Here is a 63,706-nt window from a genome sequence, read left to right on the forward strand (position 1 = left end):
CGTGGCCCCCAGCGTCCTCCCAAGTGAGAGATCCAGCAGAATACGGAAGGGAGACTACAGTGCCCTCCACCCAAGGCTGGACGGTCGCGTGCCGTCATCTGTACAGTGTGGCTAATGCAAGCCAGCCCTACCCGGCAAGGCAGGGGACTCTGCAGGGACATGGACACCAAGCTGGAGGGATCGCTGGGGGCTTTCTTGGAAGCTGTCTTAGGACCAGACGGGAAAGAATTGCAGCCAATTTTCAGGTCCTTGCTGTGAGTTTGGGAGCAAGAGATATATTGCACTTTGAGGGATGACGAAGCCTCTGTCATTTCTTCAGCCTTACAGGTAAAGCACCTCGGCCAGAGAAGCAGAGGGCGGATAAAACCACGTGCAGAATAACACGACTTCAGACTGTGATAGGTTGGAGGTGGCTGTCCGCATCACCGCTAGCTGCCCGCAGCAGTACTAGCTGTCCGCATCACCACTAGCTGCCCGCATCAGTACTAGCTGCCCGCAGCACCACTAGCTGCCCACATCAGTACTAGCTGTCCGCATCAGCGCTAGCTGTCCGCATCAGTGCTAGCTGTCGCATCAGCGCTAGCTGTCCGCATCAGTGCTAGCTGCCGCATCAGTGCTAGCTGTCCGCATCACCGCTAACTGTCCGCATCACTGCTAACTGTCCGCATCACCGCTAACTGTCCGCATCACCGCTAACTGTCCGCATCACCGCTAACCGCCCGCATCACCGCTCGCTGCCGCATCACCGCTAGCTGTCCGCATCACTGCTAACTGTCCGCATCACCACTAACTGTCTGCATCTCCGCTCGCTGTCCGCATCACTGCTAACTGTCCGCATCACCGCTAACTGTCCGCATCACTGCTAACTGTCCGCATCACCGCTAACTGTCCGCATCACCGCTAACTGTCCGCATCACCGCTAACTGTCCGCATCACCGCTACTGTCCGCATCACCGCTAACTGTCCGCATCACCGCTAACTGTCCGCATCACCGCTAACTGTCCGCATCACTGCTAACTGTCCGCATCACCGCTAACTGTCCGCATCACCGCTAACTGTCCGCATCACTGCTAACTGTCCGCATCACCGCTAACTGTCCGCATCAGTGCTAGCTGTCCGCATCAGTGCTAGCTGCCGCATCAGTGCTAGCTGTCCGCATCACCGCTAACTGTCCGCATCACCGCTAACTGTCCGCATCACCACTAACTGTCCGCATCACCACTAACTGTCCGCATCACCGCTAACTGTCCGCATCATCTGTCCGCTCACTGCTAACTGTCCGCATCACCTGCTAACTGTCCGCATCACCGCTAACTGTCCGCATCAGTGCTAGCTGTCCGCATCAGTGCTAGCTGTCCGCATCAGTGCTAACTGTCCGCATCACCGCTAACTGCCCGCATCACCGCTAACTGCCCGCATCACAACTAAACTGTCCGCATCACCACTAACTGTCCGCATCACCACTCACTGTCCGCGCACTGTCTGCATCACTGCTAACTGTCCGCATCACCGCTAACTGTCCGCATCATCACCACTAACTGTCCGCATCACCACCGCTAACTGTCCGCATCATCCTGCTAACTGTCCGCATCACCGCCAACTGTCCGCATCACTGCTAACTGTCCGCATCACCGCTAACTGTCCGCATCACTGCGCAACTGTCCGCCATCACCGCTAACTGTCCGCATCACTGCTAACCGCTAACTGTCCGCATCACCGCTAACTGTCCGCATCACCGCTAACTGTCCGCATCACCACTAACTGTCCGCATCTGTCCCACCGCTAACTGTGCATCACCGCTAACTGTCCGCATCACCGCTAACTGTCCGCATCACCGCTAACTGTCCGCATCACTGCTAACTGTCCGCATCACACTAACTGTCCGCATCACTAACTGCTAACTGTCCGCATCACCGCTAACTGTCCGCATCACCGCTAACTGTCCCGCATCACCTGCTAACTGTCCGCATCACCGCTAACTGTCCGCATCAGTGCTAACTGTCCGCATCACCTGCTAACTGTCCGCATCAGTGCTAACTGTCCGCATCACTAACGCTCACTGTCCGCATCAGCGCTAACTGTCCGCATCACACTGTCCGCATCACTGTCCGCATCACACGCACTAACTGTCCGCATCACCGCTAACTGTCCGCATCATCACCGCTAACTGTCCGCATCAGTGCTAGCTGTCCGCATCACCGCACCGTCACCGCTAACTGTCCGCATCTTGCTAACTGTCCGCATCACCGCTAACTGTCCGCATCACCGCTACTGTCCGCTGCCGCATCACCTGCTAACTGTCCGCATCACCGCTAACTGTCCGCATCACCGCTAACTGTCCGCATCACTGCTAACTGTCCGCATCCGCATCACCGCTAACTGTCCGCATCACCGCTAACTGTCCGCATCACCGCTCGCTGTCCGCATCTAATCACCACTAACTGTCCGCATCACCGCTAACTGTCGCCGCCGCTCACCGCTAACTGTCCGCATCACCGCTAACTGTCCGCATCACCGCACTAACTGTCCTGCATCATCACGCTAACTGTCCGCATCACCGCTAACTGTCCGCATCACCGCTAACTGTCCCATCATCACCGCTAACTGTCCGCATCACCGCTAACTGTGTCCGCATCACCGCTAACTGTCCGCATCACCGCTAACTGTCATCGCACTGTCCGCATCACCGCTAACTGTCCGCTGCTAACTGTCCGCATCACCGCTAACTGTCCGCATCACCGCTAACTGTCCGCATCACCGCTAACTGTCCGCATCACCGCTAACTGTCCGCATCACCGCTCACTGCGCATCAACCACTCTGTCCGCATCACCGCTAACTGTCCGCATCACCGCTAACTGTCCGCATCACTGCTAACTGTCCGCATCACCGCTAACTGTCCGCATCACCACTAACTGTCCGCATCACCGCTAACTGTCCGCATCACCGCTAACTGTCCGCATCATCACCGCTAACTGTCCGCATCACCGCTAACTGTCCGCATCGCATCACCACTAACTGTCCGCATCACCGCTAACTGTCCGCATCACTGTAACTGTCCGCATCACCACTAACTGTCCGCATCACTGCTAACTGTCCGCATCACCGCTAACTGTCCGCATCACCGCTAACTGTCCGCATCACCACTAACTGTCCGCATCACCACTAACTGTCCGCATCACCGCTAACTGTCCGCATCACCGCTAACTGTCCGCATCACTGCTAACTGTCCGCACCACTAACTGTCCGCATCACCGCTAACTGTCCGCATCACCGCTAACTGTCCGCATCACTGCTAACTGTCCGCATCACCACTAACTGTCCGCATCACCGCTCGCTGTCTGCATCACTGCTAACTGTCCGCATCACCGCTAACTGTCCGCATCACCACTAACTGTCCGCATCTCCGCTCGCTGTCTGCATCACTGCTAACTGTCCGCATCACCGCTAACTGTCCGCATCACCGCTAACTGTCCGCATCACCGCTAACTGTCCGCATCACCGCTAACTGTCCGCATCACCACTAACTGTCCGCATCACCACTAACTGTCCGCATCACCCCTCGCTGTCTGCATCACTGCTAACTGTCCGCATCACCGCTAACTGTCCGCATCATCACTGCTAACTGTGTCCGCATCACCTGTCCGCATCACCTAACTGTCCGCATCACATCACTAACTGTCCCGCATCACCGCTAACTGTCCGCATCACCGCTAACTGTCCGCATCACCGCTAACTGTCCGCATCACCGCTAACTGTCCGCATCACCGCTAACTGTCCGCATCACCGCTAACTGTCCGCATCACTGCTAACTGTCCGCATCACCGCTAACTGTCCGCATCACCGCTAACTGTCCGCATCACCGCTAACTGTCCGCATCACCGCTAACTGTCCGCATCACCACTAACTGTCCGCATCACCGCTAACTGTCCGCATCACCGCTAACTGTCCGCCGCATCATCCGCTAACTGTCCGCATCACCGCTAACTGTCCGCATCACCGCTAACTAACTGTCCGCATCACCACTAACTGTCCGCTAACTGTCCGCATCACTGCTAACTGTCCGCATCATCACCGCTAACTGTCCGCATCACCGCTAACTGTCCGCATCACCTAACTAACTGTCCGCGCATCACCGCTAACTGTCCGCATCACCGCTAACTGTCCGCATCACTGCTAACTGTCCGCATCACCACTAACTGTCACCCTCCGCATCACCACTAACTGTCCGCATCACATCAACGCTAACTGTCCGCATCACCGCTAACTGTCCGCATCACCGCTAACTGTCCGCATCACCCGCTAACTGTCCCGCATCACCGCTCAACTAACTGTCCGCATCACCACTACTAACTGTCCGCATCACCGCCTGTCCGCATCACCGCTAACTGTCCGCATCAAACTGTCCGCATCATCACCGCTAACTGTCCGCATCACTGCTAACTGTCCGCATCACCGCTAACTGTCACCGCTAACTGTCCGCATCACACGCTAACTGTCCGCATCACCGCTAACTGTCCGCATCACCGCTAACTGTCCGCCGTCACTGCATCACCGCTAACTGTCCCGCTCATCACGCTAACTGTCCGCATCACCGCTCATCACCGCTAACCTAACTAACTGTCCGCATCACTGCTAACTGTCCGCATCACCGCTAACTGTCCGCACTGTCCGCATCACCATCAACTAACTGTCCGCATCACTGTCCGCTAACTGTCCGCATCACTGCTAACTGTCCGCATCACCACTAACTGTCCGCATCACCGCTAACTGTCCGCATCACCGCTAACTGTCCGCATCACCGCTAACTGTCCGCATCACCGCTAACTGTCCGCATCACCCGCTAACTGTCCGCATCACACCGCTAACTGTCCGCATCACCGCTAACTAACTGTCCGCATCACCACTAACTGTCCGCATCACCGCTAACTGTCCGCATCACCACTAACTGTCCGCATCACCGCTAACTGTCCGCATCACCGCTAACTGTCCGCATCACCGCTAACTGTCCGCATCACCACTAACTGTCCGCATCACCGCTAACTGTCCGCATCACCGCTAACTGTCCGCATCACCGCTAACTGTCCGCATCACCGCTAACTGTCCGCTAACTGTCCGCATCACCGCTAACTGTCCGCATCTAACTGTCCTAACTGTCCTGCATCACCGCTAACTGTCCGCATCACCGCTAACTGTCCGCATCATCACCGCACCGCTAACTGTCCGCATCACGCCGCTAACTGTCTGCATCTCCGCTCGCTGTCCGCATCACCACTAACTGTCCGCATCACCACTAACTGTCCGCATCACCGCTAACTGTCCGCATCACCCTAACGCATCACACTGTCCGCATCACCACTAACTGTCCGCATCACCGCTAACTGTCCGCATCACCGCTAACTGTCCGCATCACCGCTAACTGTCCGCATCACCGCTAACTGTCCGCATCACCACTAACTGTCCGCATCACCACTAACTGTCCGCATCACCGCTAACTGTCCGCATCACCGCTAACTGTCCGCATCACCACTAACTGTCCGCATCACCACTAACTGTCCGCATCACCACTAACTGTCTGCATCTCCGCTCGCTGTCCGCATCACCACTAACTGTCCGCATCACCACTAACTGTCCGCATCACCACTAACTGTCTGCATTCCGCTCGCTGTCCGCATCACCGCTAACTGTCCGCATCACCGCTAACTGTCCGCATCACCACTAACTGTCCGCATCACCCCTCGCTGTCTGCATCACTGCTAACTGTCCGCATCACCGCTAACTGTCCGCATCACCACTAACTGTCCGCATCACCACTAACTGTCCGCATCACCGCTAACTGTCCGCATCACCGCTAACTGTCCGCATCACCACTAACTGTCCGCATCACCGCTAACTGTCCGCATCACCGCTAACTGTCCGCATCACCACTAACTGTCTGCATCTCCGCTCGCTGTCCGCATCACCACTAACTGTCCGCATCACCACTAACTGTCCGCATCACCACTAACTGTCCGCATCACTGCTAACTGTCCGCATCACCACTAACTGTCCGCATCACCACTAACTGTCTGCATTCCGCTCGCTGTCCGCATCACCGCTAACTGTCCGCATCACCGCTAACTGTCCGCATCACCACTAACTGTCCGCATCACCCCTCGCTGTCTGCATCACTGCTAACTGTTCGCATCACCGCTAACTGTCCGCATCACCACTAACTGTCCGCATCTCCGCTCGCTGTCTGCATCACTGCTAACTGTCCGCATCACCACTAACTGTCCGCATCACCACTAACTGTCCGCATCTCCGCTCGTTGTCTGCATCACTGCTAACTGTCCGCATCACCGCTAACTGTCCGCATCACCACTAACTGTCCGCATCTCCGCTCGCTGTCTGCATCACTGCTAACTGTCCGCATCACCGCTAACTGTCCGCATCACCACTAACTGTACGCATCTCCGCTCGTTGTCTGCATCACTGCTAACTGTCCGCATCACCACTAACTGCCCACATCACCAGTAACTGCCCGCATCACTGCTAACTGTCCGCATCTCCGCTCGCTGTCTGCATCACTGCTAACTGTCCGCATCACCACTAACTGCCCGCATCTCCGCTCGCTGTCTGCATCACTGCTAACTGTCCGCATCACCACTAACTGTCCGCATCTCCGCTCGCTGTCTGCATCACTGCTAACTGTCCGCATCACCACTAACTGTCCGCATCACCACTAACTGTCCGCATCTCCGCTCGTTGTCTGCATCACTGCTAACTGTCCGCATCACCGCTAACTGTCCGCATCACCACTAACTGTCCGCATCTCCGCTCGCTGTCTGCATCACTGCTAACTGTCGCATCACCGCTAACTGTCCGCATCACCACTAACTGTACGCATCTCCGCTCGTTGTCTGCATCACTGCTAACTGTCCGCATCACCACTAACTGCCCACATCACCAGTAACTGCCCGCATCACTGCTAACTGTCCGCATCTCCGCTCGCTGTCTGCATCACTGCTAACTGTCCGCATCACCACTAACTGCCCGCATCTCCGCTCGCTGTCTGCATCACTGCTAACTGTCCGCATCACCGCTAACTCCCAAGTGGTTTTCAAGGATGAAGGACGGGCTTGCTTAGCGCACCTGACTTTTCAGAGATAAGTTACGGTGCACGTAAAGAGGCCTCACGTTTCCTATCAGAGGGCGATTGCAAGAGGCTTAAACCAGTGCTGTCCAATATGCCGAGAGTCACGCAGACAGGCCGCTTACATCACTGTACGTTTTCTAGGAGAAACCGGCGAAAGTAAGTTGAACAGCACAGCTCCCTGCCCCAGTTCATCTAAGATTATGATTTCAACCCATAGTCAGTACGGAAGTATTTGTTTTACGGCGTCTGGAATCCAGTCTGTATTTCGCGCTCGGTGCACGGGACCGTCGGTGAGCCACACTGAACGCGTGGGAACTGAGGCTGACTGGGGGGGTAACCCCAGTGATTCTCTCACCACCGCAGACCTGACCAAGAAGCTCAGGTCAGCCCAGTCACTGGGGACATGTCTGTCTCGCTGCTCTGCCTCTTCCGGTGCTGCTGTAAACAGGAGGCACTAACACGTGGCTGCTGAGTTCACCGGGTCTATACCTGCGTCCCTGAGCAGCCCACACATCCACCATAACCATCCACCAGCCATGGGGAGAATGAGGGTCTCACGTAGCTCAGGGCCGCAGATGCTGTTGGACACCCGTTCTGCCTCTGTGTCCCGCATCGGGTAGCCGGCCCGTCCTGGGACTGGTCATGGCGGTTAGTATCACCGGGTCTGTGGGTGGTCGAAGGCCCTTCAGGGCTACTGCAGTCTCCCAGACCCCATTGTGTGTTAAGAAGTAGGAGTCAGTTGCCCCCCACCCCCCAAAAAAAATCAGAGCCCGGTTAGCAGGCCTTGCGGGAGACTGTACAGAAAAGCAGGGCCATGAACGAACACACGTCCACGATCCACGCGGACAGATGTCTGTCTGGGCTCCAGCCCTCGATGCGCTCAGCGGGAAAGACGAGGCAGACGCAGGACCACCAGCGCTCCGGGTCCGCGGCGAGGGCCACCTACCTGCCCAACTCGGGGCTGCGGTTCATCCAAGGACGGTAGTTTACAAGATCCGTGCCCCGCTGGTCATTCACTCGTATGCTGCTAGGGACCTCCATCAGTCTCTACAGACCAAAGTCGCCTCTTCAGTTTGCAGAGTGATAGAAGCTGCGGTGGAAGGGCCGCACCCTCCTGTGCAGTGAGGAAACGACTCTACGTGGAACGCATTTTCAGAAACTCGAGCATGACGCCAGACTTTTGTGTTAACATTGAAATGCCTCCTAGAACCTTAAAACTGTTTCCTCCTTAAAGACGCATTTCAAAGGTCTGTTCTTTTCCCGATGTTTAGGTACACGGATCTTCCTAGGGAGTATTAGGGGAATATGAGTGGATTCCTTGGATCTTACAAAACGACTTGAGCAAAAATTCCAGTTCCGCCAGAGGCCAAGTCAAGTAAAAGGAATTCCTTAAAACAAACAAAGGAATGAATCAGCTCCTACTTTGTGTTACACTATAATCGAACTGGGTTAAGAAGTATGTATTCACAGGGACCAAAAAAAGATGGTTTCTTTTCTTTTTTAAGGAAAAATGTGTTAGAGTAGGAAGACAGTAGATGGTATTTTTTTTCCTTCCGAAGTCATGTGTGGATGTTATAAAAGCATGTGTGCGAGTTTTAAAAGAAAATGTGTTTGTTACATCTGTGACTATGTTGGGAGCTTCCCCAAAGTTGGAGAACCAGGAGGGGACAGAGTCCCACAGAGAGAGAGGAGAGAGACACGGTTTTCTTTCACTCTGAGTCCGTCGCCATAGATCCTGTGTCGTCTTCCAGAACATTCTTAGGAAGGCAGAGGAAACGTATCCAAAGACGCATCAGGTAAGGAGCCGCAGAAAAGTCCGCGGTCTGGGAAACGGGGCGTCTTCTGATGCGGAGGGATAGTGTGCCGTGCGCGGACGTGGTGGTCGCTTGTGTGAGCTCCACGCGGAGAGCCGGTGCCATGTGTAGCATCCTACATCCATGTGTAGCATCTTCTACATTATCCCCAAAACCAGTTTTCTCACACTAGGAGGGAGGGGTGGAGACGAGAAGGGAGACCTTTCTGTTTCAGCGACGGGAGTGCGTTCTCGTCCTGCGTGCGGCTCCACCGAAACTTTCCCACGCAGAACCAAAATAGCTCCCACAGGATTTTAAACGATGAGAATCAAGTCCAGATGGCCCGGACAGAGTTGGGTGACTCGGATGCTATTACTGTGGTCCACGGAGATGACAGATTGGTATTCTTCTGGTTCTATTTATAAGTAGTCTTTGGAAGAGGTCCGTCTGCTCCCAAGTGTGTTTCTCTCTGCCCTGCTCGGGCATGAAGTTCTCCCCCCCACGAACCCGAGTCATTCCCTGGACAAAGGAACGGGAGGTTTGAAGGTCCTTGTTCCATAGTACGTCTGGCTGTAGAGCAGGGGAGACCGTAACCCAATGAGCCCTGGACTGCATGTACTGGCAGGTTTCTGGGGGGCCCAGTGGTCGGCCGTGTGTGTGCACGCACCTGGAAAGAAAGGAAGTGCAGGTCCTCTCCACGCCACTAAGTGCCCGCTTGCTGGTTCCGGAACGACAGCTCCCTGACGTGTCTTCTCCCCTCTCCGTCTACACGCGTAGTTCCCCTCATCTGTTGGGAGCCGGCCTCTGTCGTGACGAGGCCTGGTCAGGCCGTAGCGTCCTTGTCTTCTGCTCGAGTCAGAAGGCCTGTGTCTGGACTTTCTGAGTTTCCGGGCATATTCTCACATCATCTTCTTTGGATAAAAGCAGCCTTTTCTTCTTCCTTCTCTTTTTTTTTAATAAGTCTTTCTCAAATCTGTGCTGTTCTTCCTCTGTGCATAAGTCTTGGCCCTCCAGATGCGGACCCCGGGCTCACATCCCACGACCGATACTCGGGTGGCCCGCGGGAAGAACCTTCCTGTCCTGCCGCCGCTGATGAACGGAGAGCTGTAAGCGCCAGACGTCTTCACTGTCTTTTCTTCTGATAACTTCAGCGAACGAGATCTTCTGTAGGCTCTGTGCAGTGTGCGCTAGTGGCGGACACGGAGAAAGTCCCCAGGAATGAAGATGACTTCTTGTCAGCTAACATGTGGCGTCTAGAGATGGGTGTCCTGTAACTATGTCCCGGTTGAAAGGTGGTAACAGCACAAAGGGAGAGAGAAGGGGAAGCAGGATTATAGCCGGCTACGCCTACATCGCAAACATGCGGGGAAGGATCAAGTCATCAGGGTTTTCGAAACCATTCTAATTAGCCAGGACCGGCTCACACAGGATTCCAAACACTAATTAGAGAATGTTTCCATGTTGCCACCAACACTCCCTTGATCGGGTTAAGCACAACACGACATAGCTAACGCAGGTCTCCTCAGAACCTTTTTCCCAGGCGCACGGTGCTATTTCTGGAATGGCCCCTGAGATGTGTTTACGCACCGTAACAATCACTTTGAAGTGTACCATTTGGTATTTTGTATTATAGTCTAATTTCGGAATATGTTCATCACCCGTGAACCAACCGGTAGCTTTTAGCGGTCACCCCTGTCGTGCCTCCTCCCGGCCCATGGCCAACCCTCGTGCACTCTCTGTCTCTATGCGTTTGCCTGTCCTGGACACTTTATGCAAATCGGGTTACAGGATACGTGGTTTTTGGTGAGCGGCTTCTTTCATGCGGCGTGTTTTTGCATCTCATCCATATTTGAGGAAGTACCAGCTGCGTTGGTCTTTACTGCTGGATACAGCTTCTGTCCGTCCATTCTCGACGGCCCCTCCGCCCATGGTGTGCCCCTCCCTCCGTCCAGACTCCGCCGTGAGCCGCGGAATCCCGTTGAGCAGCTCTCCGTGGCACGTGATGCCGTGGTAAGTTATCTCAGTAGGGGCGCCGGAGGGACGTGGCCAGGAGAAGTAGGCTGCACACCAGCTGCGGCCTGATCAAAGCAGCACGCGTGTTCACACGCTGGTCAGCGAGCCGTGCTCCCTCCAAGAAGTTCTAAACCCTTTCCCCGTCCGCCTTTGCTGGGGCGCTCTCCCCGAGGCCGGGAGCACCGTGTAGCGTGTCCGGATGTCTGCTCGCCCCTCATCTGTCCTGGCTGAGAATTTGTTGCATTAAACTTGCCCTGCCCGACCTACTGCATGCTTCCCGTGTCCGGATGGGTCCAGACTGCTGGACGATCGTGTTGGACGGGCGCAGCCGGCACTGTTTATGCGCTCTTCAGTGGGTGGGCTCCTTGTGCTGTTTCCTTCGGCTGGGCTTTTGGGAAAATGCGGCGGTGAACGTTGGTGTGCAAGTCTCTGTGTGGACACGTGCCTTCGTTTCTCGTGGGGGGACCCTTAGGAGCTGAATTGCTGGGCACATGGGATGGGGAATCTTTAAGAAGCTGGCAAAGTCCTGTGTGCAGCGGCCGCTGGTATTTACCTCCCAGCAGCAGATGCGGGCTCTGGCTTCTCCGTACCCCGACCTGCGCGTGTTCCAGTCTTTTCCGATGGTCCCGTTCTAGTGTATCTTACTGAACGTTCCGAGTACCGAAGGCAAAAAATGAAGACGGAGGGAAAGCCTCAGAGCTGTGTCCACTGTTCAGAAGCGAGGGCTAAGCCTCGTCTGTTATTTTGTTCACGTCCTTACCTGGAGTTGAAGGGGGCAGTTTCCTCTGGGCTGCGCTGATGACCGTGCTCCCGGGGGTGGCTTGGCGGCGGGGTTCAGGAGCGCAAACTCGTGCTTTCCCGGGGACCCCAGGCGGCAGCAGACTTTGTTTCCAGAAAGACTTCACATAACCTCCAATAACCGAACGTGAAGATAAGTTTGAGCCAAATGACAGTTTGAGTTTGTGTCTTTTCATACCACAGTCCATTCTTTCTTTTTGTGGGGTAGGAGCGTTAGACCTAACTCGTCTGTCGGTCCAGAAACAACATTGAATCGCTATTTCTAGGCGGCGCATGTGGGCCCCGCACCGCTTCAAGGAACGGAGGAATCCTCTGAGTCCGTTTGGAATTCCGGGAATCTCTCCCTGGCTGTGGTACAGGTTTCCTGTTTTCCCTCCAGGGTGGTTGAAACTCAGGCAGTTCGGTGACGTTCAAATTCTGCCGGAAGACCTCTGGCTCTCCACGCGCAACCTAACGCTTTGAACCCCCACCCAGTCTCTTGGCGCGCACGGCCAACCCGCCTCGTCGGTCTGGAGAGACTTAACTGGCTTCGACAAGACTCAGATGAGAGGGAAGAACTAAAGAAAAAATTTTTGATCACGTTGGATGTTGCCAAGAGGGTCCAATCACAAGCCCCCTCCGTGCCGCCCCGCAATAGTACTGGGGAGGTGACCATGATGGGCTCATCAGGGTTGTAGGTTTTTTAAAAAAGGCACATACATTGGAAACGGTTCGCTTTTTTTTTCTTTTTTGAATTGTTAAAAAAATTTTTGACGAGAACATGCATCAGGGTAGGGGAGGAGCAGACAGCGCAGGAGAGAGAATGTGAAGCCGACTCCGGGCTGACCGCAGACCCAGACATGTTGTGAGGCCAGACCTCACAGCCCCAAATTCATGGCCCGAGCCAAAGTCAGGAGTCAGAGCCATCACTGACGGAGCCGCCCAGGCGCCCTGACTCTTCCTTGCAATCCTGCCCTGATTTGTAGCCTGTCCCAGGGTCCGACGCCAAGTCCGCACGGGGAGACAGAAAGCTTCGTGGTGGTGGACGCGGCTCCCGTGAGATTGCTGCTGGTGGTGGACTGTGCCCGTTCTCAAGGAGAGCAGAGAACGCAAAGAAACGCGCCCGTGCTGTGGCCCTTTGGGCTTCCCTATGTCCAAAAGCCAATGCAACTGCAGATCGTTGGCAACATGGTAATCCTTAGTAAGCGCAGAGCGGGTTATTGTGATGCTACATTCATTTCTTTAATTTTGGGCATAGTTGACACGCGAAGTTGCATCAGTCCCGGGTGTACACGGTAGTGATTTGACAAGTGTGTACGTGCACGCCGTGCTCCCTGAACGTCTACCCCCGGCTGTCTGCGTACGGCAGTCTCGCGACACCGTTGGCTGTGCTCCCGATGCCGGGCCATTGGCTCCCGTGCCGTGTTTGTTCCGTAACCGCGAGCCTGGTCTTCCCACCCACCGGCACCCGTCTTGCCCCTTACCCACCCTGGCAGCCCTCAGCATGCTCTTGCGGTTTACAAGTCTCCTTCTGCTTTCCGTAACTCTGCATTTACAGACAGATCTGTCAAATCGCAAGAAAGAGTATCATTTTATGTCACTAACTTGTCACCTCACGGTATGTCATTTGAACATGATCCTTTTCCATGTCCTGTGGATTTGATACAGTCTTAGAAATGTGAAAATTGTTAAGTGTAACATGTGGGTTTCGGAGCGCCTGGGGGGCTCAGGCAGGCGAGTATCTGACTCTTGATCTCAGCTCACGGATTGATCTCAGGTCATGGGTTCACGCCCTGGGTTGGGCTCCACACCGGGATGGAGCCTCCCTAAAATTAACACCACCAGTGACAACAATCGCCTCAATAAAATGTGGGTGTTAGTGGCAATCCGGTGCTGATTTGAAAATAGCGCCGTCTCTTCTGAGTAATTATGAACGTCTACATCACTTACTGTAAAGGCTTTGGAGGTCTTTGTTTTTTAGGGATCCGTTATTTATTTAGATATTTCCCTACTCCTTAGGGGTCGCTTCAGTAAAATTACAGTCTTCAGTGTTCCACGGCAAATCTTTACATTGAACTTGGCAGGCATTTAGACAGAAGATCCCCACGGTGTGAATATAGGACTTTGATGTTGTAACACTGAAAAAGGACACTTTGGGTACCTACTGGGTAGTCCAGTATGGTTATATTTTAAGTGGTGATGTTTTAAGACAGTGTGAGCTCCACATGTTTCTGTATGTTGTTGAGGCAGAAGCAGTCTTTGGGAAGGTGCTAAAGTAATGGCCTTGGGGACCCGGGGTCCGTAGTTCAGAGACATGTCCCCACTCTGGCAAGAGTACCGAAAAGCATGCTTTGCCCCCTTACCTGGAAGCCAGGTAAGGGGGGGAAAAGTCACATCACCAGCGCATCTTTAGAAAACCAAAACATGAAAGAAAGTTATATTTTGCATGTTTTGTCATCTGATTCAAGCAGCATTATTACTTTAGGAGAAAGATTTAGATCAATAGCTCCCGAGTCAAAGGACACAGGAGTACAGTGAGGAAGGCACTTTTGTGGAAAAGAGCGTTGCCTGTACCTTAAGTGAATTCTGTATGTGCCCTTGGGATTCCGTACCTAGGAATCTGGCTTATCAGGCAATTGAACAACAATGTAGACCAAGATTTAAATGCAAAGATGTTCTCTGCATAGGATTTGTAATTTTAAAAAAAGGTAAGTCAAGTAAAATAAATCACATCATACAGCTCTATTGTTTGTATAAAACTTAGGTAGTTCTGTGAGTTTTTTAGTACTGGGGGAGTAAAATGTTACAGTGATGCACCCCAAATTCATCTCAGACCCAGTCCATGGCAGTGTGTAGGGAAAATCCTTCCAGACTTGGCTCAACACGGGCACACGATGGTCCGCAACAAGACAGAGATACAGATAGAAAATGAGTGAATGCATTTTTCTTAAATTTAGGTATAGAAAAGAATACTGAAGAGATACCCAAAGGGTTGCTGATTCCAAATATCGGATGTTAAAATGTGTGGGAACACAGTGCGACCTGAATTCTTGAAGGTGAGACAGGCCACAACCGTATGGGCACACAAGTGAGTGAGATTGCCGTGGCTTCACGTTCCCAGCTAGGAAAAGAGCGAGGCCGACGGGGGAGATTGGCTCTCCGTCGGCCAAAGAGAGGACGGAGGGTCCAAGAGGAAGAGAGGAACCAGCCTCGGACGCCTCCCGCGTGGCAGTTTATGCATCAAACAAACAGGCACAAAACCTGATTCTGATTTATGTAATCCTAACATAGAGATCCATAACGTGATTCTGACCATTCCTCATCTTTGAGGAGTTCTGGATCTATTCATAACTAATGTATCATGAAAACATTTGGGGAGTAAAATCTCCTCTAACTTGTATCCTCCAACAAAAGTTTTGGAAATGTATCCTTCTAAATTCTTTAGAATAAGAAAAGAAATAAGATAGAGCGAGGATCTTATTCCAAGAGTGAGTCTCATTAAAGGTTTTCCAAACAAGTGGGATACATTGAAGAAAATTTGAAGTCAGCACAGGTCACTACTCCTCCTTCCATTTTTTGGGTAATGACCCTGAACAAGAAAAGCCCGAGCCCGGTATATTTGTTTTGAAATAACATTGACAACTGTATAAAATAGAAAATTGCATCCCAACTCCTCCTCCAGAAATCATAGTCTAAACATACCTCGTGCGGCTGAACGCTCACAGACCACTGTTCTCTCTTGGTTCTGTTGGAGCCATCACTGTTCACCTCCGGAGCACGGGGTGCTACGTCACACTTCCTCCCTCTGTGTCCCTGCGTAGTTGTGTAAAAGAGACTTGGGAATATCGAGGGCTCCTTTTAGTGACAGGAAAGGTCCATAAGCCTTCGCGGTGATTGCATGCTCTGTGCTTCTGCCCCGAGGAAAAGAAACAAAAGAAAATAAAACCATGGGACATCAGCGTTTGCTATATTCCCGTTCTAACCCCGTGTAGTGAGCCCAGAGATTACCTGTGTTTTGTTTACATTGCGCAAGAGACCATGTCAAAGACCGCAGGTGAAACCTCGAGGTAAGAACTAAGGAGACTGAGGAACGATAAGAGAGCAAGACGGTGGCGGAGAGAGATGGCGGAGATAGAGAGATGACAGAGACACGTCGGCCCTCTTTTGCGGGTCCCCCCTCAGCTCAGCGTGGACACAGCAGCCCTGCGGCCCTGCCTCGTTCCCAGCCTTGCTCTCACCTTGAACCTGTCCCCGTTGCTTTAAGTGCAGAGTGTGGAATGTATTCCCTTTTGCAAAGCCTTGAGTTACCGGGTTGTGCCGAAGACAGCAGAAGGAGCAGGGCATCCCGCCCCCGAGACCGGTCCAGGAGCACACGGCCTGGCGGAGGTGTTTACGGCGACGGCCACTGTAGAACCCCGTGCAGTGCAGCGTGGGAGCCACGGCCGTCCCCTGGCTGCTGAGCTGCTGGAGTGTGGCCGGCCTGACAGAACTGGACTTCTTATTCTATTCTAGCGAAATTAGTTTGAGTACAAGTTGCCGCTTGCGGGAGGTGAGACTGCACAGGACAGCTCCAGGAAATGCTGACATGCTCCATGGCTAAGTCCCTGGGAAGGTCTCTGTGTCCCTGGAGGGGAAGACGCAGCTCCTGGACCTTCTGGATCTTCAAGAGGATAATTATTAGACAGTGAAGGATCGGGCACGAGCAGGGTGTGCACATATACGCACACTTTTTCCCGGATCAACAACAGTTTTCAAATCTAACGCAACCTAAACTCGGGGAGGGAAGTACTTCCCAGCTGGGGAGGAACCTTCCTCCCTCCCAGAAAGTGCATGAGGGGTCATTGGAGGTTAAGGTACGGGCAGGCGGCTGGGAGAGCGGACATCTTAGCGTCAATGCCGCCTCCGAGAGAAGCCGCCTTCCCAGCCAGAGCACGCTAAGAGCATCGTGGGACCGAAGGGGGCATACATGTGCTGCCCCACGCAGAGCAGAGGGAGGACGAACCCCCCGTCCTCACCTCCCCGTGTGCTTTGCCCTAGTTTACAGGAACCTCTTTTCACATCGAAACCGTACCCTTGAGTGCTGCCGGAAAGCCCCACTGGGCTTCTGGTCCCAGCGCTTTCAGTCAGAACGGGGACAGCGGGGCCGACCTTTTCCAGAAGGGGTCAGGGGAGGAAAAAAGAATCGTGACCTTGACGCGGAAAGAAGGCGACGGTCGTTCTGTTCCTGAATGGGGCAGCTACAGAGGAGGAAAGCCTGGGCTTTCAGGCCTGGGCTGTGAAGGCCGCGGGCTGGCCGTGCATCCTTGGGCGGGATCCTTAACCCCGCGGCAGCTCACTTCTTCCCTGTCCGATGCAAGGCGTGTGAGTCTCTGTCTCCCAGGCTTTCTGCGGGGCCACAGCGCGGGGACCCAGCGTCGCGCACGGCATAGGTCCTGGGCCCACCCCCTGGTTTCTGACGCAGATCTTGTCCGTTCTTCTTCCGTTTTGCGAGTTGTTCAGAGCAGCCTCCCGGGAAGAGAAGGTCGTGCGGGCTGTCCAGAATCACTGTCGTTGGAGGACCACGTGCCTGTCACGACGTCCACCTCAGGACAGTCACGTCAGCGTTACGTGTAGAAACACGCCGTCTCTTTTACAGAAAAGGAGACTCAGGTGTGAATTAAACATGCAGAAATCTCACTGCGTGTCTCGGAAAACATTGTATTGCCATGCAGGGTCTTTCTTTCTCAGCCCTAGAGAGAGAGAAGGCGTGAGCGGGTTTGGGAGACAGAAGGAGAGAGAACCCCAGGCAGGCTCCACACTCGGCACAGAGCCCGCCACGGGGCAGGGCCGGACCCGCGCCATGAGCTAAGCTTCAGTCCAGTGTCAGCCGCTTACCCAAGTGAGCCGTCCGGTGCCTCCCGGAGGGTCCTTTCTTTAAGACCTACAATCCCGAAGCGCACGGAGAACAGCAGTTCTTAAACTTTGTCCCACACTTGTCTCAAGCCGTACATCTTGAACGAACCTGCCCCACTGCCCGCACACATGCCCTGCGGCCAAAGGCCTGGGTGGGCACCAGGATTCTGGCGGCCGTGAAAGGTCTGTCAGTGATGCTCATCCAGGGACCACAGTTTGGGAATCACGGATCTAAGAAACGATCACACCCCCGTCAGGGCACCGTTGATGTTTGTACTTGCTGGAAGCTACTTTCATTGTTTATGAAAGTAAACAATGTATTCCGTATGAAATACCAAAGCTACTTTCGTGTTTATCGTTCCACTTTTAGTGTGTGTGCTGCCGAAGCGAGCACAGTAGTGTTGGTGTTGAAGCCGCACTTCCTCGTGAGTTCCGTTGCCGGCAGGCTGAAGTGTGCAGGAAGACAGGGACAGGATGGCGCCTGCCCGGCACCGCCCCAGGAGCCAGTCTTCCAGGGAGCGCTCTTGGACATCCGTCGCACCCTGAAATCCCATAAAGTGGGGAGCTCTCTGAATTCTGAAGGCTCCCTCTTGTGTGGAAGTGGACACGTGTGTTTGGACAGCCGGGGTTTATCCCTCTCGGCCAACGTCGTGAAGATGCGACCCAGCGCCATTCCTGTTGAGGGGCTCTATGCGCCTCCGTAAAGGGCAGGGGAAGCTCCGGTGCCTGTTGAAGTATTTGATGTTCCTTAGGAACAGAGCTCGAACGGTCCTCACGGTATGAGCCGGCGTGAGAGATTCGTAAACACGTGGGCTCCGTGTTAATGATGCTTCTTGGTGACTCTGTTTACTCAGGATCCGTGACAGAGGCAGAAAGGTCACCCAGCTCGCCAATGGTTTAGAAAAGGGAAGAAACCACAGAGGACCCAGATCACCTGAGGCCGGGAACATCTGTGTCCCATGGACGTCCTGTTCACCCTTTCCCAGGCAGGGGCCACGTGGGGACGCATTGTTAGGAAACCATATTCATTTAAACTGCATCACCACCAATTTTTTTTTCCTATTTGCAAGCAGCTTCTGCTTACTGAAGCCATTCTAACTCGACTGCACGGGACAGATGTCGGTCCGCCCGGACTCATGAGCCTGGGGACTGGGGGTGTGTGACAGTCTTCGAGGGATCTACTCCATGGCCCTCGGTGCGCCTGTTCATAGAGCTCTGTCCGTTGTAATCGTAGTGGAAACGGCCATCTGCCCCCTTTTCAGAGGAAAAACCATTTTTTTCCTTAGATGTTTTCATGCGGTAACTAAAGTTTTCTCCCAGAGCTGTAACCAGTGTGGGGTCTCAACTCCTCCAGGAATGATATTTTTCACTGAAGTCATGCGAACCTGTTTTCTCATCCTCTGCTCCGTTTTTCCCCCGCACAACCGTTGGTTCTGGTTTCCGTCTTCACACAGGACCTTAAACGCGCTCAGTACCCGCACATCACCAATCGTACGTGTCCTGAGGAAGTCCTCTCTGTTCTGCTTTCTTACTAGTCTACAGTCATTAACATGGGATAGAAGGACCGTGTCCGTAACGCTTCCCAGACTAAAAACAAAGCTGAGAACATTGCAGCACGTTGTGCGTGAGTTCAAAGTAGGTAAAGAGGCAGAACTTGAAAAGTGACGACTCGGCCGATGCCTGCATCTCTTTGGCTCTCCTGCCTCCCCCAAAACATGTGCCGTTTTGAGATTCTTTTCCCCTTGAATCGTTTTGTCCATCTTCTTTTTATCTTTGGGCTCAGCCGTGGCTCCTGTTTGATGGCCGGAAATCCCGCCTTTTACAGACACGTCCTCAGCTTTCCCTGCGCAGTTATGATGTGGCTTCCAGCGCTCCGTTACCCCAGCCGGCACGGCGGTGCGCTTGGACGGGACGCTCTGAGACATGGATTGAACACGGGGAAAGGCCGTGTGCCGCGTGCTTACACACTCTGATTTCTGACTGGCAGTTTTAAGTGACCCATTTATAGAAACAGGGACTTCCACTGGGGTCTTAGGACTGTGTCTGTTGTACAGGAAGAAGCAATGTTCTATTGTCTATAATTTTCTGTAAAAAACTCAGTCACTCTGTATCTCAGGGATGGTTAATTCACGTCCGAAGGACTCTCATCAGCCAAGCTCACGACCCCGGTCGGGGGTCGGTGGCCGCAGGAGGCCCCCATAGGGAGGCCACGGGGCAGACCTGGTTCCTTACACCTACGTGTTGTGACTGAACAGTATTTAAAACCATAGCGGTTAGTCTGTTAAAGAGCATTGGCCATAGCAGAAACACAGCAAGAGCACGATGGTGTCGGTTAGGACAGCCGGGGCAGGCGTGCCGGGCTGGCCGCAGGGGAACAGCCAGCCCCCACGCAGCCCGCAGCCCGCAGCTCTGTCCTTGGGTCGGAACAGCCCTTTGTTTCTGGGTCCTCTGCTCCCTGGTGCGCTCCTACCCCAACAGTCCTGGTGTCTGGCTAGAGGGGAATCTTGGTGGCCAAGCATGGTTGAGTCCCGAGCTGCTACCACGATCTGCCTGGGGGATTCTGCGTGCTCGGCCGACGCTGGTCTGAAGCTTGTGGGCTTGTGACATGCCATGTGGGAAAGTTTCCGGGCAGAAGACCACGCTTCCTTGTCCCTCTTAGCGCAAAAGGCTGGAAACTGCTCCACAGCCAAACGCCCAAGGTCAGCTGCTCAGGGGGAAAGGGTCTGAAGTACAGAATCCAGTGCAAGGTGCGTACTTATCCTGAAGGTCATCCGTGTCGATATTCATGCTTCGTCGGTAAGTAAGCTGTTGGATGCGAATCAAGTGCGTAGTGACTGGATTCCCCTCTTTCTCTCTCTGTTTTTTCTAAATATGGTCAGATTCTGCCACCTCTAACCTCATGACTTTAGAGAAATCCTCCAACCCCCAGTTTCTGTCCGCCCATACCATGACTGTGCTGGAGACAGATACTTTCCCTTCTCTCTCTTGAACACGTACTTTCAATCCTCACTCCGAAAATAGCATCCGGCGGTTACGAGCGAGGAGGCAAATCCTATTAATAAAAACCCACATCTCTGGGATTCAGTCTATTTTAAATAGACTCTCAAGCATAATTGAATATTTTAACACGCCGTCACATACTTGCGATCTGCATTTATCGATGTGGGAATAAGTTTAGAAAGAAATGTACGGATTTTAGGAGCAGGTCCAACAAGGATCAGAATGTAACTGCAATTTCAGCGTGGCAGTTTGAGATCATCGTAACCTCATCTAAAGTAAGCTATTCAAAATAACCTCCGTTCCATGTTGCTTTTGTGTCCTGCTTTGGAATTTTTTTTTTTTTTTTTTTTTTTTTTGCTTTGGAAAATTTTGAATAGAACACAAGATACACCAAACTGCTTCCCATTTTCCAAAAATAACATAAAAGATGTGCACGGGAATCGTTAAGACTTAATGAGTTGACGTTCCCCAAGCAAAGGACGTGTAAAGGTTTTCCTGGTTATGTGGACAGTGAATGCGAGGAAATATGATTCTGGTGTCCCAAGGACCAAGACTCATGTCCTCACAATCCGTCTTTATCGAGGTCCAGGCTTCTGGTGGGAACGTAGCACAGAGACACGTGAACTCAGGCTGCCCAGTTTGGAGCCAAGGATATGGGCCAAGAGAATAACCCTCGTTACAAGGAAGACAGGAACCTATCTGCTAAAGCAGTTAATTCTGGAAAATAAAACGGAATTCCTCTGAAGGATGCTGCGGAGAAATGTGGACGTTGCGTAGTCTCTGGTTCTCACTCATGGTCGGTTCCTCCCTAGAACATCCATAAGCGAGTCTCCACTTTTTTTTTTTAATTTATTTTAATTAATTTATTTTTTTGTTAACCCAGAATGTATTATTTGCCCCAGGGGTACAGTTCTGTGAATTGTCAGGCTTGCACTTTTTGCAGCAAAGTGAGTCTGCACTTTGAACCGCAAACCCGTGAGGAGAGCAAACTCGTAGCCACGATCGGGGAGCTTGTTTCCTGGCTCTGTCTTTAGAGTCACGGAAGCAGTCTAAAAGGACCGTGAGGTGTGGCCAGTGTAGGAAAATCTTATCTTGCAGAATCCCAGCAAACTTCTCAAGTTCTCACCTTCCTTAGCTGGTGTGACCCCATACGTGCTCGATAATTACATGAGAATAGAATCATTACACCGAGAATAGAATTAATCTGTTTGCTTCAAGCAGAGGTTCCCAGCTGGGGGTGACCTAAGGCCCCTCCCAGGGGACAACGTTTGGAGACATTGTGCCCTGAGGGAGCGGGGGTTCTGCTCAAGCAACTGCTCAAGGATGAGAAACCCAAGGCCAGAGGTAGGCTGGTTTTCATCTCTTGAGGCTTTGAGCTTTCACTGGCGAGGGACCACTTCCCTGGGGACTTGGTCCCCAGCCTTCCTGGAAAGAGGCCTGTGTGGGTCCAGACCCTCCTGCTCTTCGTCTCAGCCATAGCAAGAGATGCCCTGCGCGGCCCCAGAGTGCGTGTCTGACGTCGGGCCCACTCGGCCCCAGAAGTCTATGCTGGGAAGCCACCTGACTGCAGCCCGTTTCTCCCCGGGGCCGCCTGACCGGACACGGGGGCGCGGCTGTATTTTCACTCCGCTCTTGTTTGGAAGCACTGGCCGTTTGTAAAGTCCTTCCCAGAGACGGGAGACGCCGTAGGCGCGTAGACTTGCACTGGGATCTCGGGTGCCTGCACGGTGTTCGCAGAGAGACTCGGGACTGCGGGCGAAACGAGGTTCCCTGGCAGAGCAGATCCGAAGAGTTGTCGTTCTCCCGCGGATGGTGAGCAGTAGTTCCGCGGCGTCAAGGATGCTGGGAACGAGCGCGGAAGGGAGCTTCTGTGTGCCTGCGGCAGGCGCCGCCTGTGTTCTCGGGGGAGCGCGTAGCACAGCGTGTTACTCCCGGCTGCTGCGGGCGCGTCACCGCCGAGTCCTGGGGATGCTCAAACGCACGGGCCACCCAGCAACACGCCTAAGGATTCGAGCTTTATATCTCACATATATTTTCAGACGATTAACATGACAGGGGGACCTCCTACCCCTTTTGGCACAAGCTGCAAAGGGGCCATCATTGTCCCTGAGCCTCGGCTGGCCACACTGCGAACGCATCCCCGCCTCCAAGGTTTGTCGTGAGCGTTGCGCGAGGTGGTGCGCGGGGAGCTGGGCGTGGGACCGGCTCTCCGTATGTGCTCGTTCCTTGCCTCCGTCTGCTGTTCCCTTTAACTCCGTGTCCCTTCCGACGAGGAGCAGAGATGCTCGTAACAATGTAGCAGCAAAATTCTGTTCCAGAGTTTTAAATTCCAACACGAGGTCTGGGTGGGAAGAACACATTATTAGCCACATGTATCGCTCGTGAATGAAGGGGCCGTCCTTTTAAGAAGTAGGTTTATGGCCCCTAGTACGTGGCGGGCAGAGGGAGAAGAGCCGTGACGGGTCCACAGCGTTTTCCCCCCGTCGCGTGGTTGGCACCGAGCGGGGGCGAGGCAGAGGGGGCGCGCGTCCGAGGAGGAAGGAAGCTGCGGGTGATGGCGATCGGCATCCGAACTCCGACGACTGGTTCCGGCTTCTCTTCCCGTGCGGGGGTTTGCGGAGGACCTAGCCAGAGGACGACGGATGGAGGCCAGGCTGACGACGTGCCGCTCCTTGGGGCTCCTGGGCCTGACGTGGCTTCCAGCTGCCCTCCCCACCGTGGCACGTCCAGGCCCCTCCTCGATGAGCCCACGGTGGTGGGCGCAGCAGGACCTCCCTGACACAGCGGTCTCAAGACTGGCTTTCATCTCCGACCCCCCGAGCTGCTCCTCCCATGCCCCACGTCCAGGTCCCTGCCGCTCAGACCGTCTGATGAGCACAGACCTGCCCGTTTGCTCATCGCCAGCCCTCGGCGCGTCGCAGCAGCCGCCGGCCTCTCTCGCTGGGTGTAGACTCCGGCGAAGGCGGAGCATGGAGCATGGAGGGGCTGGATTTACGGTGCGGGGCCGTAGGCTGGACCAGCAAGGGGTGTGAAATGGGAATCCATAGAGACATTTGAGGAACTGAACACCGCTTTTTAGAATTTACTTAGAGTTATGGCAGAATTTGTCTCTTCACCTGGCTTGGGGGAATCAGGTCCTTGAGGCTTGAATAGACCTGCTCATTTCTATCTGTCCCTTCCGAACGGGCGTAGAGTATAGACAGCTGTTCCCGACGGAAACAATACTGGAGATGTGAGGTCATATTCAGAAAGAAACCAAGGAACGTCCTGAAATTGCCTGTTGTTTTGTCTCCAACGGTAACGGATGGATAACTATTGAATTCTTGTATCCCGTGACCCCGGGCACAGCCAATAAATACTGTTTTCCTGACAGCTGGCATATTTCTTGCCATTAAAATAACAATGACAAATCTGCCCCGTGACCTCCCCTTCCACCGGGAACATATTTCCTCTTTAGCAACACATGACGGTGTTTGGCCGGCAAATGGAGATGATACATGGACGCTGATGTCATGGTCTGGGAGTGGGATCCAGACACAGTCTATAAAGTAACTGTGTATATTCGTGGGTGGAGGGACAGCTTTGTCAGCCGTTACTTATTCCTATTATGTTTATGACCGTTGAAGTCGTCCAGGTTCTCCAGATTTCACGGACGCCTTCGCCCGCGCAGAGATCAAGCTGTGCGCTCATGTAGTGAAGGCATCCGCTCTCTGTCACGTTCAAGATCTCCATCACGTCCTGTCCGCCGGCGGCTCTCGGCAGTAGTCAGGGGCTCTCCTCCAAGGACGCACCCTTCCCGCCATCCCGGCTTCCGTGCGAGCGAACGGGGTACCCTGCCCCGCGGCCCAGCTGGAGATGCGGTGGTTCACAGCCGTCCGTGGCAGGTGGGCTGGCCTACAGCCCCCTGAACCGCATGGGACCAGCGGTCGCACGGGCCACCCCGAGGCAGCCCCCGTGGGGTGAGCACTGTTGCCCGCCGAGGCAGCACTGGATGCCTGTCGCCGCGTGTCTCCAGGAGCCGCATGCGGACCGCTGCACCAAGTCCTGGAAAGTTGCTGTAGTCACCGAAAACACAAGCCTCGACCTGCACAGAACTGGGAAAGGGAAGGGAGCGAGTGAGCAAAGCAGGTTGTTCCATGAATTATTTTAGAGCCTGGTACCGTGTACGGGGGGAGACAGTCACTTTTCCTCACTGTGCAGCCTCCTCGTGCACACGTGGTGCCATCTCTTGTATGCACGTATGTACACATGCATCTGTGCACGCATGTGTGTGTCTCCATATATATACACACACCCATATCAAAGCACGGCTATGCGTGCAGGTGTGTATCTAGCTACACGTCTTTGCACCGTATCTCCACAGATGTCCTGCATACACACACCAGGACTGTCCGTACTACGGAGGGACAGCCCCACAGGCCTGCTCCGTCAGCCTGGCTCTCTCTCTGCACTCCCGCACGTGAGAGGCTCTCGCCGTGTTGTGACAGCGAGTTGATCTGTGTCGCAGATCCTCGGATCAAAAGGCGACTCTGCAGCTGATGTTTCCATGCCGGCAGTGTGGACCTTGAGTGTGCACTGGCTGCCCTAGGAGACGGGACCCCTGCAGGGTTTGGAGAAGGGAGAAGTCAACCTAGAACGGTACGTACAAGGAACGTGACATGAAGAATAGAAATAATGGGTCCCTGAGGAGCAGAGCCTGCTGCTTTAACAAATGTCCACAGACTCCTGACCCCTTCCCGTCCAGAAGGTGGGGCGTGAGGGATGGTGCCTGTGAGCTGGCCGGGCTGAGCCGGGACGGGCTTTGGGGACACCGTCGAGAAACGGGGTGCAGCCGAACCTTCAGCGCTTTGCTTCTGAGGCCCGGTTACACGAGTCAGTGCGTTGCTGCAGGGCTCTCTGGGACAGGGGCTTCTGGAGCTCTGCATCGTCGTGTAAGGGGTCTGGTCTGCAGAGGTCACTGTGCGGAGAAACCACGGGCAGAGACGAGAGCAGGACAGGGAGCTGGTGAGGCGTCCTGGCTGTGCTAGCCCTGCTGCTTGAGTCATCCCCGACCACACCCACACCGACAGGGACGGACCCGTGGGTGGCCTGGCCCCAGCCCCGGTGGGACAGCGGCTGCAGGACCACAGCCCTGGGGACAAAAGCCTACCTGACCAGATCCTCCTGGCCAGCCAACTTTCTGAGCAAAAACGCTCTTCTGGTGCGAAGCCAGTGTTTGGGGGGACACTGTGTGTTGTTCTTCAACCAGGGGTAACCGGAACAGCTATGCTCCCTGCCGGGAAAGTTTGGCCAAAGTTCCGCTCCGCGTGTATCCGTGGACTGATGAGTTCCTGTCTGAGATGGAGCTTTCAGGTTCGAGTCGTTTGGAAGAGTTCCTAAAGCAGAAAACGTTCTTGTGCTGCTGTAGTACTGGGTGTCGCCGACCCTCCTTTTCTGCGCAGACTCAGTTTGCTTTAAGTCGTGCCTCAGAATGGAGTTTTTCAAAGACCCTTTCTAAGAGTTCTCAGAAACACCCGCTCCCACTGATGCTCTTGAAAGGTCCCCAGATGTGCTCCTCTAGTCATCTGCTCACCCTGAGGGGCTCCCTGGTCCCCGGCCTCACTGACATGGGTCCCAAAGAGAACTGAAGTCCCCCAGAGCACTGTGTCCCTCCACCGAGGGCTCAGGGACAGCAGAGGCCCTGGGAGAACCTGATGTGGTGTGGCGGCCACCAGGTCCGCTGTGGGGGTCGGGACGTGGCCGAGGGCGCTGACTGACGACAGCTTCTCTCCCGAGCCGGGCTCCATGCGGTCACTTCCCCACGTCTAATGCTTCTACTTCAGCCAGAGTTTTTGCCTGGAGGCTGAATTCCAGACAGTGAAAAACACAGTCAGGAACTTCATAGCGACATCAAGAGTTAATCTCTTTGTTTAGTCCTCAAACGGAGCTTTGCCTTAAAGTCGTCGCATTCGATTAAATGTCATCTCTGTTCTTTCCGGTGCCGGGAGGATGAAGGCCGTGCAGAGGACGTCACGGACAGGCCAGAATTGCCCTCACGTCATTTTGTCAGAATAGAGCGCATTCGTCAGGGGGGAGAAATGAATAAAGCTATCAAAGTTATGAAAAATACAGCAGGAAAAAATTAAACGATTATACATTAAAGCCTCAGGACCTAGAATATTATTCCTTATAAAACATCCCGGCATTATTTCCTGGAATGCTCACTTTTTTTTTTCTTTTTTAACGGCTCAGTGAGTCACACAGCAAACCTACAGCCGCTGCAGAGCTGCGGAGACAACGTGCCGGTGTGTCTCCTCCGTCAGGTCTACCGGAGCCGCTAGCTTTCTTCGCGTGAAGCCTCAGCTCAGAACAGTGAGTCCTAAATAAATGTGTCATTTAAAAATCAGTAAAATACCGACTCCTCTGCACAACCCTTGTATGCCTCCTGCAGCTCTGTCAAACGGGTACAGGCTCCCCCGTGGAAAGGCCAGCGGAGCTCAACCGTCAAGCAGAAGTTCCTACAAGAAGTAGGGGCCAGGCCAGGGTATGCACTTCCCACCTAAGCTCCCTCCGGAAAGATGCTCTTGCAGAACGACAAGTTCCACGGTCCGTGCCACTGAAGGTACCATGTAGGCAAACCACCGTGGACTTTTTAATAACGCAGACTTGTCATAGTCAGTCCAGGTTGGGCTCGGGGGCTGTCAGCGCCGTAGGTTGTGAACTTTGTCCTTAATCTGCTTCGGAGACCGACAGCCAAGGCCCTTGGTGTCGTGGCGTGCAGTGCCTTTGCACGGACACAGCCCTCGCCCAGGCCAGGTGCCTTGTCCTGTCACAGCCTCGCCTCCGGGAGGAGCTTGGATCCCCTGGTGAGGCGGCGGTATTCCAGGTCCAAGAGGGAGCCAGAGAGATGCGGGACAGGGGGTTGAACAAAACTGACATCTTCTCCCTGGTCAAAATTCTGACTCTGTGGGGAAAAACCAAACCCAACCAAACCAACAAACCAACCACTTGTGGCAAATATGAAGTCTTCAGTGGGCAGCGCGATGTGCACAGCCAGTCCCCAAATAAGGAAAGGGCTCTTTTGTTTTCAGCACGCCTCAGGAAATGTGGTGATGAGCCCTTCTGTGTCCTGGGACGTAAGTGCCGTTGATTACCAACGGTGCGTTTGGTTTATCTTTACTCTGGTGTAGAGCGAGCCAGCGTATGCTGGAAGGGAGCTGGGGTTCTGGTAACTTCCTCATGGGTATTGATAGGGCTAAGCAGACGATGTTTTCACCTTGAGAGCTTGAAATGCCTTGACCTACCTGGACCTATCTTTTCTTTCATTGAAAGAGCTTGTGTATTGGTTTGCTTTGCGGCTTTGATGCCTTCCAGAAAAGGCAACTTTGACAAACCCCTCTGAATATCTGGTGTCTGTCGGTAGCAGGGGATCAGACGCCGTCGGACGGAAGAGTCGATCCAGGTGTGCGTGGACAGACGGACACAGTGACATCTGCAACGCTCACATCTCGTTGCTTAACCTCTTGTTGGTTCTGGGTGCCTTTTCTTTGTTTCTTTGTTTCCATTTGTAACTGCAGCGACTTCGCAGATGGCGTTGTATCCGTGTCAGGTGTAGGAGAGAGCGACTCAGCACCTTCCTGCGACACCCGCGGCCCATCCCAGAAAGTGGCCTCCTTGGTCCCCGTCACCCGTGTCCCCCGTCCCGCACCCAGCTCCCCCGCGGCTCGCGTCCCTGTGTTCTCTCGAGTTAGGAATCTGTTTCTCGCTTTCTCTTTGTCCCTTTGCTCATTGGTTTTGTTTCTTAACATCCCACATATGCGTGAGATCACGTGGTGTTGCTGTGCCTCCGACCGACTTACTGATCTCGGCAGGATCCTCTCCAGCTCCATCCGTGTCATCCCAAATGCCAAGATTTCCTTCCTTTTTCTTGTTCATGGCTGAGTAGTACTCCATTGCCTAGAAAGACCCCTCTCCCATTCACCCATCCATCTGTCGACGGGCACAGCTGCTTCCGTCGTTGGGCTGTTGAACATAACGCTGCCGTAGACGCGGGCTGCGTGTGTCTCTGTGACTTAGTGTTCCTGATGGTATGGGTTGAGGGACATCTTTGTATGTCCCATTAGCCCGAGGGCTTCACTCTTAAGGAAGGAAGAAATGGCCCACAGATAACTCCTTCCGTGTTTTAACTCTCCAACAACTCTGTCCTGGATCAAAAGGAAGGGACACGGGTATACCAGCTGGCAGCACCAACTGTGGGATGACACTGTATTCACTTCTTATCCACCGAGGAACCACAAGGAAGTTTCTTTCTTTTTTTTTTTTTTAAAGATTTTATTAATTTATTTGACAAAGATCATAAGTAGGCAGAGAGGCAGGCAGAGAGGGGGGAGGTGGGAAGCAGGCTCCCTGCTGAGCAGAGAGCCCGATGCGGGACTCGATCCCAGGACCCCGAGATCATGACCCGAGCCAAAGGCAGAGGCTTTAACCATCGAGCCATCCAGGTGCTCCCACAAGGAAGTTTCTTAACCTCTCTGTGCCTCGATGTTCTTATTTGTAACGTGCGGAGGATGACAGTACCCCACGTGAGGCATTGTTGTGAGAAGCATCTGAAACGAGAGGTTAACGGGTCAGTTGATGTCATGTAGTACGTGATGGGGACGTGTTAGCTACTCCTATTATCGTAGATGTAGAAAACAGTCTTTTAAAGATGTTAATGAGAATTCGCAACTGCGCAATTGCAGATCCGTGGTTAAAATGCAGGTCTGGTTCCACAGTCCTCTCCTAAAGAGGGCTTTGCTGATGGGGGTGTGGGTCTAATGCTCTGAAGTCTTGTTCCAACTTTCTGGAGCTCAGACTCCCCAGAACCAGGCCGTGTTCGTCTTGGATCTAATTTCCTTCTTTGTGGATCATGGGGGCCTCTTAATGGAATTTCAGAGTTCTTCCAAGGTAGGGCAAGAATCAATGTATAAGCAGTTATTAGAGAAGGCTGACAAGGGTTCTGCGGTGCAATTTCCTGGCTTTGAGAAAAGATTCCTCATTATAGACATGCAAATACGAGATGGAAAGGTTCAGCATTGAGGTCCTTCAGACAAGGAAAGGAGACATCCATGCGCATCCTTGGGGGTGGCTTCTAAAAGATAGCCCCTTCCTCGTATGTTATTTTTTCAGGGACTTATGCTTCTGGACTGATTTGGGTATTGTGCTTATGTTTCTATTTTGCTGGTGTTTTTTACGTAAGTTGTGGATAACAAGAACAGACATCTAGATATCTAGAAAGGGTTTGAAGAGAAGCAGAATTGTAAACAAATAGACTTTCCGAGCAGGTGGGAAATGGAAACCAAACCCCCAATTCTGTGTGTACAGTTTGATATATTCCTGGCAGACATGGCCCTCTGTCTGTGAGAAATCCGATGTGAATAATTTTTGGACATTAAGGAGCTTTTCAAGGAAAATATTTGATGAGTTGACAAAGGAATGAACAATAGCCATGGGATGCAAATTTCCTGAGAATTCTCTAGAGTTGGAAGTGAGAGGAATTTTGACTTTGGCACAACACATCTCTGAGTTGGCAGGACCAAACATATTTCTAAGAGAATTTGCACTCTTACTTGAGCCGAAGACATACTGGTCGCCCCCGCCCCCACCGCCCACACACACACAAGCCTTAAAACCATCGCTTTTTTCATCCACAAATTCTAGTTCCTTCCTTCCCAAGGGAAAATGTGAATTTGGGCTCGTATGAAATAAGTGCAAGGTTTTAAGTCAAGATGACTGGTCTGTACTTTACAGAATGTAGCATCTTCTCGGTGGCGCTGACGCCGCCTGCTTCCCGGGGTTCACCTTCCTGTCCGCGCCTCTCCCTCCTCGGGCTGCGTTGGGTCTGCGCCCCCCATGGAAGTGATGAGCTCCCGTTGCCGTGTTCTGTGTCACAGAACGGCTCGTTCCCATACAGCAGTCCTGATCCAGATCAGGGGTCAAAGTCTCGGATCCCTACTCTACGGGTTAAACGTCGGTGACTGTGTGCAGACAAGAAAGGCAAAGAGAAAACGCGTCTTCTGAAAAAGGGTTTTTTCCTACCCTCCCCCGCAAAATAGAGTGACTGATCCGCCTTGTCCTTGCGTAGAGACAGTGTGGGAAGGTTCAGTGTTCGAAACGCCGTCCGCTTACATGTTTTGCGTCTGATTTAAAAATGTCAGAGAGCAGTGCCTCTTACAACCTATTGGGTGCCTTTGATCTTTTCTGCTTATTACGCTGGGGACATGTGAAGACACATGCGCACCAACAATATTTCCTCAGGAGAAACAATCAAGAGGAAGATCGTAGGTTTCTGTCTAGAAATAAGTCCCTCAGTATCTGCTAATTCCCCTGTTCGCAGCAACCTCCCACAGAAGTATTTTACTTGCTAGCACTTTGGTAAATATGGCCTAAAAGTCCTGCTGTAGCTCAGAATCCTCAAGATCATACTTTCTGCTGGGCAGGGGAATGAAAAGTAGCCTTTTCCCCTAAATGTCTACTTTGTGGAAATGAATGTATCCGTGGTCTTTTGGACTTCAAATCCATGGGACAGTTCTTAGGCGCCTTTGAAGTCAGCCTAATTCTCGCCGCCGTTTCCACGGTGGCCACCGGAAAAGTGTCCGTGGTCCAGTAGACACGGCTGTGATACGTGACCTCCGGTGGCGTCCACCAGTCCTGGTTTCCAGCAAGTGTGCGTGCACCGAGCACGTCAAGGACGCATCCCGAATGTGGCGTCTGTGACTTCACACCCAGGGGCCTCCGCATAGCTCCAAGTTTCTGGGAGCTCGTTGGCGAGTAGAGGCTGCCTTATCTTTTCTCCCCTTTGATCGAACATTCTCTTGACGCTATTCATTCAGGAGACCCATGTCTTTCCGTTTTGCTGTGGCAAATTACGTCCGGCCAACTTGCTTATCATAAAACTGATAATAAAGAAAATCTCATTTGTTTGAGACAGTAAAACGTTATATACATTTTAGGGGGTGGCAGGAGGAATTAAACCCAGAAGTAAGTCTCCTTTTTACAAGGACACTAAATTTTAAGTGCCTGCTTTATTTGCTTACTAGGTGAATGACTGAGACCCTCTCCTGCTGGATTTCATTATCCTTGAGGCTAGGAGAAGACTTATAGGCTCCCCACGATACCGGATTTTCAGCACTAATAATATTCTTCCCAGCAGGTGAAAACTACTCGGTTTTACATATCGGGGACATTATTTTCATCGTCAAGTCGAAAGCTTACCTCCCATCAGTATGATATGGATCCTAGGTAATACGTGTTGGTGTCATTTTTATACCAAGGTCGCCGCGAAGGTTTTTAACCGTATTCCCCGGCTGGAAATGAAACCCACCAGTGCGTTAATATGGTAATAAATTACGCCGCTCTTTGCAACTCTCCCCTACTTTGTCCGTGTTGGACCACAGAGACAGACTTTGTAATGTCACTGTTCTGAACGTCTGTTGGTCCCAAGAGAGAGCGAGTTATTCCTGAAAACACAGAAAAGGCCTGTGAAGGTGAATTTCTTTTCAGTTGGCGTACTTAAGACGTATCTTTAAAAACCTTTTCTTCCGACCGGCAGCGTGCAGTTTGAATATATATATGTTTGCTCTCCCACACCGGTCTTTCCACCTCCTGGAAAATGCTTTTCTGCCGTGTCCTGGACACGGGGCTTATTCACAAACACCTGGAGGGGGTCTGCGTGTGTCTCTGTCGACTGTACTTGTCTTCTTGAGCTGGACAAGAGACCAGAGCAAGGCATCCTCGAACCTGTTTTGGCTGGGGGAATGGTCCGTTGAAAAGTAGACCCACCCGGTGGAGGTGGCTTTGACCCTTCTGTTCTCACGTCCCCCTAGTGGGGCTTTGGGTAATTTAGGACACTCTCCTCCGATGTGTGGAGATGCTGACGTCTCTCCATCGGGCAAGGACTCTGCAGTGCAGCCGCCCCGTGTGGGTCGGACGGTGTGTTGCAGCCCCTCTGACGGGAACTAGGATTCTGGCTTCTCTCGCTGAAGAGAGATGCACGCCCTCGGCCATGTCAACATGACGGCCTTGGTCCCATATTGGGGAAAGGGGGAATGACTGTCACGTGGAGACGGTCCTCTGCTAGCCCACGCATGCAGCAACGCAAGCTCGGTGCCGTTGTGCATAATAAAGCATTAGCATGGTGAGACATCTTTCAAAAAGTCGTTGATTGTGACTTCCGTGCACTCTTGGCACAAAACTCTGTCAGGAAGTTTAATGATATTCGCATCAGCCACAGTAAGGCGTTGGGTGACACACGCTTTCCAGGCGCCGATGTTCTGTTGAAAGCTGTTTTGAACGGAACCCTTGTAGCATGTCCCGTGTTCCCAGACTTCACCCCCAACATTGCGTGGCTGCGGTTTCCGTGGCAAGACCCGTCTCCGGAAAGAAAAGTTGGGTGGAGAGTCGTGGCTTCTTTAACCTGATTGCGCGAAAGAGACGGCTTCCAGCCCTCTGTTTTGTGCAGAGGGCGTCAGTCTGGACCACACAGACGACGGGAAGTTAATTTTCATTGTTCTTCATGCTTTTTGATTAGGAGGCAGGAGGCCAGGAAAGGAAGGGAGCTCAAACACGTTCATGCTAGACTCGCCCACAAATGGAAGCGGGAAACCTGGGGGCGGGGGGCTGTGGTGAGGCCCGCCCCATGATGTGGCCCGCGCAAATGACACATCGGATGACTGTCCAGCCTGGGAACCACGCCCCTAAATATTTACGCAACCCATTTGAAAAACAGGTGCACACGAAAACCTGCCCGTAAATGTTCATAGCAGCTTTAGTCTTCATCATTCAAAGTGAGTGGAAGGGACCGAGATGCCCTTGAGTATGTGAATGCCGAGCCAACGTCGGTCTGTCGGGACCGTGGTACGTCCTTTGGAGCTTGAAAAACACAGACCGAGCCGTTGAGCCACCAAAGAACATGGGTGAATCTGAGATGTATGTTGCTGGGGGGGAAAGCCGGGGTTGAAAGGAAGCATCCCGTGTTTATCCGTTCCCAGGGTGATCTGGGAAAGGGAACGTCACAGACACAAGAGAGCATCTGTGCAGTGCAGGGAGGGACCGACGGGTAAGGTGCGGATCCTGTAAGTCACGGGGGTATGTGCCGCCGCGTATTTGACACAACCCACAGAATGTGGCAGCACACAGTGCACTTGGCTATCTGCCACGTTTCCCGAAGTCACGGGACATTGGGAAGGTTCAGGATAGAAAACTGACAACGACACACCCTGAGTGCGTTACACGTTTGAGAAACCACCTGACCTCGGGGAAGGGACCGAGGTGCTCACGTCGGTCACTTTGGAAAGGAGGAGAGGTTCCGAGGCTGAAGGCAAGAGAAACCGCATTCTCCTGGGTATGGACAGCTCTCTCCTGGGTATGACAGCGTATAGGGGAAGGTTGTGATACCATGAGAGGCGTGTCCTGGAACTGAGCCGCAGAGTATGTGGCCGCTGTGCGGCGGGAGCCCCTTTCTGTCTGTTGGAGTGGACGGTGCAGGACACCTAGCAAGAGGCCAGAAGAATCCACGCCAGGGTTGCTGGAGACAGCCACGTACGCTTCCGGACGGCTGAGCACAGACACGCATGTTTCCACGTTGGTGTGTGTCTGGACATCTGCCCGGGGGCTAGAGCGGTCCAGAAGAGTCCCTGGAAATCTCTAACCGTCTGGACTAATCCACGACGTCAGAAGTCCAGAGAGACTGGCCTCTGGTGCCCTATCAGGACAAGAGCCGCAGTTCTGCCGCGTGAAGGAGCTGTCCTGCGCGGTCACCCACATCACATGGTCCCGGGTGCACACGTGTGTACCGCTCACAGAGCCGCACACCGAAGACGGGTGCACGTTCCCGGGAGGGAGACGAGGCCACGGCATTTCCAGAGCCAGATAAACCGTTTCACATTGCGAGAGAGTGTCTGGTCTCGTGGCATCGGGACCCCTGACACCACCGAAAGCAGACGTGGCTGAGGCCAGTCGGGCTCGCGCACCTGCGCTGCTGATGAGATGAGACGAGACAGAGCCAAATCGTCACTGTTCCAGCTGAGGGACGTCCTGCTTTGCCGGCCACTGTTTCCTTAACCCTCCGTGTGCTCAGGCAGACGCGGTGTTCACTGTCCCCTGCCGGGCCGGGGGGCTTCGTCGGCGTCCGGTCTGCGCCGCGGGTGGACGATGCGTTCCCTGCCCGCCGCCCAGCCGTCGCCGCTGCTGGGCAAGAGATCCGAACGCGCCCGCGTGGTTTCCACACAGCGAAGTCAGCAAACGTCCGTCCCTCTTCACTCGGCACGTTCCTCACCCACAGAGCAGCCTTCGGCTTCGGCACAAGCTTCAGAACCCAGAAGCCAGAGTGTAGCACGCGCGCCTGGGAGCGCGGCCGCGGGGCTCGGTGACGTCCGCCCGCCCCTGCTTCCCGGCAGTGCGACCGTGCGCGGGGGCCGACTCCGCTTTCCCGGGGACCCTCGTGTGTCTCCCGGGGCTACGGACCTCAGTCCGGAACGGAAGCGTCCTTGCGAGAAAACACTCGCTTCCTGAAGGTCGTGACTTACTGAATGGAAAGTGGTGCTTCTGGGGAAACGTCCCGTGTTCTCCCTGCATTCCCCAAACATGGAGCCCCCGGCCAGGGCCAGAGGCAGTGCCAGGGCCAGAGGCAGTGCCAGGGCCAGAGGCAGTGCAGGAAAGTCGGGGGCCTGAGCATCCGAGTCCGAGACCCACGTAAACACCTAGAAGGCACGACCGGAGCGTGGACCTCCGTAACCGTCCGCCTCCCGTGGGGACCAGACGGCGCAGCCTGCTCCAGTGCAGGGGCCGGAGGGCACGGCAGCTGGAGTCAGCGGGCCCGGGGCTGGGGGCATGGAAAGTGTCAGAGCGTCATTCTTCCTGTCCTGTACTAATGCATGTTGAAGCCCTCATTTTAAAACCGCTGTGCTGGCCCCAGAGCGTTGGAACAAGACATTTTTTATGACGACACGCGGTGCTACAACACGCAAAGTTCACATTTTAAGACAATTCGCTTCCTGTTGAGCCTAGCAGGGTCTCTAGAGGTGGAGCTCGAGGTTCTTATTTTTGAGCGATGGGAGTCCCTCCTCACTTGCCGGCCTTCGGGGAACGGTGCAGAAGGAAGCCCTGATGGGTTTCCAAGAGGCCATCTGTCGCCTGTCCCTGGTTTAGGAGACCCAGAAGGTGAATGTCCGGGAGAAACCGCGAACTGGCACGTGGTTATTATTTCTGCCTGTCAGCTGTCGAGTCTGCACTCGCAATCCCATACTGATAGAAAACAGAGGCAACTCTTAGGAATTCCTTGCAGCGACCTAGCCTGCCCGCCAGCGAGTTCGGACCAAAGTCAAACATTGCACAGAGGCTTGATAGGGCAAGGTGGATCATAGGAGAGGGGTTTTAAAGTCATATTCTGGCATCCACACAGCCTGACACTTTCCACTCTGCAGTGCTGACCGAGGTCCACCTCCCCTTCTCTGGCCTCACGTCCCCCACCCATTTCAAGGGCAGAGCACGGGAGACACCTGAACAACTTCTCGGATTCTGCTGTGCCCAGTCACAACTGGACAGTTCTCGTGATTCTGTACACCATTTTTTTTAAAGATTTTATTTATTTATTTGACAGACAGAGATCACAAGTAGGCAGAGAGGCAGGCAGAGAGAGAGAGAGGAGGAAGCAGGCTCCCCGCTGAGCAGAGAGCCCGATGTGGGGCTCGATCCCAGGACGCTGGGATCATGACCTGAGCCGAAGGCAGAGGCTTAACCCACGGAACCACGCAGGTGCCCATTTTTTTTTTTTTTTTTAGAACAGGTTCAGGCTTTTAGTAAAACTGGAAGAAGACACGGAGGTTTCCGACACGCTGCCGACCACCCACGCGTCCCTCCTTCCCCCGTGGTCCACACCAGTCACCAGTCACCAGGCATTTTTTTTGTGGAGGGTGAAGGCATGTTGACACGTCGTCCTCGCCCAGAGGCCATAGTTGACCCTAGGGTTCCCGCGAGGTGGTGTATGTTCTGTGGATTTGGATAAACATGCGATGGCATATGGGCATCGTCGTATCATGCATTCCTGCGCAGTATTTCCACTGCTCTAAAACCCTCTGTGTTCTGCTCATGTCTGTCTCCCCTTCAACTCCTACAGCGACTTGGTTTTTTTTCTTTCCATCTCCATCGTTTTGCCTTCTCCAGTGCGTCGTATACTGGGAGTCCCACAGAACGCCGGTCGCCTTTTGAAACTAGTTTCTTTCACTAAGCAATAGTATTTAAATTTCCTCCGTGTCCCTAGTGATCTTTTAAAAACATGGATCAGGTGCCATGACCCCCTTCAATTTTAAATTACTTACTGACTCCCACTGAAAACTTACTAGTATGTCCTCAGCGTCTTCCAACATATTTTCTGGTCAAGCGTACCCTGCTGGAAAGACCCCAACGCCATTGGCCACCACAGTGTGTCCCGCATCACACAGATGTGGGATTTACAAAAATGAGTTGGACTGCACCATTTGTAAGATTCTAACCCAAATGCTAAGAAGGGTTTGTTTTTATAAGTACAATTTATTATGCAATGTTCCATGGCTCTAAAAAACATATGGGTTCCATCTGTATAAGTTACAAGCCATAAGAATAAAAGGAATGCCTCTGAACCCTCCAAACACCTGTGGAACTAAATGTATCTCCATATTCCTTTTCTCTCATATCATCTTTCCTGTTCCTAGCGACAGACTCTGCAGTGAGTTTTTGTGCTTTTTATTATCTTGGGTGTTTTTTAATAGAGTTTTATTATGTGTACATTTGTCCCTGATTAGATTTTGTTTTGTGGGCTTTCCAACTCACTTTCATATATTGGTACTGGTGTCGTGGAGGTTATTTCATGTATAACGAGATGCATCTATTTTTTATTTAGTTCATTAGTATGTACTGGTAACGACCGCCGTAATGTGCCGTGAGCATATTTCTATCCATCACCCCGAAATGTTACTTCCTCCTCCTTTAGGAGTAATAGCCAACATTCCGCTCTTACCTCTCAGAGACCGTTGACTGAAAATTCTCATTCTCATTAATCATTGGAAAAAGCACATGTAAATGCCAGTGAGATATCCGTACCCCCCGACCCCAAATGATTAGAATTGAAAAGACTGACCACGGCAGGCCCCGGTGAACATTTAGAGCAGCGGGTCCCCTCGCATGGTGGGCAGGGATGAGAATTGTCACAACCACTTTGAAAAACAACTTGGCGTTTTCTTAAAAAGTCGTGCTACGTGTCGCGCTCCCCCGCCGTGCCTTCCAGAGTCCTCTCCTGATTTCCCTGAGAGATGGTGACATACAGGTCTGCACAAAGATGCCCACGCAAATGTCATGGCCGCCGTGGTCACGCTAGACCCAAACCTGCTGTGACGAGGGGAACTGACGTGTGATACACCGCAACAGATCACGTGTGTTCGTGCTTTATAAACACAAAACAAAAACAAAAAACCAGTACCCCGTGGATGCAGTGTGTAGTGACTTAATTGTTCCCTTTAGTACCAAGTTTCTCAGGTGTTGCACATTGCTGTGGTGGACCGTAGCTCATTAATTCTGCTCGTCGTGTAACATTTCACTGCGTAAACTGGTAACATTTGGCCGGTGGGTCATAGTTGACCCACTCCCACCAGAAGCTATGATCTCGGTGCTCAGGACCCCGGACTCAGGACACCTGGAAAATATCTGCTTCTACAGCAAGGAACAATAGACTGTAGTCTGTGAGCCAAGTCTGGCCCACCCCTTGTTTCACTAAATAAAGTTTTATTGAGACACGGCCACGGTCATCGCTCTGTGCATTGTTTCAGCTGTTGTCGTGCTAGAAGGACAGAGCCAAGTAGCTGCTCTTCTAGGCCTAAACTATTTACTATCTAGCATTTTGCAGGAAAATTCTGCACAAAAACCCCTGGACCAGCGTATGAATAAAGATTTTAACCTAAAATATGAGGTAAGCAAATGTAAGCAAAGACCTCCTTCAGGCTGTTAGGTAAGGAAAGCAAAGGAAAAACAACCTTCTGAAATTATCCCAAACTGGAGCTATTAAAATTGTCCAGGACTGAACCTAATGCCTACACCAAGGCCCATTGTAGGGCACCTAAAATAATTGGAATGTTTCACTCTGTAGGGCCCAGATGCTTGTGGCTTGGGGACATCCACACCCTTTACAGGCCAGGCAGTCGTCTTGGCATCAGTCACAGCTTGGAATGGCTTTGTTTGTCAGTCTAGGGTTCCCCAAAGTGTGGATGAGGTTAGGAGAGCCCACGTGGACCCTGTCTCATCGTGACATTGGTATCCACGAGGAGTCTGTGTCTTGGGGTTCCGGTGCAAAGACGCATCCTCTGACCACGATGGCGCCTCTTCCAACAGCTAAGTTTATCTGCAGAAAATTAACCTGCCCAGACCCTGTGTTTCTTTTCATCTTTTTTTTTTTTTTTACCCTACCTGGACACAATCTTTCATTCATACCAGGGAATGTTTCCATGTTCCGGGGCCACCTTCCCGAAATGGGCAAAAACCCACATTTGTGGAGGTGGAGGAGGGATTTTCTTTCAACTCAGCAAACAGGCCTCTTTCATTTCCTCAAACCTTTTAAAGAACCTCTTAGTCAAAGTTATCCTTAAAACACCCCTTTTTCTGGCTTAGTAACAAAACCACCTTCTACTTGCTCTCTTTCTGTTGCTCTAAGAGAGGCCCCATTCTCTAAGAAACTAAGCTGGTGGCTCCTTGCCAGAAAAATCCCCAAATGTGGAGCAGCATCCCCTAAGGTGTTCTCAAAATCACAAACCCATGCTTCTGTGTCTCCTGGGAAATATTTAAAAGGAGTGTCCTTCTCCATAAAAATCTTTCCCTAAACATAACTGGAAGACGTAGCCTCCGAAACAAATATTATTTTGGCAAAAAGAAAAAAAAAAGTTTCCAGGTTCTTGTTTTCAAATTGTCTCCTTCTCAGCCTGCCAGGCCTACAGTGTACAAAAATGTGTGTCCTGATGTAACTTCATCTGTACCCTGTGATTCTCATCTGCCCGGCAGTGTGATCTGCAGAGCCGTATGGCCAGGCAGAGCCTCACTCTTGAAGCCGCTGCCTCTGTTTGCTGAGCTGAAAGGGAACGGAGATTAGGAGGCCACAGTATTCCGGGCCCCTGTGCCAAGAAGACACCTAAGAATGTGTCCTAGTGTGTCGAGCCTCTTGATAACATGGGGTGGGAGCCAGCTCCGCCCTGCCTGTAAGGTGAGAACGTGAGACTCACCCCGAAGAAAAATGTGTCCGTTGCTTGCTGGCTGCCTCTGGGGTCACAGTGACCAAAATGCTGGCCGTTAGGGACGTTCTCAAATTACGCGTCACAGCTTGGCGAGTTCTCATTGACCACCTTCTCCAAGTTCCAGAGGGCCTGCCGGGGAAAGTAAGCATCCCTGCCTTCTGTTTGGATGGGGTTCCCTAGGTGGGCACCGTGGCAGCCGGGTTCCCACCGTCTGATAGGAACACCAGTGTCCCTGTAAGGCAGGGACGAATTGTATCCGTCCCCAAGGGCAAACACCATACACGGAAGAAAGGACACGTCTGTCCTGTGTCCGGAGCCTCAGCGTAAGGATCACCTACCCCTCGGCTCTGCCCGCAATGGGCGTGGCCAATCCAGGTCCTTTGGCAAGACGTTTTTTTGCTCCTTGTGTGTGCAGAGAAGTTTCTGGAGTGCTCGTGTCGCGGCCGGGCGGGAGGGAAATCCAGAATGGTCTTTGCCCTCCTGTAACGCTGTGCTACAGGATGTCCGAGCTGTTATTTCTCTAGAGAGCCTCACCGAGGGAGGCGGGTATCTTGAGGTCACAGGGGGACGTCATTATGTAGAGGGTTCTGGAGTCAAGGACCTGCAGAGTTAAGATCATTTGCATCCGGTGTATGTGCTGTCCCTAAAGATTACCCTTGGTTCTGTCTTTCCTTGTTTGTTTGTTTTTTTTCCCTCCATCACAGGAGTCGTTCTCAGAAATTTAGACTCCTGATCCACATGGTTCCACTGAAACCGTGAAAACGTAGCACTGGTTTCTGTCGTGGCTGTGCTTGCTTTAATAATTATCTTGTGCCCGAGGTATGTATCTTGAAAATAGAGTATTTTGTGATAGTCCTTCGTATTAAGAGAGCAGCAGGTGAATCGTCCCAGCGCCCCCGTCCTGACGGCCCTCACGCCCAGGCAGACCCCGCCGCTCGCTTCTCCGGCCCTCGGTGCACTGGACTGACCCAGGGTCGGACACCTGTGGGAAGGGACCGACTCTGCCAAAATCCCGTGGCTGCGTCAGGACGCCGTTCAAGCTCAGGCTGGCCGGGAGGTGGTGAGCACGGCCGTCTGCAACAAAAAACAAGCGGAGAAGTGTTGTTACTGTGGGTCACTCCGTGCCACCTCTGCTGTTCAACCCCGGGGAGCAGGGCTAGTCTGTGCCGACCCCCAGGGTGCGGCTGGGCCTGTGCGTCTCCCCTCTTCTCGGGAGACGGAGCTTTCCAGAGCCCCTGTCTGTCGCTGGGGAGATCTTAACCTGTCAGCGTTAGAGGAAGACATCACTCACTTCCCACAAATGTACCCTCACCTCTTACGTGCAGTTTATTATGACTTAACAACTATCCCAACGCAGGGGCTGTGTCTTCTGTGTGAGTCTGTGCTCGCTCTGGCACATCCGGGAAATGTCCTGCCGGGAGGGCAGATCGAATCCCGTGTGTGTGTTTCTTTGCACCCGCAGAATGCGTCTCGCGCTCCGGGGGGAATCTGAAATGGTCTCTTTAGAACTTTTCCCATCATAGAGCTTGTCCCGGTCACAATCTGGGGCTTTGAAACCAATAGTGAGGAGTCTCCTTCCCCAACTTCTGAACGTTTGTCCTCGGTTATCAACACTTTTCTGTACCTGCATATGCGGGTTTCGCGGTCCAAAACCCGACCGTGGCCGAGTTTTAAAAAAACGATAGAGTGGGTCACGGTGAGTGACAGTTGAGAAATCGGGGTAGGTGAGTGTCTACATCCTCCTCAGGGAATCCTGCTCAGCAAAGGACTGACTGCGGGTCCAGTGAAAAGGATTCCAGGGTCTGAAAATACTCCTGTCCACCTCCAGAGGGATACACATTGGGGACAGAGAGGCATCGGGTCCCTGAGAGTTTGGGGAGATTCTGACAACGGGGAATGTCGAGGCACTGCAAGTGAGTGGTCAGTGAACTAGGGCCACAGGTTTCGGGAGGAAGCAGAAAATGGCGTTGCACGGCACACAGCACACAGCTGGCCACGTGGGGTGCCAGGAAGCACGCGTGAGGGGGTGGTCGTCAGTCCCCTGGGGGGTGGGGGCTCGGGCTGTAGTCCTGCAAGGTGTTACCGTGGGGGCAGTGGTGACGGGGACTTGAGATCTCTGCATCCTTCCCTGCAGTTGCTTGTGCCGTAAAAACTGCAGTGAGAGAAGCTGTGTGCAGGGATGCAGGAGGAGAGCGGGAAGACGCCGGGCCTGAACATTGTCCACGGAGGGCAGGCAGGTGGGGCAGGTGGCTGTGACCTCTAGGGTCCCAAGAAGGAGCAGCAGAGCTTCTGAAGAAAGGCTGAGCAGGGCGGTGTGTTACTAAAGACCGAGCTCAAATACCCAGGATGCGATTATGACCATGAAAAGGAATGTCTCCGGGGTGTCCTCCGCCGACACAGACACACAGACCCTCCGTGTTGCGTCTGGACGGAACAGAGACCACCAGCAGCTGCCCTTGCTGTTCGTGCCGGCTCGCACGTGGAATCCTGAGGCTCCCGGTCATCTTTCTTGCACAACAGTGAAAGCCGGGATCGGGCTCGTGAGCCGATCAAAAGTATCGGTGACGGCTGTCTTTGTAGTGTCTGGAGAAACCCGCTGTTGGGTCGAGATGCTAATCAAGTTTGACGTCAAACAGTGAAAATCAGAGCGGGGTCGGGTGGAGAAGCGGTTGCAATGGACCCCCTGACCTAGTAACATTGAGGGACGCCTCACAGCCTGGCCACCAAGCTTTGCTTCCACTCTGGGGCGTCTGGGATCTTCGATCTTGTTTTCCTCTGCAAGCTTTCCCGTGCGGATGGGGCGAGGTCTGCTGGAGGACTTCCATGCCAGCTCCCCTGTGTTTGTACGAAGAGACCCCAAGAAGGCAGGCACCTGCTCTTTCCACGAGTCCAGGCTGAAAGGGGACGGCCGAGACCTGACCCGCTGCAGTGGTCCACCGAGTTCAGTGTGTCGCCTGAGTGTGTCGAGTGCATGTTCGGTGACTCACTAGAAACATCATTCCTTCCCCGCAGAAAGGTCATGCCCACCTGTGGCTTCAGGATGGCTCAGCTCACGTGTCCAGTATGAGGACACAAGCAGTGAGCAGGGCTGTTGCAGTAGTTGTTATACTATTTATCATTACATTGTTATAAGTGTTAAAATGGCTTTACGTTCATTTTATACAGAATTCTTATTCATTTTCCCAGCACTTCAGAGAAATGTACGAGCCCACCTGCCGAGAAACTACAATTAATAAAAGATTTTAAACTCGGTGAAAATATAAGTATAACTAAATAATCACAAATACTGTAAATAATTAGGAGTGTAATGGAAATTTCCATTTAAAGATGTTGACTTCGGTCAAGTGTGGGTTTTTCGTTTCTTCTTTTTTTTTTTTTTTCCAGGAGTAGAATTGAGTGATTCATCACTTCCATACACACCCAGTGCTCATCACAGGTGCTCTCCTTAATGCACAACATCCATCACAACAAAGATACCCCTTAACACCCCTCTACCCACTTCCCCTCTGGTCACCGTCACTGTGTTCTCGAGACTTACGAATGCATTTGATGGCCTCCCTCTCTTGTTTTTCCCTGTGTTCCTCTGTTTTGTGTCTTAAATTCCACGTAGGAGTGACATCGTAGGATGTTTGCCTTTCTCTGACTGCTTTAGCTGAGCATTGTACTATCTAGTCCTATCCCTGCTGTGGCCCATGGCAGATTTCATCGTTTCTGATGGCTGAGACGTGTTCCGGGGTGTACACACACATCTTCATCCGTCGATGGACATTTGGGCTCTTTCCATAGTTTGGCTATTGTCCATAGTGCTGCTAAAAATATCAGGGTCCATATGTCCCTTCAAATTAGTATTTTTGAATCCTTTGGGTAAATACCTACTAGTGCATTTCCTACATCATAGGATCATTTTTAACTTTTTGAGGAACCCCCATACTGTTTCCAGAGTGGCTACACCAGCTTGAGTTCCCACCAACAGTGTAGGAGGGCTCCCCTTTCTCTATAGCCTCGCCAACATTTGTCATCTCCTGTGCTGTTAATTTTAGGCATGCTAGCAAATGTGAGGTGGTGTCTCCTTGTGGTTTTGATTTTAATTTCCCTGACGATGAGTGATGTGGAGCATCTTTTCACGTGTCTGTTTGGTAACTGGATATCTTCTTTGGAGAAATGCCTGTTCATGTCTTCTGCCCATTTTTTATCTAGATTATTTGTTTTTTGGAGTGTTGACTTGTATAAGTCCTTTATATTTTGGAGACTAACCCTTTGTGAGATAGGTCATTTGCAAATATCTTCCCCATTCTGTAGGCTGCCTTGTAGATTTGGTCATTTCCTTTATTGTGCAGGAGCTTTTTATCTTGATAAAGTCCCAGTGGTTTATTTTTGCTTTTGTCTCCCTTGCCTCAGGAGACATGGCTAATAAAAAGTTGCTAAAAAGCCAATATCAAACAGGTTGCTGCCTATGTTCTGTTGTAGGATTTTGGTGGATTCCTGTCTCATAAGAGATCTTTCCTCCATTCTGAGCTTATTGTCGTATATAAAAGTGTAAGAGAATGGTCCAGTTTCCTTCTTCTGCATGTGGCTGTCCAGTCGTCCCAACACCATTTGTTGAAGAGACTCCTTTCCATTAGATCTTCTCTCTTACTTTATTGAACTTCTTTCAAGTTTTAAAATGAATGATTGGGTGGTGCCCAGCTGACCAGTTGTTAGAACATGCGACTCTTCACCTCAAGTTTGGGTTCAAGCCCCACGTTGGGTGTAGAGACTATGTTAACAAGAAACAACAACAACAACAACAACAAAAACAAACCTGCATTAAAATTTGGGGTGGGGGGGGAATGAATGATCAGATGCATTTCCAAATTTGTGATTTCTCAGTATTTTTAAATGCATTTATAAAGTTCAGTAAATGAAACTTTACCTTATGAAGGTCTAACAGGGTATTAAATCATCAACTGATAAACATGGTGATGTTAGACTATTCTATAGTTGATTGTAGCCAAAAGGCCAAGAAGTGATGATGTTAGACTATTCTGGAAAAAGGAAATGTGTTTGTTAAACGTTGGAAATGGTCCCTTCTTTCAGACGTTTAGAGCTAGAAGCATGGGATCACTTGCACGGTGACAGGTGAAGCGGAGGTGCGTTTCCACACAAGGACAGTTGCCGGCGTGGGAAAGTGCACCCACAGTTTTTGGGCACCAACAAGTTTGGGCACCAACACGGACAACAATCTGGAGAGCATTTGGTCCTCAAAAAAGTCATGAGCACACCAGTGGTGGCTTCTGTCCCTGCCCTGGGCAGTGGCCAGCTGAGGATCAAGCAGGGCTCTTCTGAGGAGTTTCTGTTTGTAACGCTTGTTTCTGAATTCCTGTATTTGAACTCCCAAGGTCACTGGCATATTTCTTCTCAGTCTAGAAGATTCCTGCTGTGTGGAACGGTGTGCCCCAAGCAGGGTCCCCCGTCCCTTGGGGCTGCCTCCCCCGCATCCCCGCAACTCTGCTCCGCAGTGTGACCAGGCAGCCCAGCCCCCCGGCAACCAGGAACCGTAAGACTTCTCCCAGGTCGGGACCATGTTACCCCGCCGTCTCCCCAAAGCCTGCCTGTCGCGCTTCCCGTGATGGGGATTCCCCGGCCACCACGCTTCACAGATGCGCGTCGTAGGAAGGGAGGGAGGTTGGGTGCATCTTCGGTGTCTTTCAGTGTCTGCGTGGACAGCATGCTATCCCCAACACCGTCTTTGTGAGGGCTGGGGTCTTGTTTCGGGGATCTAATGGAATGATCTCATTGGAAGGTGCCAAAGTGAGGGGAGAAGCTAGAAATTCGAAGCCTTGGACTGAAGGCGGGTACTATGGAGTAGTGTGTTCCGAGTCCGAGAACAGCATGGCGGCAGGACCAGGATTGGGTCCCTCCCAGGACCTCTGGTTCTGATGCAGGAGAAGCTTGGTGCCTCCGCTTATGTGGGCACAAAGGTCCCAGGAGGAAGGTTGGGGAGGGGATCTCGGGCAGTGAGCAATGCGGGGTCCCCGCAAGCCTGCAGGGAGCAGGAACAGCAGATAAAGAGTGGCCCTGTCGAGTCCTGCTGTATACCAAATACTGCACACACACGTGCCACGGACAGACATGCAGAATTCAGATGTCCACCCTGTTCCCTAAAGGCCATTGGTTTACGAACCGGCCAATGAGGGGGACGGACTCTGAACTGGTCACTGCGAGGCAGTGGGCTGTCATGACTGAAGGATCCCCAAGGCCTGAGCCATCACGGAGGAGGTCACGACCTCAGGAGCGTGAAGTAACGGTGGGTCCGGGCAGAGTCCCGGACAGGGAGAAGCACAGAGTTCAGGGTCAGGGCTGAAAGTCTGTGACGTCTGACCTTTGCTTTCCAAGGACCCTCTTCTTCTCGTCTGCCGTAGGGGACGGTGCCCATCGCTCTCTCTTCTCCTCCAAAGGCCTTGATCTCACTGGCGTGAGGGTTTCAAGGTTGGAAAGATCATCTGGAGTGTTAAAAGTGCCGTGTTTCCTCTCACGCCGCATCCTGCTGACTTTAAACGCTCCACCAAGGGCAAGACTCAGACGAATGATGAGCTCGCGGTGGGCCGGCTTTCCAGAATGATCCGGAAGGGGCGTCTCTCCCTCTTCAGCCACGCGAAGCAGCAACAGAGAGGCTCCGTGTGTGACCAAGGAAGCCACGCTTGGGTCCTTGGTCACAGCCCTGCGGAGGTCAGGCCGTCCGGGTTTGCCTCCGCTGCTGTGCCTTCCGCCCTATCACACGTCCCTGCGTGTGGCCACGGCGTCTCCCGATGCTACCGAAACACAGAGTGCGGCTTTGAAGGTTCGAGCTGTTGGTTTCTGCAGAGACCTGGGAGCGTGCGGTGACGGTTTGCATCTTTTTTTTTTTTTTCACTTACCCTTGAAAACCGGCGGACGCCCCATTCTTTGTAGGTGACGCTTGCCCACAGCTCCTCCTCCAGCCTTAATGGTGGTTCTGAATTCACTTTACTTTTTAGCATTTTATTTCAATACGTCTGCACCCAGAAGTTCCTTTTCTTTGTTTTTTTTTTAATGATTTTAATAGAGAGAGAAAGTGACGGAGCAGGAACAGGTGCGGACGGACCCACAGAGAGGGGCAGAGGCAGAGACAAGGCCCTGCTCCTCACAGGGCTCTGTCCCAGGACCCGGGATCACGCCCTGAGCCTTAAGAGACGCTTCACCGACCGAGCCCCGCAGGCGCCCCCTGGAGCTCATGCAGCCGAGCTGGGCCAACAGAGCGATGCAGCGGGGCTGCCTTCCCTCCGGAGGCCGGGGCAGCAGTGAGGTCTTGTTTCTTCAGCCGCCAGAGGCTCCTGCATTCCTGCCTGCCGTGGGCTACGGGTCCCCTCCGACACTCGCCTGCGGTCCTGTTGTCACACGTCCTTGTCCGATTCCTGCCCTCTTGCCTCCCTGTTGTGAGGAGCCCCATGACCGCATCGGGTGCCTGGGGGAGCCCGGACGCTCTCCGTGTCTCAAGGTTCTTCGCAGGGTCACACCTGCAGAGTCTGGTTTCCACAGAAGGTGACGTAGTGACAGGCCCTGGGGATTAGGACGTGGTCATTTCTGGAGGCTGTTCTTTTGCCTACGTCGACTCCGTGGGTGTGTGTGCACACATGCACATGTGTGTGTTGATTATACACATTATACATGTGTGTGTGTCTGATAGATGCGATAACAACGCATGACTTTCCCTTGTGAGGACACAGCGCACAGGTTTGAAATGGTACCAGTGCGTGCATATGAGCGAGCTCCGGCTGCTGTAACAAAACAGCACAGACCTCCTGGCCTGAAGAACCAACTGACTTCCACGCAGGTCTGGGTGCTGGAAGGTCCGAGGTGGAGGTCGGCCGTGGTCTTCTGTGTGAGTGCTCTCCTTCTGGCTGGCCGCTGGCCGCTTCTCAGAAAGTCCCGACTCGGGCGCGGAGGGACCGCGGTCTCCTGTTCTTCCTGGCGTGGCGCCGGCCCCGTCCGATGAGCGTCGACCCACAGGACCCCACTGACGCTGCATTGCCTCCCCACGGGCTCGCGCTTCACATACAGTCTCCCTGGGGATTCGGGCTTCCACGTAGGAATCTGGGGATAGAGCACGATCTCTGTCCATGTAGACCGGTGGGTGCAGATGGATTCTGAAAGTGCAAAGCTACGGCTTGAGTACGTAGAATCAGAACAACTCTCCGAGCGAGGCATCCAAAGGCCATGTCTACCCAAACGTCCGCCCACCGGTGGCTGCCTGGACGTCACCCAGCTGCATAGTCTCTGCACGTGTTTTGTTGTGGAAAGTGGCAACCGTGGCACCTGCTCCCCCTTCCCCGATCGGGTAGTTTCTGGGATAAAGGCAGACGGCTCTCTCTCTTGTCAAGAACTCTGAGCTGCTTTTTGAGGGTCCCTGTTTCTTTCCAAATGGTTTCCCGAAAATGTTTGCCCACTTTGGAGAGAATCTGCTTGAGGGCACGAGGCAGTAGAAACAGTGGTATTTTTTGTGCTCTGCTCTTCTGTAAAGGGAAGGGAAAAAAAAGGAGAAATAGCTACTTGGTACTGAGAAACGGCTTTTCCTGACAGAGAGATCCAGGACAGCTCTGGACAGGTGCCACCCAAGATGAGACTTAATGGCTCTTCAGAAGGAGAAGAGGAAAACAGACGCCAGTCCAGAGCTAACGGATAGAAATTTAGGCTTCTTGGGTTGTATTTACGAGTACGTGGGCACCCAAATATTCTTACTTCTTACCGTGCTTAAACTCAGCAGATTGTGGTATTTTTGGTACATCTTACCATCGTAATAAAAATTACCTAAAAACCCAGAGTACAGGATTGTCTGAATTTGGTGCGAATGTCCAGAAACGACATGGGGAATGCGGACAGCCCCCTGGCCAGCCCTGCCACTCCCCCAGAGGCAGCTTTTGAAAAAGCCGGAAAACAGTGCTAGACAGAGAACCAGTTTCTTGGACAATGGTCTTTGCAATTCGAAACGTATGTGCGTTAATGCACAGAATAGATCTGATTAAAAGTTGGCCGCGCGAACCATCCTCTCGGCCGTTTTACCGCGAGCGATGCTTTCAGAAACGTCGATGCACACCGTCTTACAAAATCCAGATGAGAAAGGAATCTTGAAATGTCGCTGCCAGCTTTGTGAGGAGGGAGCACGATATCCCGTGACGGGGAGCAAGTGCGAGCCTGGTTTCCTTATGGTCTACCATTCTGACAGCGTAGCCTGTCCAGTGTGTGTCGAAACACACGGCTTTGAATCAGCTTAAGCAGAGTGACCTTATGCTTCCAGCCGGCTGCTATGCTAGCGGGCGTTTTGCTCTCCGAGTGACGTCTTGCAAACACGACGAAACCCAAAGTCTCCCTAGGTCTCTTGAACGTGATCAGGGTCGCTGATAGGCTGTGTCAGCGAGTGCGGGGAAAATGTTGGATCTGTGATGGAAGCACTGGTTCCTTCCTCCAAAGAATGCTAGAGAAGAAGCTTACAAGAGAATCCGGTAATGCCGTACATGATTTCATGGTGGTGATACGCAGCCTTGATGTAGCCTCTTTTCCAACATCTCTGTTATTCTCATTGCCTGAAACACCTTACGCAGGCCCCACTAATTTCAGGAGCATAGTATAAAAGGAGACTTGCTGATCGCAGTGATGTGCCGGTGAATTGCCTACCACACTACTCGAAGGAAAAGGAAATGGTGAGTCTCACCCGTTACGCCGTCCAGTACGCCGTCCACTAAGCTTCTGGGGCACACTGTTTGTTTCAAGTGAAATATAGCTCCTCTATAAAGAACCTGCTGTACTGACAATCTGCCGTATTTGAGGGGAGAGAATCACTGAAGTCGACGTCGGCCGGGTTTTCAGTAATGCAACACTGTGATTCAGATCTCTTGTAGACATCACCGAGCAGTAACACTTTCTGGCCTGGTAGGGCAGGTCTTGTCAAGTACAGATACATTTTACCCTCGGACGTACACTGGCCCGTGGAAACACCATGCTTTCTGCATTGCCCAGCTGAAATGCAGGGATCCGCTAACGAGATACCTCCTGTATATCGTAAAATACGGCGGTGCGAGGTTATTGGAAGACCCAGTCATTGGTTTGGTTAAAACAACGAAACCAACAGAGATGATAGTAAGAAATCATATGGTGGCCTCAAGTGAAAGACTTGGTTTCCCTCCGTGTCCTAGGAAGTTAGCGACACTGGGCTCTGTCCTCCCTGGGGCACGTGGAGGCCAGTGAGCGTGGCCGTCCCTGGTAGTGGTGATGTTTCCACAGATGGATGCTGAAGCCCAGACGCACGACAGGCGTCCAGGAAACCAGCATCACGCTCGGCTCAGCCACGTGCCGTCCTCACTGTTTCGTGACCAACCCGAGCTTCCTACAGATCTGGGACCAAGTGTCCCTTTATCAGAAGGGACTCACCACACTCTGTGACACAGAGCACCTAAGCTGCTTCTCTCCTAAGCTTCCTGTCCCTATGCAGTCCCTAATTTTCTCTCTGCATCCCCTAAAACTGCTAGTATTTCAGAGTGTGCTTGCTGTCGGGCCTAGGGGGGACAGGGTCTTTAAAGGGGTAAATTAAAACAAGACCATGAGGGTAGAATGCATCCTGCACGACTAGCGTCCTTTTAAGAAGTGATTGGGACACACAGAAGGACACCAGAAATGTGTGCCCACCGAGACAGGCCCTCTGGGGGCACAGAAGACTTGCCCCTACCCAAACATAATGGGGTAATGAGCGAGGCAGGACACTGGGCCGCCAACTTGCCGCGTGTTATGCCACCCGACTCTCAGGATAACTCCTGAGAATGACCATGGCCTGTTTTATACGAGGAGCCAGGTTGAGATCTGCCCACGTTCCCAGAAACGATGCGTGGCCGAGCCAGGAAGGGAGCCAGCTTTACCTGCAATCTGCCACCTTCAGTCCTGGCTGCGGTGCCCTCTTGCCTCTTGATATGATCTGAGAAAAGACAGAATCGAACGTCGAAGGGTTTGGCCCCAGGGAGACGTGCGTTGGAGTTCGGGCTCTTCTTCTTAGCACCTACGGACCTGTCGTCCCCTTGGCTGACGGGCCTGCACGTGGCGAGCCCTCCAGTACTGTTTGTTTCTGTTCATCTGAAATCATTTTTATCCACCTATCCTGAGATGGCCATTCTCGGCCACGCGGTTGGATCTACAGCACAGGACGCTGTGTGGAGTCATGAGATAGAAATACTGTAGGATTTCACTCCGATGTGCAATTTAGGGAACAAAACCAATGAGCGGTGGGAAGAGAAGTGGGGGGCTGGCGGGGAGAGGAAATCCAGAAACAGACGCTTCCCTGCAGAGAGTGAGGTGGTGGACGCCAGAGCGGGGAGAGACGCGGGAACCCGGGATGGGGATTAAGAGCGCACGGAGTACAATGAGTTCTTGCATTACTATGGCGGACCCCTGAGACTGATTCGACGCAGTGTGGTCACAGTACCAGAAATAAAACAAAAAGCTTGATAAAAAAAAATAGCCTCCGATGATGTCTCTCGGTGGCCAGAGCCTTATAGAATGTACTGAAAATCCCGCAGACCCCAAAACTCCTGGCCAACAGGGCGTTTCCGGGGATGCGACTGCGTTCTCCATCATCCCTTACGTGCTTAAAAAATCCGTGGAATCTGAACCACTGTCACGTGGGAGCCTTGCGACCCGCCGTGAAGTTTTCCATAAATGTCTTTATGTGCCCAGGAGTGAGGGGAAGGCATATGACGTGAATATTGGCCTACCTGTTTGAAAGCGATTACTGCTCTTATGAATTTATTCCAGTCAGAATTGCCCGTCGTTGCAAATTGAGCACATGATGTCACATTTGTTACCCAAGGGCCATTTTCTTTCCAGGGATGACTTTAAGATGTATGTGAGATATAATGAGGGCTGTGAATGGCCAGGTACGATCTAATTCTTTTGGGTAACATTTCTTTTGAGATACCAATATATCCTAGGATCGGGGCAATCGTTTTTACAAAAAGACATAGTTTCATTTCAGGCATCCACTCATTTCAGCGACCGTCACAACCCCTAATAGCCTCCGAGCCCCCTTTTTTCCAATAAAGTGAAGAAAATGTATTTCCTTTCCATCGTTTTGTTGTAATGCACAGTCTGTGAAAATGAAAATGTATATGTGCGTGGGATTCTGGCACACAAGAACCAAAAACCAGAAATCAGAAATCACTGTTTTGTCCGTTTTAAGTTCACTGTGGTCTGTAGCATCTTCCCGTTTTTTTTTTTTTTAAGATTTTATTTATTTTTTAACAGACAGAGATCACAAGTAGGCAGAGAGGCAGGCAGCAGGCAGAGAGAGAGGGGGAAACAGGCTCCCTGCTGAGTAGAGAGCCCGATGCGGGGCTCGATCCCAGGACCCTGGGATCATGACCTGAGCCGAAGGCAGAGGCTTTAACCCACTGAGCCACCCAGGCGCCCCTGCATCTTCATGTTCTTAAATCCTGAGAGAACTGTCGGACCTTGCCCCGGGTGGAGCTCGTCCTGTCGCACCGCAGTCGGGCCACGCACGGTTCTAGTAGTTGCTCGGAAGCCCAGCTCCGATCGTAGCGTCTCCTGACCAGCTCTTCACGGCATGCTGGCATGTTCGTCGCCGCCCTTGATCTCAGCTCTGTCGCTGCCGCTTCCTCTAAATGTGCTGTAGACACGAAATCGGAACGTCCGCCCCACCGCGGCTCGGGCATGCCCTTGGTTCCTGCTGATGGTGCTTCCGGAGTCTCTCTCCGTATCTGCTTCGTTGGTCCCCGTGCCCGAGGAAATGAGTAGATCACAGCTTGGTCCTGAGCCAACTTGTGACCCCTCAACCAGATACCGTCAAGCGCTTCTTTGAAATCATGCAATCCTTTCCCAAGTCAGGGGTGCCTCGGGGCTCAATAGGTTAAACCTCTGCCTGCGGCTCCGGTCGTGATCTGAGGGTCCTGGGATCGAGCCCGGCACCCAGCTCCCTGCTCAGTGGGGAGTCTGCCTCCCCCTCTTCCTCTCTCTGTACAACCGTTCCTCAAATAAGTAAATAAAATCTTAAAAATTTTTTTTTTCCGAGTCGTCTAGTTTACGTTTGTCATTGGGTCACGTAGACTACTCGTGGGACCTCACACCGTGGGGTCCATCCGTGTATGCCGAGTATACGCAGCAACAGTCTTGGGCTCACAGGTGATACTTAATAAATATGTGTTGACTTTAATTTTAATAAGTGCAAATAGGAAACCATAATGTGCTATGCTTTTTTGTTTGAGTTTTGTCAGCCGTGGCATCCTTTAAAAAAAAAAAAAAATCTTTTGAAGTGCTAAGATGAAAAATAGGCAAACCTCCATTCTGGGCTGCTTGAGTATCGTTAAAGAATTCCGAACCTTCCGTTTTTTTTAAAAGCATATAATTTGTGGGCATTATAAAAAACCCCTTTGTTTTTACAAGTCAATATTGTTAATGCAGTCTGTCAAAGCGACTTCTCGCAAAGTTGCTTTGAGGAACGTGCCAGCCCCGTCACTTTCTTCTAAGGGGGAAGACAAAAAAGAGAGAAAAGAAAAAAAAAATTTTTTTTCTCTGCAGCCGCAAAAAAAGTAAACAGAACAGGTCTAGACTTTGCTGCATATTTTTAGATCCCAGGTTGCAAATAATGTGGCAGAACATTCTCCTGGGCCCGAGTCTACCTCCAAATTTGCAATTCAAAAGGTCTTTGTTTTGTAAGCAAACCAGACAGGAGGGCATAGTCACCTTCCAGCTAGGAAGGTGGTCCTCGGCCTGCCCAGCCTGAGCCCTGGCACGGGGAGGTGGTGTGCACACGTCTCTCCTGCACACCTGCACCCCGAGAGCTCACCTGTTAAGACTTCAAGCACTGGGTCTCGTTGATCTGTAAAATGACTCACACACACAGACACGCACACACACTTAGAGACAATTACTCGTACCTGACCTTGGTGCTCAGCAGCTGTAGGCTGCCCTTCCCTTCCTGCCCGATGAGTCCAGTGTCTCCGCAAAACACGGTCAGCGGAGGAGGGATTTCCAGCGGCTGTGGGATTTCCGCATTTCACTTGATGGCTGACTGGTGTCTCCGGGGGCAGAAAGATGAAAAAGAGGTTTATGAAAGGAGCTGCCACCGTCCTAGGCAACGCAGCGTGCAACGGGCCCTTCCAGTAAAGCACCTGTCAGAATGCCCTTGCTGTGGGCCTGAAACACCTTGCTCAGGATTTCTTCCCCAGCCAGGAAGTTGCAGCAGACCGATGCCCTCAGGTTGCTGCGTGTCCAAAGGAAACGGGGTGGGGGAAGGCCAGCAACCCGGGACACGGGCGGGTGCACGGAACACGAGGCCACGGCCTTTTCGGTGGTCCTGGAAACCCCACAGGTGACAGCACACAGGCACGTCCTTCCCGAGCTGACACTCGGGTGTCTTTGGGGCTGTCTTTCTGCATCCTCAAGCTCTCTGGAAGAAACCCACACCCTTGCACTCCAGACGCAAGACTGCAGGGCGCTGGGGAAGAAGTGAAAAGCAGAGAAAGGGGGTCTGACTTTCAGGACTTCGTTTGGTCGAGCCTTGGGGTGTACTGTCACCTCCTAGCGCTTCTCCCCGTGCACGGACTGTTGGTGAGCCTGGTCCCGACTCTGGAGCACATCCTCTCCTGCCACATGCCCCACGCGACCAGCCGCACCCCCGCACCGCACCCACCCCCGCTGACTCCTCCCCGCGCAGAACAGCAGCCTCCTCTTTGGATCTAGGGGACCCCCGACCACGATGGTGCCAGGCAGGTGTCAGGGCAGAAGGACACTTCCCAGCACTTCGCCCTTTCCCGAAAGCAGTTCTGGGACTATTTCCTAGTCTGGAGCGGGTGAGGCCCAGAAGACAAGATTCGCCCTGACGCAAGTCGGTGGTTGAATCAAGGCCATGGAATGTGCGTGTCTTTTTCAGAAGGATGATGCTTTCTCTCCAAGTGCTTAGAAAAGCCATGATGATGAAAGATGACCGGTGTTTCGTAGTCTTAGTCCAGCTGTGTGTGTCCCAGTGCAAACCGTCATTTCCACGAACGAGGACTTGAGAGAGACGTGTGGAGGTAAGGGTCTGGACTGCACCGTATGCACTGGTTAAAGACCGCGGCACCCACACCTTTGCTCTTTGGAAAGCCGGCAGAGGCCGCACCAAAACCTGGAAGGGCAGGAGCCCCGCCTGTGTTATGCAGCATCGTATCTGTAGAATCCTGTGTGGGGAATGAGCTTTTTCTCTTAAGCATCTGTGGATACTCAATGAGCGAACAGGCCAGCGTGAATGAATAGGGAGCCAGTTCTGGTGTTGAGAGAAAACCTGTCCATCGGGACCAGAAGCAGAGGCCCCCCGGAGCCAGTGTAGCGGGAGGCATGCCTTCCGGGGACAGAGGGGCTTCCTGTCCCCCATGGACCTTGAGACATGCAGGTCTAAGGGCAATGAGAAATGAGAACCGGGAGCAGGAATTTGACGGGGTTGAGCCTCAGAGGGGATGTCTTCCCCCTTTCGGCTTTACGGACGATGCAGTTCTGGGGACAGAACTCTCACAGGTGTTCTTGGAGGGGACACGAGCTATTCCTGACAGTCCGTTGGCTTCCCATGACTGTTTAGATGAACGAAAATCAGCGGGGCCGCTGTTGTCACGTATCCAATCTAGTTCGGTCTGCAGAGCACCGAGGCTTAGACACTCTGTGTTCCTTGTCCCATGACCCGGAGCCCCCCATAGACCGACTAAAATCTGTCTGTTCTTGGGTCCTGTCCAGCTTGTTTCTGAAAACCTCTTTGGTCTTCGGAGGCTCATTGTGCTTACTTAGATGCAAGCCCCTGAAGGACAGCAGCGATGGCTTGTTCTTGGTTTTCTTAAAGAATTTGTGTATTTATTTAAGAGGGAGAGACAGAGAGGAAGTGAGAGAGAGAATGAGCAGGGGAGGAGGGTCAGAGAGAGGAGGAAGCAGGCTCCCCGTTGAGCATGCAGCCCGACGCAGGACTCGATCCCAGGACCCTGAGATCAGGACCTGAGCCGAAGGCAACACTTAACTGACCAAGCGCCCCAGAACCCCTGTGGTTTGTTCTTTGTGGTTCACAATGGCTAATGTAGATAGGGCTTGTCCTAGGTCATAGTCCTATACGTGTGTTTGGTTTTCCTTGTTCAGGTTCTGTAGTTCGCCCTGGGCGCCCCCTCAAGCACAGGAAGCCACGGGAGACGTCCTGCAGCTCTCTCTGTGTCTCAGCTCGTCCGCCGAGGACGGGCGGTCCCTGCTCCTCGTTTGCGGCCAGCCAGTCAGGGCGCAGCCTGACTCCGACTCGACCCATCCTCGGGACGGTTCTGGGGCGTCTCACTTCTCAGCGGCGTGTTACCGTCTCGCTGGGTGTCAGGGTCCAGAACGTCCACAGACGTTGTCGTAGCTCCTCGGCAGGCTCGTGAGGGAAGCCCGGAGGGGTGTGCTTCCCGTCGCTGCTGGAGTCTGCGGATGATCCCCGGTTCCACGGCCCTGGAATGAGCTTGGGCAGCGCCTACCTTATTGGACATCAGGCCAAGTGGAGCTAACGTTTTCCTTCAAGTTATGCCCCTTACCTGCTGCACATGCTTGCCTGTCACTAGTGTTTGCAACAGGCTTGAAGTTCCTGGGATTCCTGTGCCAACCGCAAGTATAGGAAAGGCTGGGTGGAGGAGGGTGAACTCGAGGGCTGCGCTACTGGGCGGCGTGGGGACATTTCAGAGGCACAGCGAGGCCGAGCGCCTGGCTAAGGTGGTCTGTAAGCTTCTCTGCGTTCCCTTTGACATCCGTTGGCTGGGGATCGCGTTCCATGACGAGGCTCCAATTTCAGGAGGTCTCAGGTCCTGTAATTAAAAGAATTGAGTGAGATTTTCTTTTCTTCTTAAGATCTTATTTATTTATTTGAGAGAGAGAGAGAGCCTGGGGAGACAGTACACAGGGTGGGAAAAGCAGACTCCCCGCTGAGCAGGGAGCCCAACGCGGGGCTCCATCCCAGGACCCTGGGATCATGACCTGAGCCGAAGGCAGACGCTTAACTCACTAAGCCACCCAGGTGCCCCTGAGATTGTCTCCAGGAGTGCTCCCAGTTTATAGAGTCATGATTCATCTGTGAACAGTGAAAATCCCTGAGCCTTATCTGCTTTGGAATAGAAAACATTCATTCTTATCTCAGAGTAACAAGTCCCCTTTGAAACCCCGTGATTTCAGGAAATAAGCTGCATTTTTCTCTTTTCACAGAAGATTTGACACCAACATGTGACCTTGGCAAATGCAGTGTGGGTCATATTTGACTCTGCTCTGTCCCTAAAACCTAAGGATACATTAAAAAATTATTCTAATATCATGGAGGACATGGGGAGTTAGAGAGGAGAAGGGAGTTGGGGGAAACTGGAAGGGGAGGTGAACCGTGAGAGACTATGGACTCTGAAAAACAACCTGAGGGTCTTGAAGGGGCGGGGGGTGGGAGGTTGGGGGAACCAGGTGGTGGGTATTAGAGAGGGCACGGATTGCATGGAGCACTGGGTGTGGTGAAAAAACAAGGAATACTGTTACGCTGAAAATAAATAAATTTAATTAAAAAAAAAAAAAAGCTTCTTTTTCCTGCACTGAGATGTAGGCAGTGCTCTCGTGTGAAGTAAACCCAGGCTCACAAACGTCATCTTCTCTTGCGTATTCTGCTACCTCATACAGTGCGGGTTTGAGTAAATATTCATCATAAACAATATATGATTTGGTAGGTTTTTATCAAATGCTCCACATCGTTTTCGTCACTCATAAACACGAAACACTTAGGTTTTCGTCCCATGGAAACATTTCCTTGTTAGACTCAGGCAAGGGTCAGAGCATTCCAAGGGACCCTGGACACCATGATTTCATTCGAATAGGGTTTTATTTGTTACTGTAAAATAGTACAATCAAGGGGCACCTGGGTGGCTCCGTTGGAAGAGCATCACACTGTTGATCTCAGGGTCGTGAATGCCAACCCCACACTGGGTATAGACATTGCTAAAAAAAAAAATGCATAAACTTAAAAATAAAATAAAATATTACAATCAAGAGCCAAGTATACAAAAAACAAGATTTGGGCAGTAATTGTATTTTTGTGTAAGTAACATTAGATACCAAATGTGTACGTGGATTGTACGCAAATCTATATGACTTTATTACATACACATTTTATAATATCTAATATTACATATTTATAATCTATATATATGGTGATATATGATGTCATCTATTATTTTATTTCAGGGAACCAGCAAAACAGATACAACAGAAGAGCAATGACTCTCAGAAGGCAAGATGGTTATTGTAAGAAGCCAGCTCTGTCTCTGTCTCCGCCACCTCGCTGAAGGACCAGGAGGCCGACGTGTCCGACGGACGTGAGTGCATCTGCAAAGGTCATTCTCTGTGACTGTGGCTGTCTTCCTGCAGGCTTAGTTCTCGGACGTGGCTCAGCCACATCCCTCACACTGGACGCAAGGAAACGTCTTACAGAGTGTGGGTGAGCCTGTGATCGCCTCTCTCGGGGTGTGAGTTAACGAGGAATAGAAAGAAGGAAGATTAATAGAAGCCAGGTTTTCATGGTTGCAAACTCTGGGAGTTCATTAAAACTCAGAGAAAGGAGCTTTCTAACAGCAATCATAAAAATGCTGACCTTGAGACAAGAATATTCAAAAAAAGTAAATGCAAGTTTCAAAGGCTTGAATCAGTGCAGTCCCTCGAATGGCTGGAATGGCCGTTCAGCATGGAAAGCTAGTGGTTCCAGTGCTTTTAAACACTGGGGCTGCATTGCCACTTGACATTTTAAATTATTGTTCGGGAAGGTGGTTGCGAAGAATTGCCTGGTGATTTGTTATTGTTCTGTCGGGTTTTTGTTTTTGGATAGTCGTTTCGCCTTAAAATTAGAGAACGCTGTCAGCGAGAAATGCTCTTTTGGATACGACAGTTTGATGAACGACCGAGACCGGAAGGAGTCCTCTTCTCTCCGTTTTCGTTTTCTCCCGCAGCCCCACGATGTGGTGCACGTCAGGAGCTTATTGGTCCGAGTCTGCCTCTGTCTCTGCCGGGGACCGCTCTGAGTGATGATAGTGTGCTACTGCCTGAGTCTGTCAGGGCAGCTCCCACGGAACTCCGCAGACTGGGGGGGCTTATAAACAACAGACGTTTCTTTCCCACAGGCTGGAGGCCAAATGTCCTCCATCATGACACCGGCATACTCAGAATCGGGTGAAGGCCAGCTCCCCGGGTCAAGGACAGCCGTCTTCTCCTGGTGTCCTCGCACGGAGGAAGGTACGAGGGAGCTCTCTGGGGTCTCCTTGAGAAGGGTGCTAGTGCCATTGACTAGGGTGCAACCCCCGACAGAGTCATCCCCCAGAGGACCTCGTCTCTAACGGTAGGGCTCACAGTTTCAACACATGAATGGCGACAGGGCAGGTGGCAGTAACACTTAGAGATGGGGTTTTGAAAATCCAGTCCTTTGAGTTATCCCGTTACCGTGCTGGTAGGCGTAGACACACTGTGAGACAGACAGCATGGAGAGTCGATGTAAACACGACGGGGCAGTGAGCCTCAGTCCGTGTTACATGAATCACCCCCAAGGTAAGGACCAGGAGAGTTCCAAGGCCAGGGTGAAATCGGTGATCTCAGACCAAGGAGATTGGCTCCATCCCTTTTGGTGTTTCAGATGATAAGGAACCCAGGAAGGCATTCATCCGGAAAACCTGTTATGCACCCCCATTCGTAAGAAGCAAACTGTTGAGGGTTATTGGCTCTTTAAAATAACAGATACAAAGGTAGTCCTAGAGAAAGAGATTTAAAAACTGTGTGATTGATTGCCCGGGAACATGCCGCTTAACGTTTCTTCCTCAGCATAAAAATGGAACCACTGTTGTCCACCGTGAGTCTTCTTTCACTCACCATTCACTGGGCCGTTTTACCGTGAGTATTGGTCAAGCACTTACTATGTACCAAGGAGGAAGCTTTGAGGAGAAGAGAGGGAGCAAAACCAAAAATCCAAACAAACGTCCCATTTTCTGCATCATGGAATGTATGGCCTCTTGGTCAATCAAAGGTTAAGCGAATGATTTTTAAAATGTGAATTATGTGTCCATTCCGTGACAAGATGGGGTAATTTGGGGGGCATGCGTTTGGGAATCAATGAATCAGGTTCTGTGGGAGTAACGTTGATCAGAGATCAGACGGAGTCAAGTGAAAATTTCTATGTCAAGACAAGGTCACCTAAGGCAGTGCCTCAAATACTCTTGATCCTAGGAAATATAGCCCGGTGGTGCTGTGCTTAGTCACCTAGGGGACTAAGATCTCAGTACCCATCATACCACATGTTCTCTGCTCATTGACTTAAGAAAAAACTCTAAGGTGGTTTAATAATTTGCAGCATCTTTGACTTACATTTGGGGGATTTCATTCAGCTTTCTTTTGTATGGATGTCATTTATATATGTGTGTTTGTCATTTGACAGAAGTAAATTATTATTTAATCAAACTCAATTAACCCCCAAATAGCTCTCATTTTATATTATTATTTTATATTATAATATTATAACATATTATAATATTATCTTATTTTATATCATTCAAATCTATCCTGTTAAAATAGCACCAGAAAACATGTATGATGCAAGAACATCACAATTCCATATGACTCTGACCTCTCCAAACACATTTTAGAAAAAATGCTGAGAAATGTGTCATAGCTGGGTTTTTTTTGCCCCCTAACAAGAACAAAGACAGATATATCTAGAGATTTATTAGCAAAACATGCCTCTGTGGCAAAATTATTAGGAGTCTAAGCCTTGAGATTTACAGAAAGCAAAACAAAACAGGAAAGAAATCTTCTTCGTTAACCCTATCATTCACGAGATAGAGCATTTGAGAAAACAAAGTACACCACTCGAGATTTCGGCACTAGTTCACGTATCAGATGTTTAGGGGACTTTAGGGAAAGGAGTTATGGGTCTACCTCAGAAAAAAAAATAAATTTGAATGATAAAAACTAAAATTCCTAAAAACAAAATTTTAAATGCTGTGTTTGATCCATATAGCCTTATAAATGGTCAAGTTAGTGGAATTTGGAAAGTAAAAAACAAAGGACCGATAGGTTAGTCTGCCCCGTGCTTTTCCGTCACAAGGAACTGTTTAAGACTAGAGAATGAAGAGGAAGCAAGGTCCTAATTTTCTTGGTTCTGGACTGACATTTTCAGTGTATGTAATTATTTTCGCCCCGGTGGAAGTTTACTGTCAGCTAACGTTAAGGTGATCGTGGACGGCCTGGGCAATGGACGGCGAGCATCTCATTGGTATTTCTTCTTAGCAACACTGTGTCTGGGTCCCGATGCGCTGTAATCATGTCAAAAACAGAGTAGCCGTAGGTGACTGTGTGAGTGCCAGAATTCGCCTAGTTCGAAGAGCATTCGCTTTGAGTCCTAGAGCGACTGTGTATCTAGAGTACTTTTCTAGGAAGCCAGTTGATTTCCCCTCAAACAGAAACAAAGGCAAGTCCTGTGAGGGACCAAAGCAGGGGCACAGTTGACTTCTGTGTCGTCGTCAGTCCTGAGCAGCTTCCCATGCTGTCCAGCTCCGGCCTCGGGGGGGGAACTCAGCCCCGCCTGAGGCCGGAGCCAGTCCTGCTTATGGCTCCCGGCATGGGGAAGCCCAGCCCTGCCCACACTTGAGATGTGGAATGTGTCTCGCTGCAGGGACCGTAAGGGTCTGCCGTGATCCCTCGAGCGGACGCCTGTCCCAGGGCGCGGATGGCCACCAGCCCGCTGCTGTGAACGGGCCCTCTGCTCTGAGCCCGTCAGTAACGGGATGGAGCACGCCCTGCCTCTCCCGGCCACTGGGCCGTCCACCTCTCCTGGCCTTCCCGGTCAGTTCCTTCGTTGTGAACATTTCTCTTAGGATCATCTCTTTAAGAACCTGTGAGCCCTCGAGTTTGCAGGGCAGGAAGCCCCAGACGCTTCCTCATGTGGGTTTGGAGGGGATGGAAGCATGAGCACGTTGGGTGACCGCGGCTCTTGGAGTCACAGTGTCTTTGTCGGCACAGCTTCCAGAACGTTGGCTCTGGGAAGGGCCGTGTGGCCGCAGTTCCTGGAGCCCCGGGATCTGTGGAGCCGTTTCTAGCACAGCCCTCCCAGGCAGGGAGATGCAGCTCTGGCAGAGCCGTGAGGGTTGTTGGCGGCGGCGCCCTGCTGGCCTGCCAGACGCGCGGACGGAGTATGTTGAAAACTTCATGGACTCGGTGTTGACAGAGATGAAGGTCCAATTTTGCTTCATTTTATGTTATCAAACCTCAAGTTGTGTCAGCACAGTCCTTGTATAACTTCTCACGGGGTGAGTTATAACACAAAAAATTGTTGAAAACGCTCCAGCGGACCTCCCACGCAGATGGCTGCGTTTGCGGCAGGTTTCCCCGCGGCTCCCTCTCCATCACGCGTCTTAACTGGTGGTGTGGGGTCACGTCTCCCTAACTGGGCTCCACTGCGAGCAGAGACGACTCACGTCCAGGAGGCCATTCGACCCAGTGGTTCTTGTCGGGTAAAGGAGCATTTGAAACACCGAGTGTACAAGTTACAGTTGCGGTGAGACCGTCCTGCGGTTCCGGCAGTTGCGGTGAGACAGTCCTGCGGTACAGACAGCTCCCGACTGGCACGTCGCTGGGAGCTGGATGTGGTGTCTGATCCCCCGTTTTCCAGGAGAGGAAATATCCTTCTCTTCTACTGCAAGAGCCCCTGTGGGTCAGGAGGCACGCACGGCGCCAAGTTTCCGATCTGAACGGCGTGATTTCTAGAGTGCCGGTGCTTGTCTTCGCAGTCACGTCTCGTACCATTCGTAATGCCCTCCCAGAGGGCACGGAGAAGGACAGAAATCAAGCAGAGAAAACCAACTTTTATCACTTTGTTCTATTCAGTTTCAGCATTCAGTGTCTGTAATTGGCGCCTGAGTGAAAACGGGTCCGTCTGCGGGTGAGCCGGGGTAAGGCATGAGGCTGTTGGCGGGGAACAGGGTAGGACAGTGTTGTGTGCTCCCCGCCCTCGGAAAGCTCGTGGGACGCTGCAGGAGAGGCACTCCGTGTGTCCTCGCTGTTGTGGAGTCCGTGCGTGCACGTCTGCTTACTCGCTGGTGTTTCGTTGCGACCCCCAGACCGACACCTGCAGTGCCCTTGGAGTCACGCGTGGACACAGCGAGCCATGAACGTTTGTCATCGACAAACACCCACTCTCCCAGCCCAGTGGGAACCAGCGTGGGCGTTGTCTTTGTCTTTCCGCTCTTGTACTGTCAGCGGGTGTCCTTTGTGCGGTCTGAGGTCGTTCTCGGCTTCGTGTCTTTGGTTGGTGACTGCGGGGTTTACAGGGACCCGAGCGCCATGCTGCCGGGCTGCCCGGCCTTCCCGCATGTAGGGCGGCCGCAATGGGCCTTCATGGGAGAACAGGTGTGACGTAAGTTTGGTTCAGGCATGCGTTATGCGGGGCTCAGCAATGTGCGTTCCGTGTGGATGAGGCAACATGAGACATTCAATAAGGAATCTGTTGTTTTTAAATGTCTTGTTTCTTTTTACCCCTTTTTCCCCCTTTTTTAAAGTAATCTCTATACCCAGCATGAGGTTCAAACTCATGATCCTGAGATCAGGAGCCGCAGGCTGCACCTACTCAGCCTGCCAGTGCCCCTCAGTAAGGAACGTTGAAGCAGGAAGACACGTAAAACAAGGAGATGTATTGATGCTGATGAACATGACCGGAGGCTGGGGGCTCCCCCTCCCCCCGCACTTCCCTTAGGAGCAATGGCTCAGGATTAGCAAATTCAGTGTGCTTGCT

General features: G+C 52.1%; 1 long non-coding RNA gene across 1 annotated transcript; it reads left to right on the forward strand.

Moving 5' to 3' along the window:
* The first annotated feature begins 26,847 nt into the window (after positions 1-26,847).
* On the forward strand, positions 26,848-60,265 carry LOC123394725. Its single transcript, XR_006609450.1, has 4 exons — positions 26,848-26,962; positions 58,126-58,256; positions 59,055-59,166; positions 59,746-60,265. It is a non-coding gene; the product is annotated as an uncharacterized LOC123394725 (long non-coding RNA).
* The last annotated feature ends 3,441 nt before the right edge of the window (positions 60,266-63,706 follow it).

The sequence above is a fragment of the Mustela putorius genome, unplaced genomic scaffold, assembly GCF_011764305.1.
Source record: "Mustela putorius furo isolate JIRA1106 unplaced genomic scaffold, ASM1176430v1.1 tig00003836_pilon_pilon_pilon, whole genome shotgun sequence".
NCBI lineage: Eukaryota > Metazoa > Chordata > Mammalia > Carnivora > Mustelidae > Mustela > Mustela putorius.